The sequence below is a fragment of the Macaca fascicularis genome, chromosome 8, assembly GCF_037993035.2.
Source record: "Macaca fascicularis isolate 582-1 chromosome 8, T2T-MFA8v1.1".
Taxonomy (NCBI): domain Eukaryota; kingdom Metazoa; phylum Chordata; class Mammalia; order Primates; family Cercopithecidae; genus Macaca; species Macaca fascicularis.
The window spans coordinates 81,887,783-81,959,871 of record NC_088382.1 but is presented as its reverse complement, the minus strand read 5'-3'; the positions used below and the strand labels follow the sequence as shown (position 1 = coordinate 81,959,871).

Sequence of the window (72,089 nt, the reverse complement as noted above, 5' to 3'; positions counted from 1 at the left end):
AAACGATCTGGGTATAAATTAAGTGCACAGAGTTGCATCATAGAAGATTCTTATAATTAATAAGTACCTTAAAATGTACTTCCAAATCTTATAAAGTATTACTTGTACTTGAAGAAATCTACTATATCTCTCATTCACTGGCAGATATCACGGAAATGCATTTCAAATTTTGGCAACTGCTTCAGGTTAAATAGTTAGAATTAAAAATTCACAGCAGAAAGATTAAGTTCATCATCTGATTAAGTTAATAAAATATGTGCACACTCACAAGAATTTAATACAAGTAAGATACATGTATATATCTTATTTTATTCTAAAATTTGAAATACGATTTGCTGTAAAACAAATGACTCTTAGCAAGATTTCCCTTGTCTGGAGGCCAACTTAATTAGCTTTTTTATATCTCACATTTTAAATAATCTTATCAGATTTGGCTTTTTATTGATTGCTTTCATAGTTACTCTAGACCATGGTTGCCAAGAGCCCTGGGAATGGTGCTGCTTTGGATAACCTGTGTAAATCAGTTTGTCTTCTGGGGAGTAGAAACAGCAAGATATGCTTAGGTTTCTTTGTAACAAAGTACATTAAGTTTCTCTGATTACCAGTAGAAAAGAGCATTTCATAGATGTCAAAGTGGTGTGTGGGTGGAGGTTTGTAATTTTTCTCATTACTTATCCATATTAAACAAAATTTTCCATCTGGAACTCAGTTGTCAGCAAACTAAAGACATGGCTTGATGAGCAGTAGACTCTCAATGAACATTAGTTCCTTCCTTCCTCCCTGACTCAATACTTTTCTGTCATTCCAATATTTCAAGACAGGCATAAAGTTATTTTCTCCTTTCCATATGATTTGGAAGAAACAGAACAGAATTTTTAATTACACAGAAACTAAAAGAAAGCACTTGGATTGAGATTGTTGTCTATACACACATATCTACTTTCCTTCCCATCTGAAATCCTATAAAACAGCAAAAAAAAAAAAAAAAAAAAAAAAAAAAAAAAAAAAAAATTCAAAGAAAAAGTAAATCCAAAACAGCATGGAAAAAAAGAATGCCACCAACAGACTAGAAATGTTACAGGATTCTGGAAAGATAGACAGTAGACAGGATTGAATACACAAAGTTGTTAAAGTGAAGCAAAACATGAACTAAACATAAGCAAAAGAATGCTGTGATGGGAAGAGTGAAGGAGGAGCCTTGAACACAAAGTCAGTTGCCACAAGATATAAAGACAGCTTCAAGCATTCATCAGACAAGTTATTAATTGAGAAACGAAGGTGAGAGCTAGGCTAGCAAGCACCACTCCCCTCTCTGATCTGTACTAAGCAACAGGCAGCAAAAGTATCTGCCCATAGGCTAAAGCAGAGTGTGGGCAAGTGGGCCCTGAGGCAGAGCAATGCTCCAGGGAGGACAAGGAGCTCCTGTTCCCAGAACGGGAGCTGAAGCACACAGTACTGTCTTCCTAGTGGCCCAGCCAGCCTCTGTCATAAGAGACTGATCTTAGTGACTAGAGGAGGCAAGTGGACAGAAATACTAAAACACAAAAATGAGCAGAGATTATTGAACACTAGAAGGAACTAACATTATTATAATGAGAAAAAGAGGTTAACAGGACAAGCAAAGCAGGGCTTTAGAATAAAATATAATTTAAAATGTGAGAATATGTTACATTGACAGAGACTCAATTAGAAACTTTGAAATAAAGCTTTCTTCATGAAATATATATATAATATATGTATGTATATATACACACACACACACACACATACTTGATAGATCCATATAACTGAAAAACACAACAGAGGGCTGAAAGATCAATTCAAAGAATATTCCCATAATACAATATAAAAGGACAAAGAAAAAAATGTTAATGATAAGCTTAAGATGCAAGGAAAATGGGTTAAGAAATTTTAATATGCACTAAGAAAAATCAAACAGAGAAAATGGAATGTATAGGAGCATCTATATATTCAGCTAGAAATAGACAGTCAACATCAATTCCTCCTTTCTTTTGCCAATGGCATACTTCAGTTTCTCTCAGGGAAATGGAAACTATTCTTGTACCATTCTCAATCCATTTTGAGTTTACTCAAATTCAATTTGGGTACAGCTGGCTCCATGCCTGATTTCAACACAGGGTATGAATCTTAGGTCTGGATAATCAGATTATTGTTTTTCTGGCTATGGTGACTAGCTAAGAAATTGAATTCATAACCCAATTACAGCCAGTAATATACATAGAATTTTATAGAGCTGGTAGAAAATTCAGTGATCATACCACTGGACATAAACTTGGCAGATTTCAGCCTGAGACTGCCATAGATAGAGAGGTGAGTCTTCAAACATGTCGTAAAATTTCTTCCTTTAAAAAAAATTAAAAGAAAGAGAAAATCCGCTTTAATGAGAGTGAGACTCTGGATAAAGTTGTGTCTTAAATAAGTACCAACATAGGCCATTTTAATACTGGGATCAATCAATTTATCTTTTCGTCAAGTCATTTTAGTTGTGTTTTCCTACCACTTGCCATGAAAAGATGCCTGAGATATGCAGAAATAAATAATACTACTAATATAATGGAATAAAATTTCCCAAAGCCAAAGAAGCATAATTACTAGATTGAAATGATATTTCCAGATAATTATTTTACAGTACTGAACAAGGTAAACAATAGAAGATCTTTATTGAGTTGCATACTGGTGATATTTTAGAACACCAAGAAGATAAAAATTCTAAAAGATTTTAGAGAGAAAATTAAATAACTTACAAAGAAATGAATTAGAAACAGATTGATATGATACTTTATCTGCAAAACTGATATTAAAAAGTAACATCAAAATCTTCCAATTTCTGAGATAAAACGACTTTGAAAGAATTTTGTATTTATTTAAACAATAGGAGGCCAAAATAAGGACAGCTTCATTACAGTTAAGGACATGCAAAAACTTAGAAATTTTAGTATCAACACACCACCTCTGTCTGGAAGAATTATGTGTGTATAGAATACAGAAAAACTAATATGAATACAAGACAAAGAATTACAAAAAAATACAGAATGTATAAATACGGATGGGAGAAGTGATCAAGGAAGACCTAAGCTTATTATATTTTAAATAGGAAGATATAGATAATCATTAACTCTTGAGTTTGACAAAAATCTTAAGCTTAAGTGCGATTGTTAAAATTAAGGAAAATCATAAAAAAAAGTAGAATGCGCAAGGGCCTGGAGTGGTGGCTCAGGCCTGTAATCCCAGCACTTTGGGAGGCTGAGGCGGATGGATCACGAGGTCAGGAAATCGAGACCATGCTGGCTAACATGGTGAAATCCCATCTTTACTAAAAATACAAAAAAATTAGCCAGGCATGGTGGCGGATGCCTGCAATCCAGCTACTCGGGAAGCTGAGGCAGGAGAATTGCTTGAACCCAGGAGGCGGAGGTTGCGGTGAGCCGAGATCAAGCCATTGTACTCCAGCCTGAGCGACACAGAAAGACTCCATCTCAAAAAAAAGAAAAAAAAAAAAAGAAAAAGTAGAATGTGCATTCCCCAAATCAGTAAAGGTTAAAAGAAAATGCACAAGGTGAACCTAACCAGGAAGAGGAATTAAAATAAAAAAGAAAACAGGAAAAATTTTAAAAGTTATATAAAAAGAACAAATGCAAATGTATCCATGATAACAATAAATATAAATAAACTTCCCAATTAAAAACAAGATTAGGTTAAAAACAAAATAAAACCAACTCTAAGCTGCTTGCATGCAACACATATAAAGGAAAAAAAAGTACAGATAAACGTTGAAAATAAAAAAATATGTTAGAAAAATAGTAACAAAGAGAAAGATGGTATGGCAGTATTAATATCTAGTATAAATGAAATTCAAGTATAAAAAATTAAAGAAGATAAATATATATATTTCATATTGATTAGATTATAATTCATCAAGGTATAAATTTACCACCATTGGTATGAACATTTCTGTACTAAAAACATAGTTTATAAGTATATAATTAAGTAACTGATTGTATACATGACTAAACTGTCAATTACACAGTTGTGGTGGAATTCCTTACCATAGATGTTTGCATATCAAGTAAATGAAAAATAATAGGTAGAAGACTTGAAGAACAATTGATAACATTAAGCTAATGAATCTGTATAAAATGTCATATTAAAAATACTACTTAAATGGAACTTCAGCCATATATATTGGACAATATAATCTCAACAAATTTTTTAAAACTGTAGGCAATATAAGATAACTGAGCACTATCAATAAAACAACAAACTAACAAGAAAAAGTTAGTTTAAAAAAGTTCCTAGCCATAATTTAAAACATCATTTTCAATGTTTGCATTGAAAAGGAAATTAGAATTCAACTGTTAGAGTTAGTAAGACATAACTTTTAAAACAATGCCTTTTCAACACTGATGAGACAACAAAAGTGAGTCTCAAATAAAATTTTATCACTGGCCGGGCACGCTGGTCATGCTTGTAATCCCAGCACTTTGGGAGGCTGAGGCAGGCAGATCACGAGGTTGGGAGTTCGAGACCAGCCCGGCCAACACAGTGAAACCCTGTCTCTCCTAAAAATACAAAACTTAGCTGGGTGCGGTGGCAGGCGCCTGTAATCCCAGCTACTCAGAAGGCTGAGGCAGGAGAATTGCTTGAACCAGGGAGGCAGAAGTTGCAGTGAGCCAAGATTGTGCCACTGCACTCCAGTCTGGGTGACAGAGCTAAACTCTGTCTCAAATAAAAAAAAAAAAATCACTTTAAGTGCATGTATAAAATAATTTAAAACAGACAAAAACCAAGATAATTTTTTAGAAAAACTTCAAAATCAATTCTGAAATAATTTCACATGTAAAATAAGTTAAATAGAAAGGATAAAAGCGAAAATATTTCATAAGAAACAAAAAATAGAAAATATGATTGCTAAAACCAAAAGCTATTTCTTTAAAAAATCAAATATCTAAGAAATAATTTTAAAAACTTACAAATTACAAATGAACATTAGAAGCAAGACAGTGGGAACCACAGATATAGGGAAGATTTAGAAATTTATGAGGATACTACAAATCCTAATAAATTTTTTAAAATGTTCATTAAATGGATTATTTTCAAGGAAACTAAAAATTGATAAATTTAACTCAAGAAGACAGAAAAATCTAAGTAGACAATAACTATACAAAAATAAAAAATACAGTCAAATGCTGATCCCTAAAATATACCATATTTTAATGGTATAATAGGTGAGTGCTTCTAAAACTAAAATAGATTATAACCTAAACAGTTCTATAGCCTAATGAAATTCCAGATTGAAATAAAATTTAAAATGACTATAAGAATAAGAAGCAGATACACTGATCTATAGAAATTTGTCAACTTTCATTTCTGTGACTATATGTTCAGCTCTTCTAACTAGTACCCAGCTTTCAACTCACTGAATAACAATAAAAAAGCGATTATTTTACTTAAGAAATACACATTCATGTAGATAATGACTCCAAGAATTCAGGATAAAAACTAAAATTTAAATTTAAAATATCTGAACAGAAACAGCTGTAGCTACAAACCATGTGGGAAACAGATTCTACAGTTTAAGTCTGAGAAAGTTACAGAAAAAATTTTTAAAAATTAATCAAAACCTAGAGTTGCTAAAATATTCATCTAAAATGTCCAGTTATAAACCAAAACATTATAAGACAAGCAAAGAAACAAGTCAGTGTAGTGCATACTCAGAAAGAGGAAAAAGCAACAAACAGAAACTAATTCTGTTTGGGCATAGACATTAGATTTAGCAGTTAAGTATTTCAAATCAGCTAATATAAAGATGTTGAATGATAAAGAAAACATTTTCAAAGAATTAAAGGAAAATATGTTGACAATGATAAAACAATAAGGAAATTTTAATAAATAGAAACTAAAAACAAAAAGAACCAAATGGGCATTCTAGAGTTGAAAAGACAACAATATAAATGAAAAATTTACTAGTAGGCTCAATAGCAGATTCGGGAACAATGAAGAAGTAGTAAACCTGAAGACAGATCAATAAAAATTAATCTAAAGCAGAGATAAAAAGGATTAAAAGTGTTGAACGGAAACATGGACAACATTAAATTTACCAGCATACACATAATGGAAGTCCCAAAAAGAAAAGAGTAAGAGATAGAGAAGAAAAATTATTTGAAGAAATTATGACTGAAAACTGTTCAAATTTGAAAAAAAAGTATTAATCTACAAAGTCAAGAAGGTTCATGAACACTAAGAGAGTTAAACACAAAGATGTCAACACATGGATACCTTATAGTCAAGTTGCTGAAAGACAGAGAAAAATCTTGAAATCAGAAAAAGAAAAACTACTTATCTCATTGAAAAAAAATAAGATAATTTGTTGACTTCTCACTGAAAACAATGGAGGCCAGAAGGCAGTGTAATAACACTCAAAGTGAGGAAAGAAATGCCTATCAAACAAAACTTCTATATCCAGCAAAAAGTATTCCTTATTTTATTTTCCAAGCAGACTTGCCTTATTAGATATTCTAAAAGAAATCCTTCATATTGAAAGAAAATAATAGCAGACAGTAACTCAAATCTATAAGAATAAATGAAGACCACTAGCTATGGTAAATAAGTAGGCAAATATAAAAGTCTGTGTATGTGTATGTGTATCCTCTTTTCTTCTTTTAATTTCTTTTAAAAATGTGAAATTGTTTAAAATAAGAATTATAACGCATCATTTTAGAGTATATACCATGCATAGATGTACAAATGTATTACATATGACAATAACATAAAATGGGAGAGGAAATTGTGATACATTGGAGCAACATTGCCATAGTTTACTGAATTAAACAAGTATTAACCTTAAGTAGACTGTAATAAGAAGTTAAAGATGAACATTGTAATCACTATACTATGAAAATAACTTGAAAACATCTAAACAATCTACCAACGAATTAAAATGACATGTTAAGACCATTGTTGATACAAAAGAAGGCAGTAGAGAAAAAAAGAGTGAAAGAAAAAGACGTGATACAAACAAACAAATATTAAAATGGCAGTACCATATCAATAATCATATTAAATGTCTGATATAATGAGTAAATATTGTAATTAAAAGGGAGAGACTGTCAACCTGTATAAAAGAGAAAGATTCAACTACATGCTATTTATAAGAAATAGTTTAAAAACAAATAGATTAAAATTAACAGGATGGAAAAAGATCTGCCATGTGAATGGTAAGCATAAGTGATCTGGCATGACAATATCATATAAAATAGACTTTAAAATAAGAAATATTACTAAAGACCATAAAGGAAATTTCATAATGATAAAAAGTGGGAAGACAATAATTATAAGTATGCATACATCTAAGAACAGAGACACTCTCTCAATGGAGTATAAATCCTGACAGAATTGTGAGAAGAAATAGACAATTTAACAATTATAATTTGATATTTTAATACTCTCAGTAACTGATGACATAATAAATAGAAAATCACTAAGAATATAGAAAACTTGAGTAACACTATCACTCAAGTATACCTGCTCAGAAACTTTACCAAATGATAGCAGAATATACATTATTTTCAAGTGTATGTAGAACAGTCTACAAGATAGACCATATGCTAGGCATAAAATGTTTCAACAATTCTACATTTGAATTCACATGGATTGAAACAATACAAAGTATGTTCTCTGATCATAATTGGAGTGAACTGAATATCCACAACAGAAATAATTTTGGGAAAATCCCACATACTTGAAAATTAAGCAACACAGTTCCAAAAGTAATCTGTGAGCCAAAGAAGAAACCAGAACTGAAAACATGCCAAATCAAAATTTATGAGATGCAGCTACTGTAAAGTTGAGCAAGTATTTTGTATCTTTAAATAATTACATTAGAAGAAAGATCCAAGTAAGCAACTGAATGTTCTACCTCAAAAAGGTAAAGGAAGAAGAGCAAATTGAACCCAAATAATTAGAAAGAAAAGTTAAAGAGAGAAAAAAATGAAACCAAAAGTAGAGAAACAATAGAGAAAATCAATACAATCAAAAGTTGGTTCTTTGAAAACCAATCAACGAAACTGATAAACTATTAGCTATGAAAGAGAGATTACATAAATGACAAAAAACAAGAATGAAAGAAGGGGCATTATTACACACCCTACAAGAAACTGATTGACTAAATTGATTGTAAAGGAATTCTATGAACAACTCTGTGCCAACAAATACATAAGCAACTTAGATTAAATGGACAAACTTCTCAACAAATTACCTAAATTTACTCAAGCAAAAATATTAAATCAAAATAGCTCTATAAAAGATAAAAATTGAATTAGTAATTAAGTATCTTCCCAAAGGCCTGCAATGGTGAATTCTATTAAACCTTTAAAAAAAATACCAATATTATACAAACTACTTCAGAAAATAGAAGACAACATTTTAAAACTTATTCAGGGAGGCCACTGTTACACTACTGATAGCAAAACTATACAAAGATATCACAAAAAAAGGCAACTACAGATAAATATTCTTCTTGAGCCTAAACACAGAAATCTTTGACAAAATATTAGCAACCTGAATCCAGTAACATATGAAAAGGTTGGTTTAATATTAGAATATCTATTAATATAAAATAAGTGAGAAAAACACGTGATCATCTCAATAGTTGTAGAGACAGCATCGGACAAAATTCAACACCTACACTTGATAAAAACAAAGAATAAAAATATTTTCCTCAACCTGATAGTAGATATCAATGAAAATCCTACTTTAATGTAGTATTTAATGTTGAAAGATATTGTTTTCCCCTAAGATTGGGGAAAAGGTAAGGATATCCACTCTCCCCTCTTATATTCAACAATGTCCCAGAGCTTCTAATCAGTGATTGAGGTGGAAAAAAAATTAAAGGCATACATTTGCAAAAGGAAGAAGCAAACTGTCTTTATTAGCATTGTCTTGTATGTTTAAGATTCTAAAAAGTCCCTTACAAATCTAGTAGAATTAATAAGCAAAGTTAGTAATACTGTAGAAAACAGATCATTATGAAAATTCAATTGTATTTCTGTAAACAACAAATCATCTGATGGTAAAATTTTAAAAATCATTTCATTTAAAACAGTTTAAAACTAATAAAATCCTTAGGAATACATTTAACCAAAAATATGCATGAACTGTACATGGAGAACTACAAAGCACTGCTGAGAGAATCAAGACAGATCTATGTAAATTGAAAATACACCATGTTTATGGATCAGAAGACTCAATATTTTTAAAATGGCCCTTCTCACCAAATCTATCTATAGACTAAATGCAACAGGCATACCCAGAAACAATGCTTCATCAGTCATCGAGGCATCCTTCCATCTAGTCAAGCTGACACCTAACATTAACCATCATACTACCCATCTGACAAGAGATTATTAACCTGAATATATAAGTCAAGACCATGTGGTATTGGCTTAAATATAGAGATATTAATCAATGGAAGAAGATAGGGGTATAGAAACAAACTCTTACATTTGTAGTCAATTGATTTTTGACAATGGTTCGAAGGCAATTCTATGAGGGATGTATAGTTTTTTAACAACTAGTAACAGTTGTATATCCATATGCAATAAAAATGAACTTAGACCTCTATCCCACACCCTGAACAAAAATTAACTCAAAATTGATCTAGTTAAGAGCTAACACTTGTCGAAGAAAATACTGAAGAGAAGCTTTTTAATTTTACACTGGCAAAAGTTTCTATATAAGGCACCCAAAACACAATATAGGAAATTAACAAATTACACTTTTATTAAAATTAAGTTTTGCTTTCAAAAGGCACTATTAAGAAAATAAAGAGAAATAACAGATTCTGAAAAAAGCTTTGCAAATTATCTGATTAAAGAGTTATATTTAGAATAAAGAACTCTTACAACTTAATATTAAGAGGACAACCCAATTTCAAAAGAGGCAAAAGAATTTAATAAACATTTCATCAAGAAAATATATGAACGACTAATAAGACACGATAATATGGACAATATCATTAGCCATTAGGGAAATGCTAAATTAAAGACTCAATGGTATATACCACTAGAATGACCATAATAAAAAAGATTGACAATACTAACTTTTGTGAGGCTATGGAGTAAGTAGAATCCTCATACACTGCTGGAGGCCATATAAAATGGTACATCCACTTTGGAAGGCAATTTGGCAGTTTCATACAAAGCTAAACACATACTTGTCACATTACTCAGCAAGTCCACTACTAGATATCTATTTAAACAAGAGAAATAAAAATGTATGTCCACAGATTTGTATGAAAATGTTCATAGCAGCATTATTTATAATAGACCCAAACTGGAAATAATTCAAATGTCTACCAACTGGTAAATGGGTAAAGAAAATATGGTATATCTATACAATGGAATACTATTAAGCAATAAAAAGAAAGAAACTACTGATACATAGTACAATGTGGGTTAATCTCAAGTGCATTATACTAAGCAAAAGAAGCCAGATGCTAAAGATTACATAGTGTATGACTCCATGTATCTGAAATTTCTAGAAAAGGCTAAACTATAGAAACTATGCTCCAAAGACAGATTGAAGGTTGCTTAGGGGTCTGGGTGGGGGAGGGAATTACTACATCTGGGTCTAAGGAAACTTTTTGAATTGATGGAGATATTCTAAAACCGGATTACATAGATAGTTGTATAACTGTATACATTTACTACACAAATCATCACACTGTGCACTTTCCATGGGTGCATTTTATGGTTTTTTTCATAAAAGATGCTATTTTCCTTAGTATGTATATTGGGCCCCTTTTCATTAATAATATATCTGGATTAGTGACTTTAAAAATAAATATATTTGTAATTAATTTATAAACAAAACATTTTTAAATTTAAGGAACAAAATAATTAAGGAGAATTTTGGTAATTTAGATTTTTTTCATAAAATGTTATTGAACAATATATGCATATAACTATATTTTCCCTGATAATTTAAATAAAATTATTTATTATTATTACTTCTCAGTTTCTCGAATAAGGTCCTGTGTGATGTCAAATTGTAATTTGATAATAAAAATTACCCTTCAGAAAATTTCTAGCAAGGTTTCTTTTCTCTAATAATTATCATTTTAAAAGTATAATTGATATAAAAAGCTTGCACATTATTGCTATTCATCAATAAACTTCAAATGAAATAAGATCCTGATTGTAAATAGCTAGCTACCATCTTGTTCCTGTCTACATTTTGCATTTTAAGACCAAGATTTGCAATTAATCTTGCAATTAGAGGAAGCTGTCCTGCCTGCCTATGAAAAATATATTTTTGATGGGTAGGAAATAATTTAACAATTAAGAAGAAATAGTCATGGGAATTCCTGAGAGGTCTTAGGAAGACACTGCCTGAAAAATGCCTTAAATGAACAAGACCCTCGTAATATTTTTTAAAAATTAAACTATCTTTTAATCTCTTCGCTTTTATAAGCAGAAAGCAGGAAAATACTCATATTTATAATATTAACCATCTGTATTTTTCAGTGTTAAAGACAGAGAAGACAAATTAAAAAGAATACCTGCTTTGGGGAATGTCAATAGGGTAGAGAAGCAAGAATGCAGAAAGCATCATTCTGTGCTGGCAGCTGACCCCAGGGGATATTACAAAGGAGGGGTGCTGTTGGCCTGGAGCCAATCTTCTCCCAGAATTCCCCTCAACCGTCCATTGCTGGAGTTCCCTGAACCGGGCCACGCTGCCTTCCCCCGCCCCGCAACCCCCCTCGCCCCCTGTCTCTCGGGGCCAACAGAGTATCTGATGCTTGCTACCATGACATGCTCACTGCCCCAGCTTCCAAAATGACCACTTTGAACATCCTCTTTATTCCCTTTTTGCCTTAGTGACCCTTTCCAGCTAAGTGTTGTGAGAAAAGCTATTGATCAAAATAGTCAATGATAAAAAATAAAGTCTTAATATTCCTATGAGGCATTTCCATTTTAAAACATTAACTCGGTATATGGAAAATGTCAGGTAGACAGCAATGGCTCAGTGAGTTATTCTTTGTACCCAACCCTTGGATTCTTTTCTTTATTGGTTTCTCCAAATGCATTACCTCCTTCAACTAAATCATAGCAAGCTGTGCAACTGATTCTTGTCTTACACACCCGGAACAGATGCTGGTGGGAAAAGAGTGCAAAGGTGAAGTCAAACACCTGTATCCTCCAGCAAGTCATACTCATGGACTCATGATGTGGTTAAGTTCAATATAATCCTTCCAAGGAATTCCACTCCAGGGATGGAATTGATGGCAACCTGCCATACCCATTGGAAGTTTTGGGGGGACCTTTCATGGTTCCTCAACGTCATCATGTCCACTCTGCCTGGCCCTAAACTCAGCCCACCATAGCCCCTAGGTCAGACAGTCCACAAACCGTTACTGAGTGCACCTCTATGCCAGGTCCTAGATCCACGGGGGTCTTGGGCTAAGTGCTGGATATGAGCAGGTGAATACGACAATCCAGGGCCTTCAGGAAGCACAGTCTGTCAAAGCAAAAGACTGTCAAAGCTACGTTCTGTCCTGTGCAAGGTATAATCAGCCTTAGAAAGAAGGTTTCTTGCTTTCTAGCCTTGTTAACTTGAACTTACCGCCAACAGTTTCAGAGGCTCCCTTCTCTGCACATAAAAGTAGAACCAGCCTCTTCGATTGAGAGGGAACGCCTTTTATTCTACACAATTGACACTTAATGAAGAGCAGTCCTATAAATATAAGTCTCTCATACAAAGCTGGGGACAAACAAACTTGCACCAGTCAGCAGTGGCTTACGTTTAACCTGACCTTTTTATTAACCACCTTTAAACACCAAAGCGTGAGGAGGATCAATATTATTATCCACAGGAAACGAGACCTGATATTCACAGGGACTTAATCTAGTCCCTCAAACCAGTGCTAGGATTTAGCTATTTTCCCAAATGTTTGGAACGAGAAGTTTTGTTAAAAACTTTATTTCCAAATCAAAGAGGCCCCCAGAAGAAGGTGCACGTGGTGGGAAAGACAGGTCCATACGATTTTAGTTAGAAAAAACTCCTGAAAACTAAAAATCTTTCCAATGTACACAGTCATTCTCTCTTCCTCTCTCTTTACCGCCCCCCCACTCCACACACACACTCACATACACGGTTGGGGGGCAGGGCAAGGGGGCTCTTAGTGTGTTTATTGTAACAAATTCCCTGCATCCACCCCGACCTGACACGCTTACTCTGGGAGCGCGCTGCTGCAGCTGCAGGACAGCGGGACGGGCGAGTCACTTTGTCCCTGCAGGGGCGAGTCCAAAGCAGACGCGGCGCCGCCGCCCTCTTTGCGAAGGAGGTCTGGGTTTCTACCTCCTCTCCGCGCCCCGCCTGCTTCCTGCACTACAAAAGTAGCGCGGTACTCGGAACTCCTTCCAGAAGTTGTCCGGCGCTCCGGCGGAGGGACTTTTTCGCTGCCTTTGAGCTGCAACGCTGGAGAGCTCGAGTTCGCGCAGAACCCAGCGCCTAGCTGGCTGACAGAGCACTCTCGCCTCAGGTGCCCGCGCGCGTGTTGAGCAGCTGCACCAGGTGGCGTCCGGGGTGGGGTCAATGAAGCGCAGCCTGAGGAAGATGTGGCGCCCTGGAGAAAAGAAGGCGTCCCAGGGTGTTGTCTATGAGGATGTGCAGGACGACACCGACGATTGCAAGGAAACGCTTAAGGTACCCTGGGCGCTCGCGGGTCGGGAGGGGTTCCGACGTCCGGGCGGGGGTGGGCTGGAGGTTTCCTTGCGGGCACTTGGTTTGGAGAAAGCGTGGGGTGGCCAGGAGGTTGCAAGCTTTGGGATGTGTTCACAGCCCAAGAGGAGACCCCACTCATGACGCGCCTACACAGCGCCCGCTTTATCAATTTTTTTTTTTTTTTTTTTTTTTTTTTTTTTTTTTTTTTTTTTTTTTTTTGCTTGTTTGTCCAACCGAATTCTTGCTCCTGGACTGGCTACTGTAGTCCGGGGAAACCTACTCAAAAAGTACCTGTATCATCTGGCACAAGATTGGGCAGCTGCCTAAAATCAGGACAATTTGGAATGTGTGCCGTTTCACTTGGACCTTTCCGTAGATTTTATTTAGAACCAAACAGCCGAATGACTGTATCTAGTAGTCGCTGGATAACTATTTAAGAGTTTTGGTGGTTGACAAGCCTTCTGCTCTAACAGAGTGAAACAGAGAAACCTATTATCTGCACATAAAGCGTTGCAGAACATGTCCCCAATAAAACAGAGGCAGGAGTGGCAAATTCCTTCTCCAGGGGGTAGGAGCTTCAGGAAACGCTGTGGAGGAGGTGACCTTTTGAAGACGGGTGGGTGGCCTGGGGCTCTAGGATGGGCACTTATATTACCTATGCAGTTCTCGGACCTGAAGGCAGCACTAGCTACTACCTGATGGCATAGTCTAAGGGATAAAGGCTGTTGGGTGCTCAGAGTCCACCACTGGATTTCATCAGATTGTCAGCAGGAGAAAGGGGCTCTTTTAAAAGGTTGAGACATCATTAAAAATGTCTCTCCAAACCCTCATCACAAATCTCTTTCGACAGTTAGACCATGTTAACAGTTTCTTATGTATATTCCAGGTTAAAAAAAAAATGCTTACACAAAAACACACATGCTAATAGATCTTGTTTTATTTGCAAAGTTATGAACTCACAGATTTCCACTCTGATTTACTCACAAAATGTATTTTAGAATACATTTCAAATCGGCACTTGTAGATTTACCTCATGTTTTTACCAGCTTCTTAATATTCCACTGTATGAATAGATCATGATTTATTTAACCAGTCTTGCACTAATGGACACTTAGGCTGTTTTGTATGTAACAAAATAGCTTTGTTTTGCTATTACACATGTGACAGAGTATGTCTGTGACTTCTCTGTCTGTCCCTTGGTACTTTTATGGATATGTCTGTATGTTAAAGTCCTAGCAGGGTCAAGAGGTACTACAGCTTTAATTTTGGTAGAAATTGACAAATTGCTGTCTAAACAGGTTGCAGGAATTTGCACTATTGCCAATTGTGTGTGTAAGTCAGGCATGTATAGTTAATCACACACACCAAGTAGCCAGGCCTCCCAAGGTGAGTCTGTTGACATGTCCAGTTTGGCCACAGACATTTTTTGTACTTCTTAATGTTAGCATGATAACTGTGGCCTTTTGGCTTACTCCAGAGAACTGAGTCATGAATAGATTTCAACCACTGGAATAGTATCTTTACAATTAATATGGTACAGGGGGAAATTTTAAATTTCTGAAATCACCCATGTGGTTTTATTTTCTAGAGATATTTGCTGAAGAATTTCTTAGCAGCAAGTCTCAAAATTATTTGTCTTCGTGTTTCTAATTGTCTTTATTTAGATTTATCGCCTACATAGAGCAACTTATGTTTTTTTAAGCCTTTTAGAAGCTACATTAGTTTGTAGATGGAGAGATTATATATTTTATTTCATTAGCTGTGGTAGTTCCATATCATTTTGTAAAAATCTCAGTAGTTGTACTCATTACAAAGAAACATATGTAATACTGTAAAGGGCTTTTTGAACTCTAGAGGGTTTTTGGTGGTTTCCAAATTTAGAAGAAAAGCTGTATAACATATTTTCTCCAGCACATACACAGTATCTCAGGAACACTAACAAAACTGAAGGATCACAGAAAACTTACAAGGTGAGAAATGTGGACAAAGAACCACTGGACTGATGCTTTTAGCCTTTTCCAATTATTTTCTTTCAAGATAGTGAATACTTTAGCGTTTGACCTTCCAATTGTTCTCTCTCACCTTAGTTTCCAACCTTTTGGCCACATTGCTACTTATATGTATTTCATTAAAGCAACCTAAAAAAGATGTATTTGATATCTCTGTTTTAAAGCGTTTAGTTAGAATTAGGTTATCTAAAAGTGATCTAGTCTATTATGTTCTGAATCTAATCATACAGTTCAGATTCCAAAGGAATCTGAAGTGACCCTGTGACAACGTGAAACTACATTAAATGAATATATATTTTGTCTAAATGACATCCTTGGCTGACTTTCAGAACTTTAAAAAATCTCTTCAAAGCCTGACAACGTCAGGTACTGATTGAGATGATCTAGTACATCTGATATGCTCATGTAAAGTATTTAGATGCTGTTTTGTCATTGTGAATTCAGTAATACCTTGTGAGCACCTGAACCTAGTACTCCCTCTAAGGAGTGTGGAATTGGGTTTGTGTTGACAGCACATTGCTGAACAGACATCCTAAACTGCTCTTTCTGGCACTAGGGAGTGGGCAGCATAATCCCTTTATTATGCAAAGAGCATATCAAATTCAAGTACCAAAATACTTCCAAATAGATTTAGGTCAACACTTTCTTTGATAGGATAAGACATGGAAAAAGTCCCTATTTCTGCAAGAAGCCCATTTTAAATTTTACTGAATATGTGTAAATTTGGAAGTGGTTGGATGCTTATTGTCATATCCTGTAGTCACTAAAGCTATATGTAGCTTATATGAAAAAAAGTAACACATCTCAATTTAAGAGACTACCATAGGAAAGTGATTTGTTAGGTACTATTCTGTAATAACAGAGGCAAAAACTAAAGGTCAAACATTTAAGAAATTAAGTTTTATTATTCCAACCTAACATTTGCTGAATAAATCCTAATATTCTAAATATTTTCTTAGTTGTATTAAAGATACATTAAATACCTTAATACTTCATTTTCATTGATAGCTTTTATTTTCAGTAGTGAGAAATGCTCTAGTTATCCTTAAAATAAAAAACTGGAGTTTGGATATATATTATGTGGCATATGTGACTAGTTATGGTCAAAGGTAGAATTAAAGCAAGTACCTGAATCATTTGTTTGGGGAAGATTTCTGCATTTCCTTCACAACGAGGAAGAAAGGCCTTTATTTCTAAGCATATATGAATGAGTTCAGGATTAAAAAATATATTTCATATATTGATCAATCTTGGGGCATTTTCTCAAACCTTCTTTGTGTATGTAAACATTTTGTGTATTTCAAGAAAAATATTTACCTCATTATAAGCATGATAGATAGTTTTGGATAATAATAAGTTCTTTCAGGCTATAAAATGGTTATAGCTATCAATTTTGCTTATGCTTGTTTGGTGTAACGGTGTTTAAATACCTCTAGGTGGTTTTTGAAGGAAGTGCATATGGATTACAAAACTATAATAAACAAAAGAAATTAAAAAGATGTGATGATATGGACACCTTCTTCTTGCATTATGCCGCAGCAGAAGGCCAAATTGAGCTAATGGAGAAGATCACCAGAGATTCCTCTTTGGAAGGTAACAAAATATTACAATGCATCTTCCGGAAATCGTTCATCCCATTCAATTCACTAGAAAGAATGGAATGAAGTGATTTTTAAGGGCAATTAGTGCCAGTTATAAAGAGCCTATATATTTCACTTAGAATTGTGAGTTTTCCTACACACCAGGACTCCTCAACTTCTTCTACTGAAATATAGCTAAGCATATTGCAGAGATCTAGGACACCCCACAACAAGCACAGATTTCATTTGAGTTTTTAGATAGATTGTAAGAATGCGTGTACATTTTACATACTCTTTTATACTATTTCCATTGAGGTTATTTTACATTTAAATTATCATCATTAAATAAAATTGACACCTCAAGAAGGTGTACCATGCTCCTACAGTGATGTTTTCCAGGTGCCAGCCTTGTACACTCTACCTTGTTTAAGAAATTCAACTGCAGGGCCGGGCGCGGTGGCTCAAGCCTGTAATCCCAGCACTTTGGGAGCCCGAGACGGGCGGATCACGAGGTCAGGAGATCGAGATCATCCTGGCTAACACGGTGAAACCCCGTCTCTACTAAAAAAATACAAAAAACTAGCTGGGCGAGGTGGCGGGCGTCTATAGTCCCAGCTACTTGGGAGGCTGAGGCAGGAGAATGGCGTAAACCCGGGAGGCGGAGCTTGCAGTGAGCTGAGATCTGGCCACTGCACTCCAGCCTGGGCGACAGAGCAAGATTCCGTCTCAAAAAAAAAAAAAAAGGAAAAGAAATTCAACTGCAGACAATGAAGGAGGTGGATACCACAGAGATGAAGGCAGTGAAGTGGTATGATAAGACCTTTGCTATATAAGATAATTCTGTCAATATTGTGGAAGATGGATTAGAAGTGGAAGCCAAACTAAAAAGCTATTTTGATAGCAAAGAGAGAATAAGAGTTTGCCAGGGTTGTGCAGCTACAAAAACGAGACAGGGAGAGGTTCAAGAGATATTAGTGTAAAGTCAATAGTGCTCAACAGCAGAGTAAATGGGAAGAGAAAGAGGCAGGGAGTTAGAACTGACTTTGAAATTCTTAAATTTAGGAGATTAGGCTAATAATATAATCATCCCCCAAAAGGAGGAATATGAGACAACAGAAAGGAAGTGAGTGCGAAGGTGTGAGATTTGGTCACAGTGAGTTTGAAGGGTCCAGGGGACATCCTCTTGGAAATATCCAGCACACAACAGAAATGCAGAAGGAAAGGGGCTGCCCTACAGGAGCATGATTGCACAGGAAGTCGCTGAGACAGTGGAAATGTGTGAAAATCCTTTAGGGGATCACAAAACGGCTAGCAAAGGTAGCTAAGAGTAGAGTACCAACATCAAGAGACAGATGGCAGAGCAAAAGCCAGAAAAAGATGAAGATAGTGAAAATACACATGTCGTGGGTGAAGTTACTGGAATAGAAGAGTTAGAAGGAGCCCTTGCCACAAAGAGATCAAGTATGAAGGAGATCAAGATAAAGCCTCTACATTAGAAGGCCCCAGTGACCTCTATAAAAATAAAAATGATTTCTGAAAAGTGATGAGGATAAAAGCCAAATTCAAGTTATTTAATTAGTGAATGGGAGTTTGTAAGTATAGATCCCTGTTTAAGTTTGGTGCCAAATGGAATGATGAATGGAGTGCTTCTTCTTGATCAGACAGAACGGTCAAGAGATGTGTGTGTGTGTGTGTGTGTGTGTGTGTTATTTAGAATGAAACACTTAGATGAATGAAAGGAAATGGCGGAGAGACACATTTTAAAAAGGAGAGAAACAGAAAACATGGCTGTATGGTTCCAAGTACCATGTATCATAGATAGTCCCCAAATCATATTTTTGAGCAAATACTTTTTCTCCTTTCCTGGACATAAAGATATACTGTCACCAATTTACAAGGTTGATAAAGCAGTCAGCCATGTCTATTTTAGAATAGCTATAGGACTTTGCAGGATGAAAGGACATATTACTTATATGCTGAGCTCACGGGGTACATAGTGCCATATATCCTATCGTAGAAATACATGGAAACCACTTGTGGCATCAGGGTCTGAAGCTCAAATTCTAGTCTTGTGGTTTATTAGTGGTGTGTTGTATTTCTCATTAACATTTTCTGAACCATTGCTACAGGCCAGGCACTCTGCTGTGATCTTTAGAGACATGATTTAATATTATTGTCCCAGTAACATTGCAACATCACAGAGTCTCTCTGTCTCTGTCTCTCTCTCTCTCTCTCTCTCTCTCTCTCTCTCTCTGATTCTCTTTCTCTCTGTCTCTCTCTCTCCTCCTGTGTATGTGTGTAGGTATATGAATATATGCTTTTTCAAATTTTTTTTTTACCAAGTTTGAATACAAGAAAGCTGAGGTTCAGAGAAGTGTGGTAACTGTCATACCTCCTTACTAGCTCTGTGATGTTGGCAAGACTTTTAACCTCTCTGAATCTCAACATCTTCCTCCTTCTGAACATTAGTCATGGTGTTACTTTGCAGGCTATTGGAGGCTTGAATGAAATAATGGTCATGTGAACTTAGCAGAGTGCCTAGAACATGGTTCTTGCTTTTATATAATCCCAATATCTTATTACAATCCCAAAACTCATATAGATAAAAACATGTAGCAATAGGAGGATCTATTTCTTATTAATGCTACCCATAGAAATTTCACTCAATTGAGAAAGTCAGTCTCGTGCTACTATATATTCCCACTAGGTGCCCATTAAATGTTTCATTAGGACTGAAGCTGTGTTTTTAGTTTCCATTAAAAGATGGAGCTGATGTCAGTTGCACTTGGCACTGCGTTTGGAGTGGATAGGCACTCAGGAAGTGTTGAATACAGTCTAAGCAAAATTTAATCCACATTTTGGTTTCTTTTTCTAGTACTGAATGAAATGGATGATTATGGAAATACCCCTCTGCATTGTGCTGTAGAAAAAAACCAAATTGAAAGTGTTAAGTTTCTTCTCAGCAGAGGAGCAAACCCAAACCTCCGAAACTTCAACATGATGGCGCCCCTCCACTTAGCTGTGCAGGGCACGCACAACGAGGTGATGAAGGTAAGGCTACTGGCCGGCTCCAGTGGGCCTGACTGGCAGCACAGGTGCTGGGACCCAGATCCAGCTCTCTCTGCCTGCACCAGGATGAGCACCTTCTAAGCTTCCATGGCAAACAAAATGTAATTATTACATTTGCTTTTCTTCTCAGTAACTAATGATGATGATTAGTTCTGACTTTATTGAATAGTTCTTATTCATCAGGCATTTTCGTAAGAGCTTTATGTGTGTTTGTTTATTAAATTCTTATCTAAGCAAACCCACTATGAAGTAATTCTACTAGAATTCTTATTTCATAGCTGAGTACACTGAGGTGCCAAAAGAATTTGAATAACTTGCCTAACGTCACACCACAAGTAAAACTGCAAGACCAAAGAAGTTTATTTTCATCTTTATATTTTCAGGTTTAGGCTTCATTACTTTTACCTGACTGTTTTAATGATTAAAAGGAGGAAGGTAATGAGAGACTCAGTGAAAACAGAAAACATAATTATGATTCACTATTTTTATTAGAATGGATGGCCTGTCAGACAGATTAGTTAGCAGAAGACATAAGGATACCACTGGGAAACATCTTATTGGTTTTCAAGGTGTAAGAGTAAGTTCAGTCAAATAGAGGAAAGCCTGGAAAAATGCTAAAGGGTAAGAATTAGGCCATGGTTTGTAAACTACATCTCAGAGTCTCTCAAACACCCTAGAACACAAACATGCTTAAAGGATGAAGAATGCAATTTACAAATGGAGCATGTTCCAGAAATTCATTTCTAAGGTAGGCTATTTGGAACTTATAATAAGTTTTCTGGTAGAAACAATATCCAAAGAGTTCCATGAGTTTCAGGCTCCATTTAGCCCAGGAAACTTTCTCTCAGCCCTCTGAAACTTTGGCTCCTTTAAGTCTGGCATAAAAGGTAGGAGAGAGCCACTTTCTGCTTTTGTACTGTACCTTGTATGTGGCTCTATTAAAATTCTTAACATGTGATATTGGAATCAAATGTTCATGTGCTTTTCTTCCCAACTGGCTAATTATCCTTGAGGGAGGAGCTGTGTCTTACTAATTCAGGTGTCTCTTATTCCTCAGTACTGTGCTGGTAAATGATGGCTGTTGAATGAATGAATGAATGAATGAATGAATGCATGAACAAACGAGTAAATGGGAGTTCTGACTGACTGAGAAGGGGAGATCAGAAGTCTCAGTACCTATGAGATGGGTCAGGGTGGCTCCCTGAAGAGGTTACTAGAAAGTTCTCTGGCAACAAGCTGTTATTTTTTATTCATTATTCATGAGTCAAGTGCTGTTTCTATATCATCTGGATTGGGTCACTAGTGACTGCAGGGACTCCTGCAGAGATATCAAATATTTCCTCATGGAGCTCTTGCTCCCTCTGAAGGCTCTTTTCAAGAACACATGCCTATTAACTTAATTAATATTGGCCCTGAAAGTGTGGTTTGGGAATTGAAGGCAGGTAACTTTTGAAGGACTGTTGTTAATTAGAAACAGAAATCTCCAGACCAACGAATACAGAAAGGTAGGTATCACATAGAAATAGAAAATAAAGCTCCTAACTGATTCGTAAACTTTGTTATGGACATAAAACAAATTTTCCTGGTGACACAAGAGCAAGCAGAAAAATAGAGTTCTAAGTAAAACCGACTCTCCTTTACTTGGTCTTACCAACCTCAACTATGTGTAAAAATATTTTCAGACTCCTCTGGCTCACCAGAGATGACAGGAATAGAAGGAGGAGAAGGTGTTTTGGAATGTCTCCCCTCATGCTTGCAAACAGCAATCCTCTCTACCTGCCTCTCCCAGTTATGCCCATGTTCCAGCCTGTACCCACCCAGCCCCTGCCAGTTTAGAAGCTGCTCTGTGGACTGCTCCACTGACCTTCCCTTAAACCTTCCTCTGCTGCCTATAATAGTTGTAAAGTAAAAAAACTGTCATCCACGCATCACTTCAAGTTCTTGCACAATTATTTATGGTATGCATAATATTCCCTGGGACACATTGGCCTGGGGATTAGGGGGTGGTTTTGTCTCTCAGTGGCCTGCAGGCCTTAGTCCTTGGGGCTTTACTTCAAAGTATCCAGTTGTTTGACCCTTCCATGAGGCTTTCCAGATTCTCAACAAAGGGACCTGTGGAGAGCTCACCTCCGAACCTTCCAGACCTGCCTGGTCATGACTGAATTTGAAGTAGCTGCACAGTTTAGTTGCTCTCTCTGGGATCCCTGCCACATATAATTTAACACAGCTATACATTTATGATCTGTGATTCTAAGAGGGCAAAGAGAGAAAACCCTCTTCTTGTAGACTTTGGTGGGCTATTTTCTATATGAATCTAGAGCTGCTTAAGAACAGAATGCAATGGTGCCTAAAGTCCATGGAAGGAATCTTATGTTCTCATTTCCCTTACTCTGTCAATCATTTCTCCACATATTCTTATGTACTAAAATCTGAGTTTAATTTTCTTTTATGAGCAGAGCTAATTAATAAATCCAATTTATTTGCTGACACTCACAAGAGATATATTCTGTTAACAAGAGGCTCTGGTAGGAGGTTGCATACTTTTTTCAAAGAAATGAAGGTTTTTAAGAAACAGCTTATTTAATAAATTCTTTTAACATTATTTAATTATAAGGACATGTCATCATTTATCATAGTCTTTCTGCAAGACGAAAAGCCTCTAGTAGGCCAATTCAAGATGTGATAAGACGTTTATATGAGATAATTTTGTTACATTGAATGTAAAAGAAAGACTAGTCAAAGATCTATAGATGCTTGGGCAGTAATCAGATGGCAGTCAGTCAGGTGAGGAGGTAACAGGTCTTCAATGAAATTTCATCAGAAAAATTACTTGACCATTTTATAAGGATGCTAATTTCTTACATTGTAGAGAAAGTTTCCATTCCAGGACAAGTTTGAATTAATTGGGTTATGCCACACAAAACTCTGTTTTCTTTACTAAAGAGAATAGAGTTTCCACTGACATTTCCTAAAATTCTTACAATCCAGGTAAAAGAAAAATAACTGGAAGAGAAAAAAAAAATCCCTTCCTGCCTTTCTCCCTCCCTCCTTCTTTCTCTCTGTTTTACTCTCTTCCTTCTTCCCTAACTCTCTTCCCCTCCACCATGAACACATTCTAATGGCTCCACACATTTATTTTCCTGAAAATATTAGTTAACATAATTTTACTTAATACAAGTCGGAAGTATTAAGTGAAGCTATGATAACTAGTATCTATAATTCTTATTTTATTTACAATTCCAGAACTCAGTATTGCCTTGATTGTTGTGACATTGAAATCATGATTATTTCATCCAATGGGGAAATTAATTAGTACCCACAATGTGCAAGATTTTGTGCCAGATTGTGTGAGAGAAGGATGAATAAAAGATAAACAGACATGGTCACTGGCATTTGAAAACTGAAACTCTAGTGGAAGGCAAGTACCTTATTTGGAAATTTGCAAGAATTTTGACAATTATTCCCCCCTTTTTGCAGGTCTTGCTTGAACACAGAACTATTGATATTAATTTGGAAGGAGAAAATGGAAACACAGCTGTGATCATTGCGTGCACCACAAATAATAGTGAAGCACTGCAGATTTTGGTTTGTATATTTGTCATATCTTTCTGCTTTCTTTATCTTTTCATGAATACAACATGGATTATTATTATTTATAAAAGCTCTTAAGTTTTTCTCCTTAGAAAAATATAAAATACAAAAACTAGGTCAGAAAAAAGTTGTTCTATGTGTTTTTGTGTATGTACTCCCCCCTTAAGAGGATCTGATATTGCTTATAGAAGACTAATAGTAAAGCAGTAAAGAAAATTATGAGAAAATCAAAGTGAAAAGAAAATATAGGCAGGAAAAGTTGAGATGAAGCTGGTGGTCAGGCTAGAATGCAAAATACAAAGTATAATGGCCTGAATGTTATAAAGATGGATCAAATGTATGATTATGAGCTTCTGAATAGTCAAAGGAAAGATGAATATAGTCAGTTGCAGACTTATTTGGCCCATAAGAGAAAAATCAAAGGAAACACAGCTCCCATGACCTGAAGACCCTGTCACTGGGTCTCAAAACAGAGCCCTGTGTGATGTAATGGCAAAGGTTCTTAGCCACAGGCCTGAGAGTAGAGCCAGCCTTCTCTCTGGTGAGGCTTCCTGGCATGGTCCAGTGAAGCGATGGAGATGCTTGTCTACATGACTTCCTCCTGCTTCTGGCAGTGCTCCATCTGAGTGTGCTGTTAGAATGCTGGCAAATAGACTGTTTTCAAATATTCCTCAGTTAGTTGCATGTTATCCAGGCCAGCATCTGTATTTTCACCACTTGATTTTACCTCTTCACAATCTCAGAGAATAAGAAAATACAATTAAATAATTTAAAACTATTTACCTAATGTTTAAATGTGCCGTACAAATATGTTTTAGCACCTTTACTAGATGGACTTAGAAACAGGTACATACTCTAAGCTGTCATGATTGGACCACAAAGAGAATAAATGATAAAGAAAATAAAAATAAGTAACACTCAAACCAAGAATTGAGGAAAAGAGCCTTAAATTAACCAAAACAAAATTGGAATAAATAAATAGTATCGTTGAAAATACTACAGAAAACAATATATTTTTAAAGTCTGGCTTCCTTGCAAGTCTAATTTATGTGTATACTGTGTGCTAATATTGTTCAAAAAAGCTTTTACTTAATAATATTCTTTAATAATATGATTTTACAAAGTGCATCTTCAATTTCTGGACTCTCTCCATATAGATATTTTATATATATATATTTTTTATATTTATATATAAAATTTTATATTTATATTATATATTTATATATAAATATTTTATATATTTAAATATATATATTTATATATATATAAAATTTCTGGACTATGTTGTATAAAGTAAACTGATACTACCTCTAAAAGCTGAGATTACAGGTGGTATTGGCTTCTTCACACTTTTATACTTTTTCAAAATCATTTTTTGTAGTAATTAGAGGTATTTAAAACTGAAGGCTAATGATTTACAAAAAATGGTAGTTTAAAATGATTGGATCACATAAAAAGGTAATATAACATTCAGTTCTTCTAACATCTTTTTACTTAAGAAATGTCATTAGTGAAAATATTTGATTATGGCTTAACAAGAGTAGTGGCACATTCATTTATTAATTTTGCATAAATAAAGGGAAAAGAATCTAGGAAATATCATTTTATTTGCATAAGAAACTGAAAATGGTCATGAAAGTCATGATAATGTCTTCAAAAATCTCTTTAATCTCATTGAAAAATGTGTTGACTTTATTGCTGGGGTATCAAGATTGATATTGTTGTGTCTACATTGTTACTTCTTTGGAAGATATAAAATATCTCTATTTCAGAATCTTAGTCTACTTCAAAATTACCTTCTTGCCTAGATTTCATAACATATGAAGCTCTCTGTGTACTTTTACATAGACATATAGTAGTAAAATGATATGGGAGAGGCACGTAAATTCTCGTCTTAAATGGTACACAAATAGACCCTTGTGATTTGGGGTTTAACTGGTGTCATTTTTCATTCTGTCTTTTCTTCCAGCTTAACAAAGGAGCTAAGCCGTGTAAATCAAATAAATGGGGATGTTTCCCTATTCACCAAGCTGCATTTTCAGGTTCCAAAGAATGCATGGAAATAATACTAAGGTTTGGTGAGTTGAGGCTTTTTCTATGTTATACACTATAAATAAGTCTATTTTGGTGGATGCTATTAATTTGATTTTTTTTTCTTTTGAGATGGAGTCTTACTTTGTCGCCCAGGCTGGAGTGCAGTGGTGTGATCTCGGCTCACTGCAACTTCATCCTTCCAAGTTCAAGTGATTCTCCTGCCTCAGCCCCCTGAGTAGCGGGACTATAGTTACATGCCACCATACCCAGCTAATTTTTTGTATTTTTAGTAGGGATGAGGTTTCACCATGTTATCCAGGCTGATCCCGATCTCCTGACCTCGTGATCCTCCCACCATGGCTTCCCAAAGTGCTGGGATTACAGGCGTGAGCCACCGCACCCAGCCTAATTTGAAAAATATTTAACAGAATTAAACACAAGCTTTTATGTGTCTCAGTGCCCTTTCTTTGTTTTATGCTTTGTTCATTTTTTAAAATAAAAACCCTCCCTATTATTTATTTTATATACTTGTTATGTTGAATGTTATTTTCTTCTAAAGGTGAAGAGCATGGGTACAGTAGACAGTTGCACATTAACTTTGTGAATAATGGGAAAGCCAGCCCTCTCCACTTGGCTGTGCAAAATGGTGACTTGGAAATGATCAAAATGTGCCTGGACAATGGCGCACAAATAGACCCAGTGGAGGTAACTCTTCATATTCTATACGACACTTTTAGAGTTGTCATAAGCATGTAAAATACTTGATAGCTCTTTTACAGTTAATTTAGATTGAAATGCATACAAGAAATACATATTTCCTTCTGCTTATGAAGAAGCAGAACAAGAGAATACCCCAAGTTTCAATCTATGTAAAAAATTTTGAGTGCTCCCCCAAACAATTGCAGACACAAATATAGATACAACAAAGAATATTTATCTAGTGCAGTTGCCATTAAAAGAAGTTAAGGCCTACCCTCAGAAGACGATAATGTTCAGCCAGGAACATTAAAGCGCAATCATGAATGTATTTGGTTTTAGTTCTACTCAGAAGAGTTGTCATTTTTAAATTAAGGACCACTTAACTAATTTCTAAAAATATGTATGTGAAAGTGTTGACTGTATTTGGGAGCTGAGCTTATGTCAGGCATCTCTGACCAAAAGTGGAGAGTTCTGGCCCTTTCTCCTTCAATGTCTGAGTTTTGAGTGGCAATAAGCTCCCCTCCAATATACTCCAAAGGCCTGTATTTTATGTAGGAAGAGAAGATTGGATATTAATCTCATGTGGCTTCTGGAAACCTCAAAAGAACTCAGAAAAGCTAACACTGCCTTTCACTCTTTCTATATTGTCCCTTCAATATAGAAATGAAGAGCTGCCAATGGTGGTATGGGGTCTGAAGTCACTTCATACACTGAATGCTTACAGCAATGATTGGGACATTGTTCTCATGTTCCCTGGGGGAAAGAATGGCACCCAGACAATGATGGTGCAAGTATATGTTGTATAGAAGGAAGCACAATTGTCAGCTACCATTTGTTTATGGATGCTTTTCTTTGCAGGTCCATAAAATCAAGGAATATCTATCACATTTCAGATGATTAATGGTGATCAGTCTGATAGATATTCCTTGATTTTATGAATCTGTGAAGAAAAAGCTCACGCCAAATGTAAGTTATATTCTTACATTGAGATTTAAACATTGATTCTAGTATTAAAATCCTTTACAGAAGGGAAGGTGCACAGCCATTCATTTTGCTGCCACCCAGGGAGCCACTGAGATTGTTAAATTGATGATATCGTCCTATTCTGGTAGCGTGGATATTGTTAACACAACCGATGGAAGTCATGAGACCATGCTTCACAGGCAAGTTTCCTACCTATCATTCTGTATACCGATTTTCCATCTTCCTGCGTGAAATTAGACATTGCAAGGAGCAGTTAGCACTAATGCTAGCAAAGATTTTGTGATTCAAAGGAAAAAGGCAAAGATAACAAAGACCCTGTGGATCAACTGGAATCGCATATGTTCCTTGGGAATGGGAGTAGAATGTTAAAGAAATTTCACAAAATAAAATCACCTGTGGCATATTCTGATTCAAGTCCAGCGGATATAGGCTCAAGATTAATTTTCTGTGTGCTAAAGAAGTCTACATACACGGTCTTCCAAGTCATTTCTAATCTGTTCCAATTTCTCATATTTATGTTATCCCCATTTTTAGTGATAAAAATGGAGTAGATACATATGGATATGTCACCCCCACGCTAATCCCTCCTGCTGACCAACAATTATAGGTAAATGGTTTCAAAAGATATAGTTTTAGGAAATTATAACCAAATTTCCAAAAACAATAACAAATTTATTTGAAGTTTAGCAGAAATACACATCAGGCAAAGTGTATTAAACCATAGGCTTACTTGTAGACTGGAAATTCAGTTCTTTTGGAAAGACAAGTATCAGATGTTACCCATGTGAGTGAAAGAGGTATCTGAGATGAGCCTTCGCTCTCTCGGTCTCTTACACACACACACACACACACACACACACACAGAGCTGCCAATATATTTTCAATAGGCAATTGGACCTGGAATTCTACAATATCTCTTAGGAAAAAAAAAAAAAAAAGAAACTCTAGCTACCAATATAAGATCTGTTTCTAATAAATGTACACAGCAAAACCACCAGACACAATAGGATATGTGTGAATAGAAAGAAACTCCCACTTAGGATGAATTTTCAACCTAAAGTTTTATAGCATAAAACTAGTAAAAATCTACACATTTGACCAAAGACCAATTTTTTTCCAAGAAAATAGAAATAATAGGGCATTCCAAAAAGAATTTTAAAATGAAGATATTTGAGACCTTCAAAAATTTAAAGGAATAATCATTTACATAAAACTAAATATATGAAGATAACATAAGATTGTGAAAAACAGATTGTCATATTTGAATCCAGGATTGGTGATATGAAAACGATTCAGTAAAAAAGAAGTTTAAAAAAGCCATTGAAATAAAATGAAAACTCAATAGATAGACTAACCTCTAGACCAGAAATTCTCAAGCTGTTGCACATTAGAATCATGTGGGTAGCTCACAAAATCCCAGTGCCAATTTATAACCTAGAATATATCAAAGTATTTAAGATGAGTCTCAGGAATTAAAGAAGAAAACTCTTTGTTTCCAATGTTTCACCAATTTACAAACCCAATGATTTGGTTATTGTTAAAATGTATCTTTAGAACACAACCTTAATATATTAATACGCATAATGAGAAGTTATCTTAGGAAAATGGAGCCTTAATGTTAGAATTTGTTCCCTTGTAATTACTAAATATGATTAATATATTTTAAATATAATGCAACCTCTTGTCAATCAAATTAACAAACTGATTCTGAAATTTATGTATGAAAGGCCAAAAATAGCTGAGAGAACCTTGAAACAAAGATATGAGATTTGCGATAGGAAACACAAAGCTTTGAATCCTTAGTGTTAACATTTGTTATGGTGTTGCTTATGACTGCCTGTGAGATGATATCAAAATGTTTTCAATTCTCTCCATAATTATTTTTGGCTTTATAAAAACTCAGAAAAACTAACACTGCCTTTTAACTTTTGCCAAAGAGAAACCCCCCAAAGAGGGGCTTTTGAACCCTGCAAGTGAATTTGAGGCACACGTTACATGTAGCTTTTGCTATTCCCCATGATCATAGCAGTACCAGCGATTTCCTTGTCTTTTCTATCTTGGGACAGATGTTACTACTCACTTCAGAACATCTTTATGGTTATTTTTCAGGATAAAATAGGTTTCTTAAAGGATGAGGAAGAAAATATTATGATGTATTTGGTGTTCTCCTATTATTATTACTTTGAAAATGCTACCCTAGTCAGAATCAAATTATAAATTTTGAAAGCTTACTAATTCTCTTACAGTCTATCATGTTATTTTATGATTAGTTAAATTCACTTTCCAAATATAGTAGCTTTATTAAATACATTTGTATTTACGTCAATAGTACTTTTATTATAATGTTTATAATTCTGTTTTTTCAGAGCTTCATTATTTGATCACCATGAACTAGCAGACTATTTAATTTCAGTGGTAACTATTCCTTTTACTGGTTTATTTTTATTACTGTTTATAATTGAAGAAATCATATAATTACATAATATGGATTTTCAAAAATGAATCAAATTTTAATTTCTTGCTTATCAGCAAAAACAGTGTACAAAAGGATGATTGACATACTTGGAAGCAGAGTATATTGTGTATGAATACGTAATGGCCAAACATTACTGTGAACTTAGAAGTGTCAAAGCGTAATTTGGATATCCATATCAGTGTTTTTAGTGCAGGAAGTTGGCAGGTACATTGCAAGGAAAGCTGTTCCCATGGCCTGTAAGAGGGTCTTACAGGAGTGTGAGCTTGGGCGGTGACCCTTCTTCAGCCTGGTGGCTTTAAGGTGGAGGCAGGACAGGCAGCACAGGGGGAAGCTCCTACCCCAGCTGCCTCAGTGCCACCTTTAAAAACTGAGGAGTTGAAAAATATTGTCAAAGATTTATTACAAATGAAAGCATGAAGCATGGGATCTTTTTCACTCTGGGAGGTGGAATCAGTCAGCTTTTGAGTTGAATTTTAATAAGCCCTTTATACGGATGAATGTGTGGTGAATTTACGTAAGCTGCACCATATCAGCAATGACAGATTTCCATTTGTAGTATTGAACATGTGTGTGTTGTCAATCATAACTATTGAAATTACGATAATTACACAGAAGAGTCCTGGGGAGACTCATTATATGCCATAAACTATGTGTTATATGCCATAAACCATAAATGATAGTTATGCATGATTTCCTGCAAAGGCTGCCATCTTTTCACCAGGCAAGAGAACTGTGGCAGAGCCTCACTGACCATGGAACTTGCCAAGGGGATGCTGCCCCCATTGTCATCTATATTAGTGGGCCCCAAAAGAACAAATAAATATTCATGTTTGAATTTTAAGCTATTTTTTATTACCCTATATAAAATGCAGAATTATTTCCATGAAATTTTTAAACGCCTTTGATTTCTTGTCATATCAAATATTATAATATGTAATGGTTAACATTGACTTATTCATTTAAAAATATATATTTAATGTGATTTTTAAATATAAATTTTCTTAAATAAATGGCTAAAATTTTACTTTAGAATTTGAGTGATTTCAATTCAATTATTTCAGTTCATCTATTTCAGATAAAATAGGATTTTTTAAAAAAGTGGATGGTGTTTTGTAAATGTTTCTTAAATCATATATGTAATGAATTTGGAAGACTTAAAATTATAGACATTTAAAAATCATTTCTTGCAGTGGAAACTATTGATCTAAGTAAAAGGATATTATTTTTATGGTTCAAGTAGTAACTAGTGCTATTGCCAGGTGTCAGTAAAAAGCCTAATATGTGAGAATAATTTTTTGTTGAAATTATAAATGAATTCCTTGATTTCTGATGATACAACATATGAACTATGGGAAACTTTCGAATAATTCTATAACTAATCATATGGTTCAGTGCTAGCCATAATATAGACACTCTATATCAATGAATTACCATTAGTTAGAGATTACAATATATGATGGTTTTTCTGTTTTTAAGCTCTTTGTTGAATGATTTGTTTGATTTTTAGGGAGCAGATATTAATAAGATCGATTCTGAAGGACGCTCTCCACTTATATTAGCAACTGCTTCTGCATCTTGGAATATTGTAAATTTGCTACTCTCTAAAGGTACCAAGAGGGACCAAGCCAAGTCTTTTGAAGTACTACTCAGTTTGGTTAGATGAACATTCATTGTGTACCAAATGAACCTTCATTGTGTGCCACCGTGTATTGTGTGCCAGGCCCTGCGCCAGATGTTGTGACTTCAAAGATAAATAGAACACTTTTCATGTCTAGAATAATTTTCTGTCCAGTAAGGGAGCATACTTAAAAAGACAATTTCAGAACAATAGTAGATAACATTTATAAAGCAATTGTTATATCCCAGGCATTTGCTGAACATTTAATTAACTGTCTTTCAATGTGTCAGTCCTATGTGGTGTAGGTACTATAACTTTCCCCGTTTTAGATTCTAACCTGGGCCCCTGATAAGAAAGAAGTGAGGTGTCCTTCTCTGCTGTCCTCTTCTTTCTTGATCTCTAATGTGTCTGTACTTATATTTTATGCTTTAAAAGGTAAAGCTTTATGTATTTATGTAATGCATCACATATTTTCTACCCCACTTACACACACACACAAAGACACACAGAGTAAGGTAAACCTGATTTTAAATATGTTTAGTTTTCTCATCTAAACACAATTTCCTGTAAACTAAAGGAAGTCAAATTTTAAGTCAAATTTTTTTTTGCTAAGTTGAGAATCCACATAAACAATGCTTTAAATAAATGAATAGAGTTTATATTTACATAGTGTTTTTTTCAGGTGCCCAAGTAGACATAAAAGATAATTTTGGACGTAATTTTCTGCATTTAACTGTACAGCAACCTTATGGATTAAAAAATCTGCGACCTGAATTTATGCAGGTAATGTATATCTATGGATTTCCATTAACTGAATTGGGTTCAACAGAAAATAAACTAATTTTGTTTATTGTAATTTTTGTTGTTATAGAAACTGATTCTGGAATTTTAAAAATGTTTTAAAATAAAGATGACATATTTGAATAGTTACAACATGGTGATGGTGGTGGTGGTGATGATGATGACAATGATAATTGTAGTGAAACTGAGTTTTTTAACCTACAAAGGAACTTCATATGCAATCATCTATGATAAAGATAACATCTTTAATTAGTTTGATTTTCTTCATTCTTTGACTATTATGATTTGCATATCAGTGGAAAAATCCAAGTAAAATAATGAATTATCAATACTCCACCATCTATTAAGAAAAATTACTCAGCATACTTGACTTGCTGAGGAGAGGTTGAAAGCATTATTTTTATATTTATATTCACCAGCTAATACTTAGTGACTAGCACATGCATGTGAAATACACATTTTTGTCATCAATAGATTTCAATATTGCCGTTGTCTTTCATAATAAAAAATATGTATGTATTTGAACATTAAAAAAATAACAAAATATGAGAAGCTTAAGCTTAAGCATATAAAACATAAAGTAAACCTAATGTTAACATCCGATCCATTTTACCTAACAGAATGTATTAACATGAAGCTGTTGGGTGTTATTTGGGGGTGGGAGGAAATAAGAGGAGGGGCAGAGGGAAGGGCCGTGATCCAATATATTTGAAAAATGCTGAGTTAAAAATGTTAAGTACATTTTCCCATTGGCATGGTATCTCAGATCCTTTAATATGGTAATGTACATTAATATGGTAATGTACATTACATGAAGACAGAGCATTCAACTTCCTTCATATTTATTTTACTCTCAAATCCTTTAGGTTATTTACAATTTTGGCCCTAAGGAGTACATATTGACCCTTGTTGGAAAATATTTTCCTACACAATAGTTTTAAAACCATCATTTTAGCATAATAGCAGAGTTATTTGTATAATATGAATTTTTTTCCTATAGATGCAACAGATCAAAGAGCTGGTAATGGATGAAGACAATGATGGGTGTACTCCTCTACATTATGCATGTAGACAGGGGGGCCCTGATTCTGTAAATAACCTTCTTGGCTTTAATGTGTCCATTCATTCCAAAAGCAAAGATAAGAAATCACCTCTGCATTTTGCAGCCAGGTAAGGGTCAGTCTAGCAATGTATGAACATGTTTTCTTTCCGTTTAATATTTGCTTTGAAAATACAAAACCTAATTTTTTTTCAAGTTACGGGCGTATCAATACCTGTCAGAGGCTCCTACAAGACATAAGTGATACGAGGCTTCTGAATGAAGGGGACCTTCATGGAATGACTCCTCTCCATCTGGCAGCAAAGAATGGACATGATAAAGTAGTTCAGCTTCTTCTGAAAAAAGGTGCCTTGTTTCTCAGGTGAGGATATATGATTGGAATGTTTATATAGTTTCTTTAATTAGCCATTTTGAGGCTATCTTTTCATTATATTTTTAATTATGAGGTCTAACTTTATATCTCACTAAGTACTTTTATCCATTTTATTTTATCATCAAAACATATATAACTTCTAAAAATACTGCAAGGGAAGTCAGTATTATTTCCAACTGAAAGACTTTGAAGTTTTTAGACTTGAAGAACCTTGTTCGAGGTCACAGAATAAGTGGCTTTGTGCAGTCTTTCTCAGAACCTTTCTTTGAAATACAGTTCTCATATTTTACCTCATCTTGCTGCCATATTCCTATATAGAGACAAAACCATGGTTGTGTATGTGTGTGTGTGCACGTACACACACACAAAACATACAAGTTCAAATATTCTACTTTTCATTCAATCTGATGAATGGTAGATATAAAAAGCTCCCTTTAAGTGACAACAGAAGACAGTAAACATTTCTGAATTTTATTATGCTTAAATGAGCTCAAGCACAAGAAACAAAACAAAGTTAAAATATGTAAGCATAAGAAAATACGTGGCATAATTAAATGACATTGTGATAAGAAAGAAAAAACCTGGAAACATTTTACAGAGGTTTTTCATTTAATATCTTACCATAGCAGTAGCAAAGAGCTTATTAGGCTAATGTTCAAAAACACATTTCCTTACCATAATATTGATGACAGCAAATTAGTGCTACAGCTACAAGAATAAATGTTTTGCTCAGTTTCTTCTGGTTTACAAAGAAACACCAAGAAACTGGCCTGCAAAGGGACCCAAGTAGACCCAGGCCAGACAGTTGTTGCTTATTTACATCATAACTGATATAGCAACATGGCTCTTGCACTCTAAAACATCTGCTCACTAGCACTGAAATCAAATAGTGTCAGGAATTTTTTTCCAGGTAATTTGAAAAAAGATAACTAATATGATAAGGCTTCGTTGTATTTACATCTTGAATTTCTGTGGAAAAGGATAAACATTTTTCAAAGCAAATGAGTAAGCATCTTTCAGAGCACAAGAGGGAAGTTTTTCAGATTTAAACTCTTAGAATAATAACTGACACTAAGCGAAGTATCTTATAGCCATATACTATATTATTAGTAGTATTACCAATAACTATTGACCACAAAGACTAACATTACTTCATAAAAATTTGTTGATACAATGTTCATTGAAAGAATAAAACAAGATTTAAATTGATGTGTATCAGTTCATTATAGCTTTAAAAAAATGATGTATGACACAGACACGCTAAGCGTACGTCTCCTACCCCAAAGTGTTTGGTAATGTTTTATATACTTTCGTATTTTAAACCACTAAATAAAAAACGTGTGAATCACGTTAGAAATAGGTCATTTAAGATCATTAAGCTTGGAATTAGCTCATTTATTATAAATGTTTTATAAATATTTAGTTGCCAGATGTCATTTATGCTTTTTGTTGTCATCAGATTTACCTAGAATAAGCCAAATGGCATCCCATCCCACATTTCGTCTGCTAAGTGTATGCGCATATCTTTTCTTAACTCTTTACCAGTGACCACAATGGCTGGACGGCTTTGCATCATGCGTCCATGGGCGGGTACACTCAGACCATGAAGGTCATTCTTGATACTAATTTGAAGTGCACAGATCGCCTGGATGAAGACGGGGTATGCACTGTGGTCCTCATGCTTACCCAAAATCTTGACATAGCAGAAACTTCCAACATTGCCAGAAAACTCTCCAAGACACCTTTTACCTTCCTTGCTCTATTCCCAGCCTTTTGTTGGATGTTTAGCAAGTGGATTCTTGAGGTGAAGTATGAATCAAAAGGCAGCAGAAATGAGAGAATACCAAGGGGTGGGTGAATGTTGAGGAAACCCCCAGTCTCACAGAGCAGCGAGGTCCACAGGCCATTGAAATTTGATGGCAAAGCGTTTACTCCCTGGTAGGTCCACAGAAATGAAGGCAGGGGTGAGTTTTCATTAAGATAAGTGTTGTTTTGAAGTGTATTGATTTGAAATACTGCCCTTTATTGTGCTATTATGTCCTTCTGTTGGGGAGAGTGACTTTTGAAACGTATGTTTGTTCATAAAATGATGGGGATAGAAGATTGTTGTTGCCTTTAAAAAAAAAAAATCTTTATGTGGGGAAACTAAAAATGGGCAAACTTATAACAGTCACTGATTTTAAAAAAAAACATTTACAAGCTTGTGAAGCCCCAAATCTGTAAGCCACTGTTCTCCAAATGATCAGTCTCAGGAGGATTTTCTTCTGTGTTCAACCCAACATCTTTACCCTGAAAGCTTATCCTTTGTCCTTGTAGAATCATCCCATTGCAAAAGCAACACAAAACAAATACCTTGGAATTCATTCTCTCTCTCTCTCTCTCTCTTTCTCTCTCTCTCTCTCTCTCACACACACACACACACACACACACACACAGATCCACTTCCCACACATGCACACACACACACCATGTTTGAACTGTGAACTCATTATTTTGAAGCTTGATTCTGAACACCAGTTTTAAATCCTATGTATTTTGGTATTAAATAGTAGTGTCGCTAATGTCTTTTAAGCAGTTAAGTGGTGAAATAAGGCAGATTAGACATTGTCACCACATTTTCTGTGTCTCTTTTTCCTCAAAAGAACACTGCACTTCACTTTGCTGCAAGGGAAGGCCACGCCAAAGCCGTTGCGCTTCTTCTGAGCCACAATGCTGACATAGTCCTGAACAAGCAGCAGGCCTCCTTTTTGCACCTTGCACTTCACAATAAGAGGAAGGAGGTGGTTCTTACAATCATCAGGAGCAAAAGGTATACTGTCTTCCTGTCCACTGTCATGTAGTGTTCTCTGGTGTCAGGATGATTTGAAGTCTGAGAAAATAAGAGAAAAGAAATGAGTTTCGGCCATTAATTAAAATTTAAAATATCAGTTGTTTGCATCAATCTTCAAAGTTTTTTATTTTTAATTTGTATTTATTTATTTTTAGAAAAGGTCTAGCTCTGTCACACAGGTTGGAGTGCAGTAGCGTGATCTCTGCTCACTGCAACCTCCACCTCCCGGGCTTCAGCAATTCTCATGCCTCCTGAGTAGCTGGGACTATAGGCACGAGCCACCATGCCCAGCTAATTTTTGTATTTTTCATTGAGACATGGTTTCCCCATGTTAGCCAGGCTGGTCTCGAACTCCTGGGCTCAAGTGATTCGCCCACCTCGGCCTCCCAAAGTGCTGGCATTACAGACATGAGCCACTGTGCCCGACCCTTTTATTTTTAGTTTGTGTGGGTAAATAGTAGGTGTGTATATGTATCAGGTACATGAGATGCTTTGATACAGCCATGCAATGCATGATAATCACATCATGGAGAATGGTATCTATCCCCTCAAGCATTTATCCTTTGTGTTACAATCCAATTATACTCCTTTAGTTATTTCTGAATGTCTACCTAAATTTATAAATGAATTTTTTTGGATGACAACAGGCACATTGCTTAACCTCTCTGATCTTCAGTTTATATTTCTTAAAAAATAAAATGTGGGCACATAAAACCAAGCTTCACATCACTCTTGTGAGACTCCAGGGGTTCAGGTGTAGTGTCTGGAACCATATCATTGTCAAACAAACTCTGCACTGCCCTACCTGAATTTGCCCAACACGTGCCAGTAGAAACCCTAAAACTGGATGCTGGCAAAAATATTCCCCAAGGCAAATCGAATTGGTTATCAGTGCCATATAATGGGATGACTCTTAACATGTAATCTTTTGAGTTGGTGGGTTTGTAAACCATACGCCAAGGAGTTTTAGTGATTAAGTTAGAGGATAGTTTGTTCCACTTCTCATAATATCTTTTTAGTATCACTTTCTATAATAATCACAGATAGATACGCACAAGGGCCCAGTGTCACCTAGTAGTGGACACAGAGCAAACATTCTCATATTCAAGGCACATCAAGCCTGTGTTTTTGAGCATGGGCAGTCTAAAAAATCTCTTACTGATCATCCCTTTAAAGCACTTTTAATGCAAGTGTTCAATCCAAACTTTTCTTTTGACAATGTAGATGTACTAGATGGGTTTTACTGATAGAGTTTAACGGAGAATTGGATAAGATCTTGGAGATAAATGGGCTATTCTTTGCCTCCTGCCATAGATTTAGTTCCTCCTTGGTATGGTAAGCACTGTCTTACCCTGTTCAGTTGGATGGTGATGAAGAAAATGGGCAAAATCTGGAATGTTCTGGCAGAGGCTATGCTTATCAATGCACTTTACGCGTGTTAGTTTGTAGTTTAACTCAATACAGGATGTACACATGCATTAGTTATTAAATATGGGACCAGTACTACACTGATGATATAGGTATGTGAATGTGGAATCTCTACCTAACGTAGTCAGCTCTGTAAATACTGACCATTTCATAACTTCAGGAGAAGAAGAAGATATAGTCCTAGCTTCTTGGAATGGCATTTAGATACAGAGACAGAACAATGATTATAACAGCCATCCTGAAATTTACCCACATTCCTAATGTCCATTAATGGACAAGGATCCTGTTACTGAGTTGATCTTGGTTTACATGTTGGTTCCATTGGAACCAAGGGTGAGCATTGTATTTCATGAATACGCTTAAGTTTAGGTTTCCCCTAAAGAAATAATCTTGAGTTTCAGCTATTGTACAGAACAGAAGGATGAAGACCTGTGCTTATCTTACTTATTTATTTTTTACAGATGGGATGAATGTCTTAAGGTTTTTAGTCATAATTCTCCAGGCAACAAATGTCCAATTACAGAAATGATAGAATACCTCCCTGAATGCATGAAGGTAAACTCTCTAAAACAAAATTCTTCCTGGGTTTATGCTTGACATATATGATCTGAGGATTTATTGTTGTAATCACAACCTAATAATAATAATTTCCAGCTTTAAAGCTTCTCATTTTCCTTAGGCTATAAGGGAAATGAGACAATAACTACTTAAGGAAGGCCTTCTTGGATTAAAGAATCCTATTATTATATGTAATAGGTAATAATATGGTAAAATATTTTTATTTAAATAATCTGCGCCTATAGCAGAGACTACGAACTGGTGTTTGTTGGCTGAATAAAGCCTTTGTATATGTTTCACTTGGCATGCATGCTATTGTTGTTTCAAATTTGCATGAATTGCTAATGTTTGAAACCAGGATGCTTTCCTTAAGGTATCTGGTTTCCTCCAGTTATATTTTCCTCCAAATATCTAGCCTCTCATAAGAATGAGATCTTGTACCTGGGCCTACCTTCTCACAGGGCAGGAATTGCTGAGCTGAGCACCAGCAGCTTCCCATGGGTGGGACAATCACTCTCCTATTTAAAAACATGGATGAAGCTGGAAACCATCATTCTGAGCAAAATATCGCAAGGACAGAAAACCAAACACCGCATGTTCTCACTCATAGGTGGGAATTGAACAATGAGAACACTTGGACACAGGGTGGGGAACATCACACACTGGGGCCTGTTGTGGGGTGGGGGGAGGGGGGAGTGATAGCATTAGGAGAAATATCTAATGTAAATGACGAGTTAATGGGTGCAGCAAACCATCATGGCACATGTATACATGTAACAAACATGCATGTTGTGCACATATACCCTAGAACTTAAAGTATAATAAAAAATAAAATAAAATAAAATGCTCCACCTCTCCCCTTTGTATATTGGGCTCCAGTGCCTAGTTGTCACATATTGTCATTCTTATGCAATTGCTTTCCTTATAGTAGAGAAGTATTGAATTATGACTTTATCCAAACTGTGAAGATAAAAGCTTGCCCAAGGATAGCCAACATCTCAAGAACAATGGAAAAAAACTCTTATGCCTGGCATGGTTCCTTCATTTACATTGCTTGCCTGGCCTCTGTGAGTTTTTAAATATGTGACTCTCTTTGCTACATTAAATATACACCAGCATATGATCGGATACTCCATACAAGACAAACATGCACAGATTGTTGAGCGGATGAGTATTAAAGGATGCTAAAAGGCAATCTGGGAAAGTTGGGATTTGAGGGTTGGGACAGACATGGAATGGTCAAGAAAGGCAGAATGACTTCAGATATCTTGCAAAGGAAAAATATATCCAAATGCTGAAGGAGGCAGTAAGATATAGTGACACAGGGAATAGAAGACCAGATTTGGAGCCTTCTGGAGGTCTTGGGATTTAATCCTGGTGCTGCCTTTCACTGAGTTGTTTTAGGCAAGTCATTTCACCTCTCTGAGCTTATTTTCTGTTTTCTCTATTTCTAAAATAATGATGCTAATACTGATCTTACAACGTGATTACAAAAGTGGGGGTAAAATATATAAAGTGCTAAGGATAATGGTTCATACATAATATACCTCCTACTATTTTTGTACTGCTTTTGTGGTTATTAGTACTACTAGCACTTATTGTATTTTATTTATTGAGCAGGGACTTCCTGTGCACTAAATATTTTGGGCATTTTCTTTTTTATGATGCCTAATGAAAATTTGAGCAGTCCAGTACACAAATGGCAGACAGATTAACTTTTTAGGTGCCTACATCTCATCAAAGGACACATAAATACTCAATCTCAAACTTTCTTATTCTGTAGTTAACAATTGTTAAAATCTGTCTTAATGAATAATCAGAGATACAGACTTTTACAGAATGTTTTCTGCAACATTATTTGTAATTGTAAAACAATGTTGAAATATTCCCATGTGAAAACATAGTAAACAGTCAAAATTATACCAAAATGTTAATAAGAATTATCTGTTACAGGAATAGGATTAGTTTTTAATTTCTTCCTTATGCTACTACATTTTCTAGGTAATTTTCTATAATGACTTTATTACTTTTGTATTGTGACTACTTTTCAGCAAAATAAGTGAATTTAAATGTCTTAAGCCTGACATAATGCATTTGAATTACTTATACAACATTTCTGAAAAGTTGCTCTTGAAATCTCCCTGGCCCCCACCCAAGACAGCCCATCCTTTATTTTGCACACATTGATTATTACCCAGTTTTCAAACTATAACAACCAGACCTGCCTGTTTCTGCCTTACACAGCACTACTGGCTAGTCTTGTCTTTATTGTTCATGATGGTTGTTGTGACCTCTAGTACTGCTATCCAGTCACCAACAGAGCCTGCCTTGTAATTTTCTTAATCCCTTTGCTACCTGAGACCAGCCAGGGCCCTGTTTCTTCCCTTCTGGATATAGTCTGACCCTCTACCCTCAAGTTCTGCAGGTTCACCAGATGCCCCAGGAGGTCCTAGATGCATTGATGGGGCCATATGGTGTATCGTGTCTAGTCCTGGTTCCAAGAGGGCAGCCTGGCTAGGTAGTATTTCTTTCTCAGGACCATAAATTTGGACCACTAGATTTGGGGTGTCTCACATTGTTTATGCAGCCCCACAAAAACAATTGTTCCCGAACACCATAGGGGTGGCTCTAATGACCCCATAAGTGTTCTTTCCCTAAGTTAAGTATCTAGAGAGCCTTCATCTATTTCTCATTACAACATCTATCCCCCTGTCCACCCTCCTCTAAACACATACTCTCTCCGTGTTGCTTGGCACATGAGGTACAGAAGCAAACACGTTACTCCAGACTGGGGCAATTCAGAAGATGGGACCTAAACCATAGAAAGACTCCATTGCTGGGATGGAAAATCTTGATTAGGAACAATAAGTTGTCACTGTAAGGTACTCAGAAAAGGAATCAGATTGACTATCCTTTATCCCAACGTCTTGGGACCAGAAATGTTTTGGATTTCAGAATATTTGCCTATATATAATGAGGTATCATAAGGATGGGATCCAAGTGTAGATACAAAATTCATTTGTGTTTCATACACTCCTTAAAAGCATAGCCTGAAGGTAATTTTATATAGTTTTTTAATAATTTTGTGCATGAAACAAAGTTTATATTAAGTACTCGTGTGGAATTTTCTACTTATGGAAATATGTGGGTGCTCAAAACATTTTGGATTTTAGAGCATTTAGAATTTCACATTTTCAGATTAGGGTTGCTCAACCTGTAATCTATATATCCTCTAAAAGCCCAGAAAGACATCAAATCTTAGGCACAACTAGTGGACTATCTCTTACCGAGATTTTAGTACGTGCAATTTTATTCTCAAGCACATGGTATTTTTCTGAATCACTGGTGTTTCTGAGGCATGCAAAAGTGTTTGTAACATTTTGTATTTTAAACTTTGCTCCTGAATGACATAGATTATAATTTTTTCTTGAGATGCCAGAGGCCAAGGAAAGGAAATGTCTTGTGTGTTATTTTAGAAATAAGGTAAAATCCTTCCTAATATGTAGTGTACTGCCCCAATATCTTACCTGGTTTTTCTTTTTCAAAGGTACTTTTAGATTTCTGCATGTTGCATTCTACAGAAGACAAGTCCTGCCGAGACTACTATGTAAGTTTATTTTATTATTTTGTTATAATTCTTTGAAAAATATTAAAAATATTGTTACTATTGATCTGTAACCTACTGTAGAAGGTATTGATCTAATTTGTCGTATTATTGTATTATCTACTTGTGAGAGAATTTTTCCCTTACATTCTGTTTTCCCCTAACATTTTAATAGTTTTTAATAGCATCATTTTTTCTAGTCTTTATATTTCCTTAACTAATTGTGCCTTAATATTGAAGATCTAAAATATCTAAATGATCTTTTGAGAACTCCTCTCTTTCCATGCCTATGAGATATAAAGCAATTGAATAACAGCCTTCCAGGATATTTATTTTTGGAATTAATTTGCAATAACTTAATTTCTTGTCTCCACTTGAAATAACTTTCTTCAAATCACTTAATTTTCAGCAGAATTGTAAACTTGTGTATTTGATTTTTTCAAGAATTACTTTGGGGATTCTATACTTGACTAACTGTACTTTTTTAAAAAAAAAAATCTGTCTTCTACAGATCGAGTATAATTTCAAATATCTTCAATGCCCGTTAGAATTCACCAAAAAAACACCTACACAGGATGTTATATATGAACCTCTTACAGCCCTCAATGTAAGTTCAATGTTTTCATTATCTAAATAGTTTCTAGTTGGGTTCTAAAATGTTGTGATACAATAGTCTAAAATGTTTTAATACTTGATGGATCAAGAGAATTCCAGTTTTATAGTTCTATGTCTATGTCTGCCATGTGACTCAAACCCTTATTTTTTAATAAAGAAAGCAATCATTTTTTCAATTGCTGTAAAGTTCTACAGTTCATTTCTAATGGTCACGTAAGATCTGCTCCAATCCAGAATCAAATAAACCATGGGCAACACAGGTAACACTTGCTTGCCACCTCTATCCACCTACATATTCAAGAGTTTCCTCCAGTGTCAACCACAGGAAAATGCAAGAGGTGATTATTTCACAGCCACAGCTTCTAAGTTCAGCTAGCCACTGGGTTCCAAGGTAAACTCTGACCATTCAGAGGTTCTTAGATCTTAGATTCCAGAGGAATAAACCCAGTTTGAAGTAGGCTTTTAAGACACAGCATGGACTTAAATTTCCCAAGAAACTTTTAAAAAAGTAACTATTATTTTAAAAGATGCCTTTATGTTTCTAGCCAATGAAGCAATGAAAATAATGCATTTGATGCTCTTCAATCTGAGTCAAAGGTCTCAAACTGAAATAACTACAGAGAAAACAGTAACAGATAAGTAACTTAGGCTTCTGGTTAAAAGGACAGTGGCTACTAGTTTCAACAAATCATTGCCATGTGACAACAACAGCCCACAATTGTGTAAATATTGGCAACAAATTAAAATTGTGTGCATGTAAACCATTTGAGGACTGGAGATGCAAATTTTGGTCTAGATTTGGGCTATCTAATATGGGAACCACTAGTCACATGTGGCTTCCTAACTTAAAAACTAGTTTAAAGTAAATAAAGTTAAAATTTTATTTTTCAGTCACACTAGCCATATTTTAAATGCTCAGTAGCCCATTTGGCTTGCGGCTCTCATATTGCACTGCACAGGTAGAAGACATTTTCATCATTGCAGAAAATTCTATTACACAACATTGCTGTAGGTCAATGAAGAATTTTTATTCACCTTCAATGAGGTCATTTCCCAACATTGAAGACTTTGGTACAGACCATGGTAACAGCTGTCACCCAAAGTTAAACCTACAAGGCTTACTGAGCACTTGGAGTGTGGAGAATGCAGACTCGTGGGGATTTTATGCCCTTAACACTGGTGATGGTAACTGACTCACCATTGCTCTAAGCATTTTAGCTCTCCTTGAGTGTGTTATGTTTTGCTATGAGTATAGTTCATAATCGATAGCCGAGTGATCAACAGTAACTACACTACAGTTATACTTAGAAAATTTGTTGCATATGTATGTGTTTTTTAATTATAATTTTAAAAATAGGCAATACTTCTATCAGAAAAAATGTATCTATTTTTGTCTCCATTATCAGAATAAGAATAGGAAGAAATAAGATCTATATAGCATCTAAAAAGAAATAGACAATATATAATAATGGGCAAAGTGTAATTTAAATAAAATAGGTTCACTTAGATAAATGCAATATATTAGGTATCAAACCAGCACCCGATTCTACAATGCCTAAATAGCTTAGGAAACCTTGCTTTAGTTATAAGTGAGCTGAGTGGGGCTCTTCAGGAAGGTAACTGACCTGATGGGAAATTACTGTGCACAGAAAATTTGAAAGTCTAGATGGACCAAATAGAGAACATAAGAAATCAGATACTGAGATTAAGACAAACTGGAGCCAGTGAGAGCTATTTTCATTAATGGTGCATGCAAGAGTAGAGCTACTATGGAAAATCCATTAGCATAGCTACCAATACATTGGATACTTTAAGTCTTATTTACACTTTATTTGGGTGATATTTAAACTTACAATGTACTTGCATGCATCAAAGGGTAGGTCTGTTGTATTTGTTATTAGTTTAAAAGCAGAGTTACAAGATTTCAGAAACATAAGAGGATTGTTTTAATGAAAGCACATTGAAAACAAGTATCTGTGTGTGTTTCTAGTATGGTGTTTTAAAAATTTCAATAGTAACATTTTGAATTACTCTCACAAATATTTTTCCATATTTTTTATTTTAGCTTGAATAAACCATCAATTTTAAATGGATAAAAAATCAAATCTACGTGGAAGTTTAGATGAGGTCTCAAAAACAATAGTTAGATCCTGCTAGGTTTTTGTGTTTTTTTTTCCAAGAATAGCTAGAGATATAGCTTTATGAGCTCCATTGGGCATCCAATTGGTAATGAATATTTGCAAGGGGTTCTTTTATTCCCCCAGAATATTGTATATACATATATCTCAATTACTTTTCAAATGGTTAGGGTAAAAATAAATAGAAAAGAAAAATGGTGAACCTGCAAATATTCCATTGTTGGTGTCACAGTAGTAGTTTTTAAACTGGAATCTCTGGCTGCTTGAATCACAATTATTGTGGTTCTTGTTAAAATGAAGTTTCCTAAGGCCCATCTTAGACCTACTAACCCAGAATGCTAGAGGGTAGACCTAATAATCAAAATTTTAAATAAGCTTCTGAAAAGATTTTTATGAACACTGAGATTGAAAAAAATCTAACACAGTGCTGATGAAAACTATAGTATAGGGTTTTTCAAAATGTAAGTGGGTGTTTAGTGCAAAAACCTAGAAGTTGTTTGGTAGAATAATTTTGGAAAGTACAATCAAATCAGAGTTAATACAAGGAAGCTAAAAATAGAAATTCCAACTTCTATCTAAAAGTTATTTCAGAAAGATGAACATTTTTAAAAAGAGATAGAAGGGAGACAATTGAAAGGATGTCTGAGAATTTTCTAGAAATGAAATATATAACTCATCAAATTAAAATAAAAAACTTGCCCAAGGGCTAAGAAGACCAATTCTGGCTGCATTATTTTTAATTATAAAATGTCAAACAATAATAATATTTATAAATAAGGGAAGGTCGCAATAAACTACTATATCCAAATAATGAAATATTAAGCAGTATTTAAAAACAATGTTCTTGATGAATCTTTATATAACATTGATATGTTTCTAGGCTGTGTTGAATAAATAAGCAAATTGAAGACATAATTTGAGTAAAAACATAAATACAAAATAATTATCCTTTTTTTCTATAACTACATCTGAGTTTTTGAACATGGGTGTTTCTGTGTAGAAATACAGAAAAGGATTTGGAAGGATGTACAAGTTAGCAATGGTGATACTACTGGGGAAATGGAGTCCTGCCCAGAATTGAGGCTTAGGTGTGGTGAGAACTATGGCCTTATCCCAATGTTCCAGTATTTTAAGAGAATTTGTTTGGGTATTTCTTTTCTTTTTTACTTGTGGTAAAAAGTATAAAGTTAAATTTACTGTCTTAACTCTTTTCAAATGTATAGTTCAGTAGTGTTAAGTATTTTCACATTGTTACTCAAGAGATACCTAAATTCTTTCATGTTGTAAAACTGAAACTCTGTACTTATTAAACAGCAACTTCCATCATCTTTCCCCCAGCCCTTGGCAACCACCCTTCTACTTTTTGTGTCTATGATTTTTCTCCACCTTAAGTACTTCATATAAAGTGGAATCTTACAGCATTTGTACTTTTGTGACTGGCTTATTTCAATTACTATAATCTCCTCAAGGTTCATCCATGTTAGAGCATGTGACAAGACTTCCTTCTTTTTAAGGCTGAATGATATTCTATTGTATGTATGTATCATATTTTCCTTATCTGTTTGTCTGTTGAAGATATTGGGTTGCTTTTCCTTTTTGGCTATTGTGAATAATGCTACAGCAAACATGAGTATACAAATATCTCTTTGAGATCCTGCTTTAAACTCTTCATATACACATTTAGAAGTAGACTTGCTGGATCCTGTGGTGATTCTATTTTTAATTTCTTGAGGAACCCCAATACTGTTTTCCATAATGGCTGTCCCCTTTTACATTCCAACCAATAGTACACAAGGATTCCAGTTTCTCAGCATGCTCACCAATACTTGTTATTTTTTGTTATTTTGATAGTGGCCAACTAACAGATGTGAAGTGGTATCTCATTGTGGTTCTAAACTGCATTTCCCTAATAATGAATGATGTCGAGCATCTTCTCATTCAATAGTCATAAGCAATAATGCTTATTGACTATTCATGTATCTTCTTTGGAGAAATACCTATTCACAGCCTTGACCCATTTGTCAATTGGGTTATTTATTGTCTTGTTGAGTTGTAGGAGTTCCTCAAATATTCTGGATATTAACTCCTTATAAGATATATGATTTATAAATATTTACTCCCATTCCATAGGTTGCCTTTTTACTTTGGTCATTGCTTCCTTTGACTTGAAGAAATTTTTAAACTTATATAGTCCTGTTGGTCTGTTTCTGCTTTAGTTGCCTGTTCTGTTGGTGTCATAGCCAATAAATCATCTCTCCTTTTTCCATAATTAGTCTAGTAAAAATTTTTAAATTTTGCTTATCTTTTCAAAAAACCAACTCTTGGTTTCATTGATTTTTTTTCTATTTTGTCCTATTCTCTCTTTCATTTATCTCTGCTCTAATCATTATTATTTTCTTCATTTTGCTAATCTTAGGTTTAGTTTGTATTTTCTTTATTTCCTTGAGTTTTAAGTTAAATTATGGATTTGAGATCTTTCTTGTCTTATAACATAAGTGTTTACCATTATAAACTTGCCTTTTAGTATTGCTTTAGCTATACTCCATACATTTTGGTATATTATGTTTTCATTTCATTTGTCTCCAGATATACTTTAAATTTCTCTTTTATTTTTTCTTTGACCTATTTGCTGTTTAAGAGTGAGTTGTTAAGCTTCCACATGTTTTTTTATTTTCCTATTTTCCTTCTACTTTTGATTTCTAGTTTTATTCCACTGTAGTGAGGAAGCTATTTTATATGATTTCAATCTTTTGAAATGTTTTAATGCTTCTTTCAAGTTCAAGTCTTCTGTTTCCTTATTGAACTTCTGTCTGGTTGTTCTATCCATAACTGAAAGTCAGATAGTGAAGTCTCCTACTATTACTGTGTTGCTGTTTATTTCTCCCTTCAGTTCTATCTAAGTTTGTTCCATATTTTGGGGAGCTCTAATGTGAGGTTTGTATATATTTATGATTGTTGTATCTTCCTGGTGAGTTGACCTTGTTATCATTATATATTGTCCTTCTTTGTTTCTTGTCACAGTTTTTGTCTTAAAGTCTATTTTGTCTGATGTAAATATGGCTGTTTCTTTTCACTTCAGGTTCTCATTTGCATGGAATATATTTTTCCATCCGTTCACTTACAGCCTGTGTTCTTATATCTAAAGTGAGTCTCTTGCAGACAGCATATAGTTGAATCCTGTGTTTTATTGATTCAATCAACCTTTGTATTTTAGTAGGAGAGTTTAACCAGTTTACCTTTAAAATAATTATTGACAGTAAAGGACTTACTATTGCCATTTTGCTAATTGTTTTCAGTATGTGGTAGACTTTTTGTCTCTTTTTCCCTGTATCTCTGGTGCTGTAGCAAGTCATGATACTGGGACACTGCCTAGGATCTGTCTGTTGACACTGTTATCTTCTCTGGTGCTAGACTAAGACCCAGTGATCCACTTCGTTATCAGTGATCCCCTGCTGGCACCCATTTGTGTCAGAGCTTAGATTCAGGCAAGATAAAAATCATTCCCTTGGTCAGCCCCTTAGAAGTCAGAAGTCAGTGGATATGTTCCACCCTTTTCTTTCTCTTTCCAGGGAGAAGGCAGGAGTTGGAAGTTTTCTCCCAATGGCACTGTGCTTTGCCAGAGGGAGGAGCCGTGGCAAGTAAAGGCCATGCATTTTCCTACTGTCTTTGATATGGTTATTTTTGGCTACGTGCTCACCTTGGGTACAGAAACACCTTAACTAAGTTCTGAATTGCTCACAAAGAAAATGGTCTGTGTATTGTTTTTAATTCCATATCTCTATGGAGGAAGGGGGGCCTAGGACTTCCTATTTTGCTACCCTGTTGGCATCAGTCCCTCTATTTATTTATTTCTTGAATAGTTAAAAACTAATTTTTCAATAAATACTTGTAGTCACAAATAACTTTAATGAAAACTTATGATCTAGATTAATTTAACAACTATGTATGTATATTCTACTGCATAAAATCCTTCTAGAAAGATAAGCCTGAATTTCTTCAAGGACAGAATGAGGGTATAACTTGCTAATTTATCTTTAATGTCCTTTCTTGTTATAATCCTATATAAAATTAAAAAGCTTATGCTAGGTCAAGTAGTCAGAGAACTAAAGAATCAGACTGAATCAAACAATTTTACCTGTACAAAATGGTTCTAATTTGTGTTTTTTAAAATCTTGATCTAATTTTTATTTTTTTAATGTTCTAAAATATGTTACTTTTACAATGTCAAAACACAGCTATAAAACCAGACAATAAAAAGATTAGTTTATACTCAGTAGTTGATTATGATTGTGTTTTTATTACACATTTTTTTATTTCTCAGGCAATGGTACAAAATAACCGCATAGAGCTTCTCAATCATCCTGTGTGTAAAGAATATTTACTCATGAAATGGTGGGTATTGAATAGTATTTCTTGTTTAATGCTGTGCCTATTGGATCTATTACAAAGTCTTCAAAACAATTATATTGTAATGGTATTTTAATGTTTTGGTTTTTGTTATGTTAATGATTTTACTTTGAAGAAATAAGTAAGGCAAATGCCCTAGAACTTAAAGTATGATAATAATAAAATAAAGTGAAAAAGACCAAATAAAAAGAAGTTAAGGTTAAAAAATGCTGGCATTGTTTATCTTTATCATTAAATAAAATATTTGGAGTGGGAGGGAATTATTATATAAGACATGAAGAAGCTCTTTAGAGACTAAAATTTATCTTTAACATTAAATGAAATATTTGGGGCATGGAAAGGATCCTTATATAGAACATGTAGAAATATCTTGGACCCTGAAATTTAGTTGACAATGAAGAAAGAGGTGTGTTCTAGGAAGAGCACTCATATTGCTGACAGATTATATGGGTTAACATCCCGGCTCTTTCATTAATTTGTTAAGTCATAATTTGCTTAGAACTTGAGAGTCCTTCTCTGAAAATGAAAAAGGTGAATTAGAAGATTTACTTGATTCTAAGCTTCAGTGAATTTACCAACAAGTTTTCTTAAAGAGATTATAACCACTTTTTCCCGAACTATCTTAAGTAAATATTTTCGTTTGAAATTACTCAATTCTGGCTTGCTTATATTTTTGTAGGTTGGCTTATGGATTTAGAGCTCATATGATGAATTTAGGATCTTACTGTCTTGGTCTCATACCTATGACCATTCTCGTTGTCAATATAAAACCAGGAATGGCTTTCAACTCAACCGGAATCATCAATGAAACTAGTGATCATTCAGAAATACTAGATACCACGGTAATTCCAAATTTTAACTTTCTAAAATAAAAGATTATAAAAAATGTATTTTTTATTAAGACTACTAAACCCATAATAAATGTGACATATCAGGACTTCATTATAAATAGCCTGTAAGAATTTGTATACGGTACTAATTTCTCCTAAAATCCTTTGTGGAAGGAGAGGGAATATAAACAAACAGGTCAACGAATGAGTAAACTAATTTAAAAGGAACTGACATGTGTTAGATGCCAGCTTAAATAGTGAAGTGTAAAACTTTAAAATAGGTGTACAAGAAAGCAGATTTACAGTTGCCAGGGACTGGGACATGGGAAATGGGGAGAGATGCTTTATGGATATGTAGTTTCCATCCAAGATGATGAAGAAGTTATGGAACTAGATAATAGTGATGGTGGTAATACACTGTGAATATACTTAATCTGCTGAATTACATATTTTAAAATGTACATGTAAAATGTAACACTTTTATTTTATTTATTTTTTTTTTTTTGAGACGGAGTCTCACGCTGTTGCCCAGGCTGGAGTGCAGTGGCGCGATCTCGGCTCACTGCAAGCTCCGCCTCCCGGGTTCCCGCCATTCTCCTGCCTCAGCCTCCTGAGTAGCTGGGACTACAGGCGCCCGCCACCGCGCCCGGCTAATTTTTTGTATTTTTAGTAGAGACGGGGTTTCACTGTGGTCTCGATCTCCTGACCTTGTGATCCGCCCGCCTCGGCCTCCCAAAGTGCTGGGATTACAGGCTTGAGCCACCGCGCCCGGCAATGTAACACTTTTAGAATGGTAAATTTTGTTGTATGTATTTTGTGACAATAAACAAATTTGTATTGGCCTACAGATTCATATTCTTTTTTAATTCAATTATCAGTTTTTGAACTTCACTTAATAAGGACATTCTGAAATGAGGATGTGTTCATCTCTAGTAAATGATATTAGTATTGGTGTCAGTTAAATTTTCTGTTCAACTCAAAGTGGACAGTATATAGAAATTAAGCAAAAAAAAAAAAATAAATAAATTTAATAGTGAAAATTATGGAAATATTAAAGTGTTTTATATCTCTCATAACTAAGTGTCTTATCCTTTTTTGTTTTAGAATTCATATCTAATAAAAACTTGTATGATTTTAGTGTTTTTATCAAGTATATTTGGGTATTGCAAAGAAGCGGGGCAAATTTTCCAACAGGTATGTAATACATTTTGTATCTCTAAAGTTGCACATATTTTAATATGCAGGACATAAGTTAATTGATAAGCTATTACTATATTATGTCATAATAAAATTACATAGCTTGACTAACATAAAGATTAGAAACACCAAGCATAAATGTTTCAAAAGGTAGAAATCACATGATTTTAGGTAAGGTCACTGCCTACTTGATATATCTATGAAAGAGATGTTCCACTTTTACTGGTCCTTAAGGATCTCTCTAACTACAAATGGTCTTTATGAGTGAACTTTCTTTTCTCTTACATAGTTTTAAAGATTTTGCTAACATAATGGTTAAATTTTGAACTTGATAATTTTAAATGTAAATATTTATGAAGAAGTTATCTGGCCCAAGACTCCATTTCAAATGAGTCTTTCTTTGAATTCCTTTTCTAACAGAAATGCTTTTTTTGATTAAATAAAATTCCAGGTTTTAATACAATTTTGGAACTTTTTACAGCAAAATTTTTACTTTATATTCTACTTTTTAAATGAGTGAGCCAAGTTCAGATCAGAACCAAGTGTATAAATTGTTTGCAGGCCCTACCTTTGGTTGATAAATGGCATAGATCCTTCTTTTCTCAGCATGGAGGTTGGAAAGTCTTTACAATTTTTTTGTATATTTTAATGAATATTATTTTTATAAATCTTATGTCTTTCATACAACACCTCACTTTCTGTGAAAATTTTCTTTGTTGCATCATGTAAGCACAGGTATTTGCATTTATAAATTTGATAATATTGCTTTGCATTTTTAAAACATTATACATTGCAAGTACTTTCATATAGATACTTTAAGAAATTTGTCACAATTCTGATACTTAGACTGTAGTGTTGCATTTTACCTTAAACGATTTAAGGCACATTACTTAATTTTTCTTGCCGTTATTTTCATTTTCCAGAAATGAAAATTACAGATTATAGTTTAAATTGAGCTATAAAGTTACATGAATTTTCTGTCAGATTTGATCTCCACATTTTCTTATTAATATTTAAATGATCTACTCTGTTGGAAATCTAATGCCCAATACATAAAAAGTTTGAAAATACCATTATTATTTGTTTTTATTTCCTAATTAAGTTTCAGTGCATGTCCCAAACCTTTTTAGAAATAACTTTAGTTCGTAAAGAGAGCTCCACATTCATGTTGTTATATGGGTAGAAAGGCCCAGGAATTACTAAACCAACTTGCAGTCCCCAAGAAGTTTCCTTAAGATGGAGTGGACTCCACAGGGAAAGCCCAGCAATTTGTAAGATTTCCTTAGGCGTCAGACTCCCATAACACCAGGTTAACAGAGGATTCTGGCCATCTCCAACACCGATTCATACCCTGGGGGCACTGAGGTCAATCCAGGATGGCATGAGGTTACTCCTTGGTCCTAAACTTCTCCCCAGCTGGCTGCAAAGCTAGAAAAATTTTATTACTGGGTGCATGTATATAACCACCTATAGATGCTAGGTCTCTATATGTGGTAATTTTTTATTATTTTTTATCCCAGAAAAGGAATTATTTTATGGATATGAACAATGTTTTGGAATGGATTATCTACACAACGGGCATCATTTTTGTGCTGCCCTTGTTCGTTGAAATACCAGCTCATCTGCAGTGGCAATGTGGAGCAATTGCTGTTTACCTCTATTGGATGAATTTCTTATTGTATCTTCAAAGGTAAAACAAGCTTGAATGATTTCCACATCCTTTAAGCATTTTTAATATCAAAAGAAAAACTACTGTACCTGGTGTAAATTTAAAACTGACTTATTCCTTTTCTAGTTGTTTCAAAATATGAAGAATTTTTTTTATACCCTATTAAGGAAACGCTGGAGCATGGTTCCAGAGTTCAGAATGAAGATCAGGGTTTCTCAAACTCGGCACTATTGAACTTTATGGCCAGATAATTCTTTCTTCTTCTTTCTTCTTTCTTCTTTCTTCTTCCTCCTTCCTTCTTCCTCCTTCCTCCTTCCTCCTTCCTCCTTCCTCCTTCCTTCTTCCTCCTTCCTCCTTCCTCCTTCCTCCTTCCTCCTTCCTCCTTCCTCCTTCCTCCTTCCTTCTTCCTCCTTCCTTCTTCCTCCTTCCTCCTTCCTCCTTCCTCCTTCCTCCTTCCTCCTTCCTTCTTCCTCCTTCCTTCTTCCTCCTTCCTTCTTCCTCCTTCCTTCTTCCTCCTTCCTTCTTCCTCCTTCCTCCTTCCTCCTTCCTCCTTCCTCCTTCCTTCTTCCTCCTTCCTTCTTCTTCCTTCCTTCTTCTTCCTTCCTTCTTCTTCCTTTCTTCTTCTTCTTCTTCTTCTTCTTCTTCTTCTTCTTCTTCTTCTTCTTCTTCTTCTTCTTCTTCTTCTTCTTCTTCTTCTCATCATCATCTGTGGAGGGGGACTGTCTTGTATACTGTAAAATGCTTAGCAGCATTCCTGGCTCCTTGCTTCTGCCCACTAGATACCAGTAGCATCCACCTTACTCCAGTTGTGACAACCAAAAATGAATGCAGACAATGCCAGATGTTCCCTGTGTGCCAAATAAGCCCTGGTCAAGAACACTAGTCTAGACAAATCTAGATTAAATAGGGGGAGTAAATGGGAAAAGTATTGGCTATTCTTGTTTTACCTGATATTATTTTGTAAACATTTACTTTGAATTAAAACACTCAAAATGAACTGATAGATATATGGGGAATCAAAGTGGTATACAAGAAAAAATAAGCCCAAAGAATCTAATTCTAGATTTCCCAGGCCTTTGACAGTTGGTAATGTTGAGTTTCATGTTATTTCACATAATCTTTCCAATAATGAGGTCAGTGTTATTATTTGCATTCTCTAAAAGAGGAAGCTGAAGCACTGAGTTCAGTAATTTGCTGAAGATCTCAGCGAGTCAGTCAAGATACAGGTATTTAACCAAAGTCTTTCTGACTCCAGGGAACGTGTCTTTTCCACCATATGCTCTGCATTACTGTGTCATGAGCACAGTGATAGAGAGTTCAGTGCCACCCCTTGGAGAGTACATGGTATGGTGAGAAAGGCAGTGGCCCAGAAATAGGATTTAAGACAGGTTCAGGCACTGTCGCACCCTTGGCTCTGTCATTATTAGTGGCTTTGGTGAGTCATTATATGTCTCTGTGAATTTAGCTGAAGTCCCTTTCAACTTCAGAATCTTGTAAGCTCCTCATTTAAAAGTCATCTTTGTCAAAGGCAAAGTACAAGTTAGAGGCCAGATGGCACACCCATTATCTATCCAAACATTTCACAATATAGGATGCAGGGGGTAGAAAAGAAAACCGAAGGAGATGAAGAGGATAAAATGCAAATCATGTGGTGTGTCCCCTGCATTAGGTGCCTTCCGGTTCATGAACTCAATCTCTGCATGATGCAGTACACAATTTATCTCTCTAATTTCTTTATTAAGCATTTGGTAGCATTTTCTTTGATATTGAGAAGCTATTATTTTTCTCTCCTACTTCAGTCGAAGTAATGTCCAGTCGTCAAGTGGTAAAATCATTTAAGGTAACATTAAGGCTGGGCACAGTGACTCACGCCTATAATCCTAGCCCTATGGGAAGCCAAGGAAGGCTGCCGCTTGAGCCCAGCAGTTCGTGACCAGCCTGGGGGTGATGTATGCCTGTGGTCCCAGCTACTCAGGAAGCTGAGGCAGGAGGATCACCTGAGCCTGGGAAGTCAAGGCTGCAGTGAGCAATGATTGCACCACTGCACTCCAGCTTGGTTGACAAAGCAAGACCCTGTATCCAAAAAAACAGATAACATTAATAATGAGAATAAAAGCAAAAGTAATGTGACTAACAGCTTGAAAATTAAGACATGATTATTCAATTAATTCTTATGTTTTCTTTTTCGAAATAACTGGCCTCAAGGATCTCATCTGTGAAATCTAATACCTGATTTAATACATGATAAATATTGTCACTGAATGAATACACTTTGACTACAAAAGTGAGTAAATGTGTGTGTCTGTGTGTTTTTTTACTTTTCTAGATTTGAAAATTGTGGAATTTTTATTGTTATGTTGGAGGTAATTTTGAAAACTTTATTGAGGTCTACAGTTGTATTTATCTTCCTTCTTCTGGCTTTTGGACTCAGCTTTTACATCCTCCTGAATTTACAGGTAAGACAGTTGCATCAGTAGTTGATTTTGTTGCTGTGAATTATGGAAATATATATTTATTCTTAAATCTAAATAGTCTAGAAAATTCTTAATTGCATAACAGTATTCGAATACTTTAGTTTTTATCTGCTATTTCTTTCAAATGACTTTTATTGCCGAAAAAAATGTATAGTTATGTTAAGTAACTTTGTCCATTGTCAAAAAGTTTATGTATAATGCAGATGATTTATTATTTATGCAGATAACATATTTTTGATGACTTTACCACTGTTTACTAATATTTTATCACTGTATTTCAGTAGCTATATACCTATGACTTTAAAAATGTATTCTGAATATAATTTTTATCATTCTACCTCCAGGAAACACTTTTTCATGGTAGAAACTTTGCATTTCATTTGTTCCTCACCATGTGTTTTCAGGATCCCTTCAGCTCTCCATTGCTTTCTATAATCCAGACCTTCAGCATGATGTTAGGAGATATCAATTATCGAGAGTCCTTCCTAGAACCATATCTGAGAAATGAATTGGCACATCCATTTCTGTCCTTTGCACAACTTATTTGCTTCGCAATATTTGTCCCAATTGTCCTCATGAATTTACTTGTAAGTAGTTTTTTCTTGTATTTTCTGTTTGTTGATCATTTGAAACATTTTATAATGATAATTATTTTTTAACTTCTTTAATCTCCCTCCACTGGGGAGATGATTACTACAAAATCTATTCATTCAACACTCATTTGGTGCCTGGGAAGCATCAGGCATATCAAGAGGCTCAGGGCATGCAAAGATGCATGCACTTGGCAAATATAAAGGATCTACTAAATGCCAGTAACTGTTACAAGTTCTAGGAACCAGTGATGAAGAAAGCAGACCAATATTCAGTCCCAGTGTGATTACAAACAGTCAGGAAGTTCGGTAATAAACAAATAAATGTGTTGCATGGGAGTGATAAATGCTATGAAGAAATAAGAAGCAGGGAAAAGCAATAAAGATGAAGGTGTGTGATGTTTTGGAGTTGGAAAGGGGATCAGAGGTTAGGCAGAGACCTTTATGGAATATATTGTCTCTATGCTCGAATTTACCATTGACCAGAGATTCAAGTGGGGAAGTCTGTCATGCAGAGGGCGTCTACAACGTTCAGATGCCACCTTGAACCCAGTCAAAGCCTAGATAGTATCAGCAGACATGAGAGTGCCTTTCCACATGGAATTCTCTAGAGAATCTGCTCAAGGCATGAGCATGTTGGCTGATGCAGGCAAAGGTGCATCCCATTCCAGGTCCATGGGGAGTCTTGATTGGCATTGTTGTGCCTGTTTTTCCTTTATCCATTTATGCACACCTGTACATATTCCACACACTTTCTTTGAGTCTGACTATGTATCAGAGACTGTACTAGGCAGTGTTTCTGGAAAGGAAAAAAAATATGCAGATGAGTAAGTATTTTGATTCATTTATTTGATACAACTCCAGAGTTTTATTTTGGTGACCTAGGAAAACAAAGGATGGCAATAGGAATAATGGAGAATGACATAAAGCCCACATTCTTCTCTGATAATTGTTTATGTTTTGGAAGATAATTATCCAGAAGAGAATTGGGCTTAGCAGTAGTACAGGTTGGCCCCATTCTGAAGATCCACACATCTGGCATCCATTGTGCATTTCTACCTGGATATCCTGGAGGAAAATCAAACCAACAGAGCCAAGACTAATGTTATCTTTTCCTTCAGAATCTCTACTGCCTCTCAGTAGAATCTCCTAGTTATCCTACTCAGATCATTGGCAGATAGTCTCTATTTCACTCTCCCACATTTTTCCACAGTTCTTTCAATAATTCTTTGGCTTTCACATCTGCTTCCAGTTGGCTTGGACTGTCATGGTTCCTCATCCAAATTGCTCCAGCAGCCTCAAGAGCATCTCCACCATACCTCACTGCTTTGTCTCATTCTTCCTACAAATGGCCACCATAGTGATGCCCTGATAATGAAAAGCTAATCCCATCAGTGGCTCTTTTAAATATTTTTCCAAAAGCTTTAATCCAGTCCAAACCCATCAGCATAGCAGGCAAAGGTCCCTGTGAGCTGGATCTTACCAAGATCTTTCCCAACACCTCACTGTTCCCAGGATTTACCCAGAAATGCACACTCCCTGAGTGCGCCACACTTTCCTTCATGCTGTCTGGACTCTGTACAGGCTCTTCCTTTTGCCTGGAAAACATCCCACCATGGGTTAGCTCTAAGATTTCAAAACTCAGCTGAGGTATCATTTCTTCAGAGCAGACTTCCTTAACCACCCACCCGTCTCCAATTACCTTACTCTATTGGGTGCTCTTTCCTTGTGTTACCATAGTTTTTAGGATACAAACAAATAATAATAATAAAACCTACTTCCTAGATTATTGCAAAGAATAAATGAGCTAATACAAGGAACTTAAAACAGTACTTGGGACATGATATGCATCTGATAAATGTTAGTGACCATTAAAAGTTAATAATTGATCTCTTCTATGGCTTATAAGCTCAAATGTCTTCAGAGCCCAGGCAAGTATCTAAAATATGTGAAGCAGCAGGTATGAAATGGTTAGTTTTAGGGTTAGTTTTTTGTTTGTTTGTTTGTTTGTTTTTAGACAGGATCTCATTCTGTGACCCAGGCTGGAGTACAGTGGAGTGATCATGACTCACTGTAGCCTCCACTTCCCAGTCTCAGCTGATCCTCCACCTCAGCCTGCCTAGAAGCTGCAAATACAGGTGCTCAACACCACACCCAGCTAATTTTTGTAGAGATGGGGTTTCGCCATATTGCCCAGGCTGGTCTGGAACTCCTGGGCTCAAGTGAACCTTCCACCTAAGCCTCCCAAATTTCTGGGACTGCAGATGTGAGATGCTGCGCCTGGCAGAGATGGTTGGTTTTGATGGGGGCCAATGTAAATTGGAGAGAGCACCCATCTGAAAACTTGCAAATTAAAAACCAAAACAATATTATCCTGCCCAGTGAAACCTATTTCCTGACTATATCCAGTTCTCAGTGCTAGTTTGCAAGCCCTAGAATGTATTCTCCCTCTCTTCATTCATTCTGTGACTGTTTTGTTTACCTATTACATGCCCTGCTCTATACTAAGCACTGGGCATACAGTGGTGAGCTTGACAGATCCCTCATCTCATAGAGTTTACTGGACTTTGAGCTCCTCAAGAGCAGTCACTGACGTTTCTTTCTGGTGCAGCATGCAAGATGCTGGCTCAGCAAAGGCAGGAACTAAGTACCAGAAAAATAAATGAGTGAGTGAAATCAGCGAATTCAACAGATTGAGTAGAACTGAGCTAGGAGCTTCCCCCCTCCTAATTCTATCTAGCCATACATTTCTGGTTTCTCACCAGAGCCTCTCCTGCCCCTATAGTATATGTTTCCCTTCTGAACATATGTAAGATATAATATGTATCATTCTCTCAGTTTAGTATTATTTTCCATGTTGTTAAATCACTCTTGTCTACCTTAGTTACTAAACTCCTGGAGTTTCCCACCATGTTGTGTGGCTACACCCAATTGCATGTGATATCACATCATCCCTGTCCTTTCAAAAAATAACAGATTATCTTAAATGAAATGAATTTCAGATTAATTTATGTGTCATAAGTTTTTATAGCACTTAAGAGTACTGAACCTCAGAATGTGGCCATCACCGTTGCAGAGGTATATAGGCCTTGTAGTTTTCTGTAAGGTGTATGACCAAAGTATTCTGCAGCTGCTACTACTAGTAGATCATATGCCCACTCTCCCACTTTAGCCACAGAGACCTTGCTATGGTTTCAATTTTTATGTCCCACCCAAAATGTATATATGGAAACCTAATCACCAAGAAGATGGCATTAGAAGGTGGGGCCTTTCGGAGGTGATTAGGCCCTGAGGGGAGACCCCTCATGAATGGAGTTAGTTCCTATGAAGGAGCTTATTAGCTCCTTTGTCCTTCTGCCACATGAGAACACATAGAAGGTGCCACCTATGAGGAATGGGCTGTCACCAGAAACCAGTTCTGCCCGAGTCTTGATTTTGGACTTCCCAGCATGCAGAACTGTAAGCAATTAATTTATGCTATTTATACTTTACCCAGACTAAACTATTTTGTTATAGCAGTGTGAATGGACTAAGACAGACCTTACATGCATTTTTCAGTGGGCCGTTAAACTGTGGTGATTAAATTTTGTGTCATACTTCAGATTGGTTTGGCAGTTGGTGACATTGCTGAGGTCCAGAAACATGCATCATTGAAGAGGATAGCTATGCAGGTAAGTGCAGTGCTTCCCCACTTATGGCAGTGTTATCTTCTGGTAAACCCACAATAAGTTAAAAATATTACAAGTCAAAAATGGACATTTTGAAGGAATATGCCAGTTGTAAATTTATACCACTTACACTGTAAAGTTGGACTGTTTACCCTCTTGATCATATGGCTGACTGGGTTCTGTGGCTCGCTGCCACTGCCTGGCATCCTAGGAGAGTACCACACACTGCTCGCCCAGAACAGATCAAAGTTTAAAATTTGAAGTACAGATTCTACTGAATATACATCACTTTCACACCACCATAAAGTCAAAAATCATGAGTCAGACCATCCTAAGTTAGGTATTGTCTGCATCACGTTTATTTAAACTTACTGAAACTAACACCATTATCGTTTCTTCCTTTTCTGAGAGCACAGTTATTTAGCATGGAAGCTTTCTTAATCCTGAGGAGTCACATCCTGTGTCTGTTTGCATGTTATCTGGTATACCTGCTCTAATAAAAGATGATGAAAAAAAATGTCCTAGAACAATCTTAGCAGAGAAATTGAGAAATTGCCTGAGCACCTTGTGTTATGTTAAAATGTGGCCACCCATGTTAAAATGTGGCCACCCAGGTAGCTAGCTGCTGGATCGAGAGCATCACTGGCATCCTAGCCCCACTGTTCGAAGGCGCTCCTTATATTTTATGTAGGAAATCACAGGGTACCCACGGCATGATTTATGTTGACGTTTTAATTGCATCCGTGAGGTTTTGTTCTCTTGTGACATCGCTCTCATTTTTATAGACAATTTGATGTAAAATTTGGTGTCAAAGTTTCCTGGCTAGGTATTTGGCTATTGAACCTTGTGAGGTACCTTTCTGTCATACAACACAAAGTTATTTTTATGCTCTTGACTGGATTGTCTTTAAATTTCAAATTCAAATGGCCATTTTTGATGCTTCAAGGATATTTGTTGACCAGTTGACTATATGCATTCAGAAACTTTGGCCAGTTTGAGAGAGGAGATAGAAAAGTCGTGTAATGATATAACTTTCTATTCACTCTTGTCTCCTCTTCACTTTTATTTGTCCAAATTCTTTCTTCTTTGTTATTCATTCAGCCATACACTAATATTTATTTATTGAAAAACAATGTTTCAATACATAGTGTATACAAAGTCCAGTACAACTTATGAGAGCCCAGAGGAAACAGAGGAATGTGATCCCTGGCTATTCTACTTAGCACACCAGCTAGGCATTCATAGAATTAAATATCAAAAATCAACTGAGAACCATTTGTAAATTATATGCTCTATGACATGGCTGTATATTATACAGAGATAACAGAGTGATTGGAACATTTAGAGAACAAACACAAATGATTATCAGGTACAGAAAAAAAATGCAAAAATAATTAAGGGAATGCTACATGGAGGGGGTGAGATGAGTCAGTGTTGAAAGATAGTTGAGATTTAACAGGACATTGATACCGTCCTGAAAGGAGGGGCCAGCAAGAACAAAGGGCCACATCAGAACTGGGGAAAACGGCCAAGGCACTGGCCCAAGGCCCCGGCCCAAGGCCCCCTTGCCTGGAAGGATCATTCATGTTAGTGGGTGATTAGATTGCTCCAGATGATAGGGGGGTTTATTCAAAACCAGCAAAGAAAAACCTTAGCAAAGGGCACTAAATGATGAAGTGCTTCAGGTTATTTTGTAAGTTAGCGAAGAGTTATTCTCAGCCCTTCCACAATGAAAATGGTGTTTATAGTGATCTGTTATTATTTTGGTTTAGTGAGGAAAGATTGAAGGCAGGAAGAGCTAATGGCAGGTTATTACTGTCACAAAGATGGTGTTTAGGACTTCAGGTGTATGGATATGGAGAGGAGATGTATAAACCTCTTGGCAGGTATGTCAGCAATACCTCATAACTGCCCTAACAGCTCTTTAAAATACCTTGGGGAATAGATAAAAACAATAATACAAGCAAAGTTGGGGAAGCTCACTCAATTACAGTGTCAGTGGGGTTGAGCTGAAAAGCACAAACCTATATTGTTTACTCTGCTCTCTGAAAGTAAATGGCACAAATCCTAGTGCCCCCATGTTATCTATGCCTTGTTTTGGATCAAAAACAGCATCGACTGGAAAACCAGAAAGCCATTCTCCTACTTCTCCTGAGTGGTTTCTTAAGAAACTCTCTGCATCCATTCTGAAACCTATGTCTGAGCCCACAGCAGAACCATGAGCAGAACCAGACAAGTAGCACACATTTCCGACAGGGCCGTTTAGTTCTCTCAGGGAATCATCTCCATGGGAAGTGGAGACAGGCCTTGGGACAACGCATGCTGGGAGATGTGTTCTATATGGGGACTGTCAGTTCCTTAGGGATAGGTGTGATGAGTATTTTGAGGGACTTGAAACTGTTTGGGTGTTTTTAAATGTTGGTATCTCCACTTTCCACCACAGTTTTGGCAGCTGCAGACAGTCCATAAACATTTATATCCCTGCTGCAAATTATAAAGGGAAATCCACAGAGTGCATCTTACCCTTCAGCATGGAAAACCCACCAGTTAGAGGAGGTAAAGATGCTCCCTGAGCCCAGCGGAGCCAGGCTCAGTGGGTCCCGCCAGACCCATACTGGACTTGGGGCTTTGCTTGCCAGCCTCCCCCAGGACCATCTTTGAGAGACCTATGTAGATAATGAACAGGTTAAGACACACTATGTATTTTATCTGTTGGCAAACATCAAGCTTGAGTAAATCTTTTTCAATCAAGTGTCAGGAAATAAGACGTGACTTCTAAAACTGTATGTATGGGAAGGGGAAAGTAGTATCACCCTAAAGAGCAAAGGGGAAAAAAAAGAACCCTAGAAATTATTATAGAAAATCAGTGAAAATATTTAACTGGTATTATTAATAAAATACAAGAAAACATAGCTTTTCTTGAAGCTGGAACTAATGCACAGTATGTTAAATGGTGGTAAGTGCTGTAAAAATAGCAAGGAAGCCACATGGGGGAAAGTCATGTGGGGGACAGTGGGGAGCCACAATTTTAAGCAGTAGTGTCAGGGAAGTTCTTACCATTTCACTGTTTATGGCTATAAATTGCTAATATTGGAAGGTGTTTGGTGTTAGAAAGCAAATCTCACTAGTAGTTACAGTAAACATACCTATTTACCAGATACAAAGGGGTATAAAAAAGCAGAGATAAATTTGGCAAAAATAAATGAAAAAAATTAAGTGTGGAGAAATATCTCATTTGCTATCCCTGCAAATAGTAATTAGTAATTATACTTAAAATTCATCGTAGATAAACCATTTTGCACCTGATAGCACAGACATGAAAAATGCATGACATACTCTTAGGCCTGAGAGTTCTAATTCTTTTACTGCTTACCTTTGTCTTCCTCCAGTTAAGCACTCCTTCTCTCCTGCGCTAGGTGTGTATACATATGTACACACACACATGTATGCATGCACACACACATTCACACTGTCCAGTTGTGCACATTTTGTAGTATTGCAATACCCCAAGAGTATGAACTACCCTTTTCTTCTTTAAATCTCCAGCATTGAACAATAAAACATCAGGTGACTATCCCTGAACAATAAAGAGCAAGTGACTAAATATTGAATTCCTTTTTTAAGCAACTTCTTCCTCTCTTTCTTTTCCTGCTCCAAGGCAGATTGCTGCCCTGTCAGTGGGTGAGGTGAGAGGAAGGAGCAGGTGACTGTGAGCTAGGGGATAAGGAAGCCTGGCCAGCCCAGCTGTGGCACAGAAGTCAGGACATAGAAATCAGTTTTCATTTTGCTGTATTAATGATTGCCTCTGTGCCATATAAAAATTCCAGATACTAACTAGTGATTCTATCATTAAACCCAAAATGCACTTTAGGTGGAACTTCATACCAGCTTAGAGAAGAAGCTGCCACTTTGGTTTCTACGCAAAGTGGATCAGAAATCCATCATCGTGTATCCCAACAAACCCAGATGTGGTGGGCTATTATTTGTAAGTACACATAACAAATAACAACATCAATAACATGACACTGTTTGACATCCATTCATTGTGTTAACCCTAAGGGGGCCCTTTTATAGACTTTGAGTCTTCTCTGCCTGTGGGCAGAGAAGTTGTGCTTTAAAAAAAAGGATATGATTAACCCAAGACGTGAAAGAGCTGGGTGAGAGGAGGGTGATATTTGCTCTCCCCTTTCAGGTGGCTCATCCATGGCATCTGTGTTAAATGCATGCTGTCCCTGTTAGAGCAGATGGGCCAGGGACCAGCCATACCCTTTTAGTGTCTTTTTTACAGTACAGGTATACTTTATTTGCTTTTCCCAGTCACATGTCATTTACATTTATGTGTAGATATATATGTGTGTATATACAGCCAAGTGTTTAGAATACACAATAAAGAACACACATTCACACACACATACACACACACACACACACACAATGTATTAATCCGTTTTCACACTGCTATAAGGAACTCCCTGAGACTGGGTAGCTTATAAAGGAAAGAGGTTTAATTGACTCACACTTCCGCTTGGCTGGGGAGGCCTCAGGAAACTTGCAATCATGGTGGAAGGTGAAGGGGAAGCAAGGCACCTTCTTCACAGGCAGCAGGAAGGAGAACGAACACATGAGGAACTACCAGACAATTATAAAACCACCAGATCTTGTGAGAACTCACTCACTATCACGAGAACAGCATGAGGGAAATCACTCCCATGATCCAGTTACCTCCACCCAGTCTCTCCCTTGACACGTGGGGATTATGGGGATTATAATGCAAGATGAGATTTGGGTGGGGACACAAAGCCTAACCATATCACACACACACACACGAACACACACACACACACACACACACACACACAGAGTGTCCACTATAGAAAAGGAGCTAATTAAGTGATCAAAGACTAAGCAAGACCATTGCATTATAATGCAAGAAGGGCCATATGAAGAGCCAGAATAACTGGGTGCGAATCCTTAGTATGCCTGGGCTCCCTTCATCTCTACACCTGTTCTTCCTGAGTTCTTTTCAGGTTAATTTCCCCTGTGTAGTCATAAGGTGATAAAGTGGCCCTGAGTATCAGTTTAGGCTTTATTCTAACCCCACAGTATCTCTCCAACTGATTTTACACATGTCCATGGTTACAATTACTACCGAAACAGAATGCTCAGCAACTGATTTCTCAATCCTAGAGCTCACCCTTCAGTTCCTGGCCCCTACACCCAGCTGCCTATTTGACATCTCCACTTGCATGTTTTAAAGGTGCCTCACATTCAGCAGGTTCAAAACCAAACTTCAATGCTTTCATGTTTCACCCTCTCCTCACATATCCCCTACAGGAAAAGAAGTGAAAAAGTCCTGGTTCCTCCTTGCAACAATGTCAGCACCATTCATTAGCCTGTGCGAGCCAGCCACCCAGGAGTCACCCTTGATCTGTCCCCTCCCTCTCCTTCTCCCCTCAGTCTGGTCCATTTGACTTCCTGGGTGTCCTGTGCAAGTCACCATTTTCTCTTGCCTGGAAGCCTAGAATTGCCTCATTCTTGATCGTTTCACATCTGCCCTTTGACCCTCTCCAGTCAACTGTGGTTTAAAAGATATTAAATTAAAATGAAATGTATTAAAATAACATTTCAGAAATTTCTCCAGGTGAAACTTTGTTGATTGGTTGAGTTGTATTGGATAATGTGCAGTGCAGTTTTAGAAAGTAGCGATGAATCTCATATAGAATACCACCTTCCATGATGGGCATTTCTCATGAAAATGTACAGAACAATTCAGCTAAGCCCCTTTCTAAACAATTTTCTACCCTAATTTACTGCTCTTCTGTTTTATCTGTACATGTTTTATTTCTGTCTGACTATATGTATGACTTCCTTTCACAGCTGTTTCTTCACATGTCTCTTTCTCCTGGCAGATTGTGGGTTCCTTGAGGGCATAGCTATGCCTTATGCATATTTGTATCAGTGGTGGTTGAATTTTGGCACATGCTTAAGAAAAAGTTCCTGAATTGAATTCAATTTGAGTAACTACTATTTTTTTATCCAACAGCATATATTCTATTTTTTATTTTGCACTGGAGAAATAAGACAAGAAATACCAAATGCTGATACGTCTTTAGAAATGGAAATATTAAAGCAGAAATACCGGTATGTATTTTTCCTTCTATCTGTACTTGAGAAATTTAAAACTCATAAATAATAATGCACAATATAAGGTTATATTTTATATTGGTGTTTGTTTATTTTATAATTGTCATGCTTTATTGACAGCTGTAGCTAGTGTATTGAGGGTCATGAGACATTCTCTAGAACCAACAACATATTTGCCGCTATTCACCAATCAGTTTGGCTTCCAATAATAAGTGAATAAAAATTAAAATGCTGATTTTCTTTCTCTTGGAGGTAGTATTATAAACTGTATTCTTCATCTGAATTCATAAAGCAAAGCTCTGAAAGCTTTTGAAGATCCCTGGAGTAACTATGTGGTGGGCAGTGGTTAAGCATGAGGGTTTTACAGTTAGTTAGTACCTGAGTTCAAACCCCTATTCAACCAGGTACTTAATAACTATGACACTGGGCAAGCTGCTTAACCTTTCTCTATAATAGTTTCTTACCTGTAAACTGGGAACAAAAATAAACTAGCCATGAACTAACAGTGTAACTTTGGGAAAAACCGTTTAAACTTCAAAAACATTGTGTTTCCTGGAAGGATTGTGACTACCGAGGTTAAAACCTATGCCTTCCTACAATCAGAAGGGCTAAAAGAAGAACTGAAAATAAATTCATGAAATGTGTATGTCCTTTTAGGCTGAAGGATCTTACTTTTCTCCTGGAAAAACAGCATGAGCTCATTAAACTGATCATTCAGAAGATGGAGATCATCTCTGAGACAGAGGATGAAGATAACCATTGTTCTTTTCAAGACAGGTTTAAGAAAGAGCAGATGGAACAAAGAAATAGCAGATGGAATACTGTGTTGAGAGCAGTCAAGGCAAAAACACACCATCTTGAGCCTTAGCTCCTCAGACCTTCAATGAGGCTTCTAATAGGGGGGTGCATGACTTGCTGGTTCTAATTTTCAGTTTAAAAAGAGTGAGGAAGACGCAAAAATCTGATTTCACTACGTGTGAAATCGTGGTTCCTGCATGCTCTATAAAAGTAAACCATCTTTTATCCTCTACTCATATTTTCTACCAATCACTATATATTGGGGATATCTTTGCAGATATGTTCAAATTGGACTTGACTTTGATGAGAGATAATCTCATTATTTGAATGGGTAGAAAATGAATTTGCTAGAACACAATTTTTAATGAAAAGAAGTAATAAATGTAACTATTAAGCTAGAATGCAAATGTCAGTACTAAATTCCTGCTTGCTAATTGCATAATATGTGATGCCCTAGAAAATAGTCACAAGTATTAATAATGCCTTAGATGATAGTCTTAAATATTAGGTTGAGGTCTACCTAACCTAAGCTTCTTCTTGGAAAGCTTCTTCATGTTGAAAGAACCTGTGGGTGGCACCATGTGCACTATTCTGTTCCTACTGTGATGAATAGCCCCACCCTTCTTGCTGTCCCCAACACACCTGATGTCACTTTGAACCATATAGTTGAAGCAAAAATTAATAGGCCTTATGATATGCACGAATTTTACTGTAGATAATATATGTTGTTTCTGTTTTTGTTTGCCAGTGAGCATAATAAATGTAAAACCTATATAGTATCCCTGTCATTATTGTATGAACCTTTGTTTGAGATTTGAAGAAACACGCCTGCATCACATATTCCCTTTTTTCTTTTGATGTCTACTCAAATCATGAATTAATCACATACCTCATCATTAATCTTTTCAAGGTCTTTCTCTTGTTTTGTCTGATTTTCTCCATCATCCTGATTTGGATGTTTATTCCCTCACTACCCCCAGGAGACATTCATGCTAATGGATATGTCTTTGGCTAAGTATGTGTCCTTGTGTTATGCTATACAGTGTTGTTTTGAGTCTGTTATTATTTACACAGATGTTATTATGCTATAGCTTTTATTTCTGATTTCTGTTTTTTTATTCTTATTTCTCTTCTCACTTATTTCTTATTTTTTTTACTCATTTCTGTTTCTTACTCCTTTTCACTGGACATGATGTTTACAAGATACAATTGTGTTACTGTATTCCATCTAGTACAGGGCTTTCGATGTGGCTTACTATTTCATTGTGGGCACCCACCACACTGGACTTTTCTAGAGTTGGACAGCTTGGTTACTTCCACCTTCCTGCACACATTCTCAAACATACTGATATTCATACAAACCAGCAGAGTGCTGAGGGACAATATGTACTATTACAAAACCAGATACTTTTACATTCATGGTCCAACACAACACACGGCCTAGAGTCAATGTTGTATATGCCTTCATCTTTGATATGAATAATATCTGTGTTCTTTATATTTCTTAAAACAGAAAGGCTGGAAAATCACAATACAGGAGCAATAACCAAAGATCTCTTGATCATAAAGACAAACGGTCTTTTCAGTCTTCCCTCTCCTCAAACCTTGTGTGGCATTGCACAATACAGATCTCAGTCAACATTCACTGAGTGCCAAGAATGTGAGAAACACTGTACCATGCCTGTCGTGGGAAATATTTAAATAAACGGATTGTCTTACAACAATCTCATCAACCTGTACTCTCAAGAAGCTTATAATTCAATGGTCTTCACTGATTTTCTCAGTTCTTTCTCCTTTAGCCCCAAACACAGAACTGCTTTTCCACTGATTGCTTCCTTCTTTCCCGACTGGCTTCTATTTCATGCCAACTAACTCCATGTGTACATCCCTGAGGTCTGTACCTGGCTTTGTTTCCTCTGTTTCCTCACTTCTGCTCCTTCTCCTAAAATCCAGTCCAACATTTCTGCAGTTCTTCAAATTAATTACATAGAAACCTGAATTTGGTGGTAAGAGAAACAAACCAACTCCTCTGGACTTCCTGTTTTCCATCAATGGTACCAGGATTCTCTCCGGCTCCTAGACTCAAAAGGACTCAACATACTAAATTGAGTTAATCTTCCTAAAGTGAAGCTCTAAGCCTTCACACCCATGCTAAAAAGCTTAAACGTTTTCTTTTTCTTCATAAGTAACCTAATCTTCTTAACCTGGCTTCTCAATCCAAATTAGCTTTATCTTCCAGTATTCTTCATTTCATCCAAATTGGAAGACCATTGTTTCATGAAGACACTATGTTTTCCCAACTCCCTACCTCCAACTCTATTCTCTTCCAGCCAGAATGTCCCTTCTCTAACTCTTAAAGCTCAGTTTAAATGCCATCTCCACCTTGAAGTCTTTTCCTAATGCTCCCCACTCATTATGCTTCCTGCCTCCTCTGAACTGGCACAGACTGCACTTCTCCTCTGCTACTGCAGCCTGTTAACGGTGACTGTGACTTGCCACATCCTCCCCCAACTAGAGGGTAGACTCCCTGAGCTTTATGGGTCACTATCACCAGTAGTCTCAAAGGAGGCAAAGAATTACATCATATTTCATTTTTTTTCATCTTGTGGAGCTTCTAGCACTGTGCCTTGCACATAACAGATGCTCAACAAATACATACAGGCAAATCAGAGAAATCAGTGAAAATAATAAATACTGCAGACCTGAAAGAGACTGCAAGAAAACTGGCTCAGTCTGCCTCAGAAAAGTGGTTTAGTGTCCTTTTTCTGTTGATACTGTGTCCTAGAGAAGTTGAATGACTTGCCTCTCAGTGGTGGAAGAAGCATTAAACACCACTTTTCTGCCTTTTTGTTCCCACCACTTCAATCTGGGCTGTTGTTTTAATGATTGTTAACTATGATTAGCATGGGCACTTGAAAGGCTTGTGTTTTGCAAGAAGCAACTTGTGCCTTCATATTGACTCTAATTCTATTGGTTGAGTGACTCTGGGCATGTGTCCTCCTCTCTAAAATGGTGATGATAGAATATATTTTTTAAAGTGTTGGTAGAATTGGACAACCACACGCATACAGAGTACCTAACTCAGTAAACACTATTGCAATGTATTCAAGAAAACTGATTTACCTGAGATAAAGGGAGTTACAAAGCACTAGGATTTTCACATCATACCAATTACCCATGGAATTTCTTTGGCAGTTAATTAATTAGCAGCCTGATATAAATTGAAGCTCCCACGTACTTCTGAATCCCCTTAGCCAAACAAATCCTGGAATGTGTGTAGTAAAATAAAAACCTTATATTTAGAGAAAAATTTGATTAAAATATTTCAGCACTTTTGTCATCTTTATTTTTGCTTTAGACTCAATTCATTAAACATTGATGGAGCACCAACTCCTTACTTGTCAGAGTAAATCATCATCAATGAATATTTTCTAATCATTTTGGACATTTTGATGTGAGCACATTAAATAATAGCAAAAAGAAAAGGCTTATGAAGTTTTCTGTGTATCAGGCACTGTTCCAAGTACTATGTACTAACTCACTTGATTCTCAAAACCTATGTGGTAGGCGCTATGATAATTATCATCCTTGTTTTGTAAAACAAATCATGACACTTCTAGGCTGAGTAGCCTGTTCGAGGTCACATTGCTGAGATGAAAACTCAGGCAGTCTGCTTCTAGATTTTGTGTTCTTAATGCAAAGCTATACTATCTCTTAAATAAGAATCAGAAAAAAGAGCACACTTTCTTCATTGACTTTATACTTCAGAGGTTACTGAGTGGATATCTGAATGTAACATTCATAGGTAAGGGCATTTTAAGGTTAAGAGACATGGGATACCACAAACATAATAAAAACAAGTGAGCAGACACTGAAGTCAGGAAGCCTGAGTCATAGACTTCAGACTTAGGGCATAATTTTTGAAGGTACAGTTGAGTGAAGTTGTTTAACCCATCATGAAGTTTAAACCATCATGAAGCCACAGAGTGAACTAAACTGGGCTGATTTCTAGAATCTGAAGCCAGTCGTCTTGTCATTTGGCTCTGATTTTGCTTGATAGTTTTAGTGAAGTGATAGGAGACAACAGAAGACAGGAAGATGTGGGCTACCCCTTGCTATTTCCAGCTCCAGACACCCTACGCAAGGTGTCCAGCATTTCCACAGGTTTCTAGGAGGCAAAAGGAGGCATGATCCTGAGCTGCAAACGTCAACAAGGAAACCACTGAGGGAAACCGGTCCCTCTAGGGGTGTAATTGATATTGAGCTGGAACCAAAAGACCTCATTGAGACCTCCCTTGTGTGCAGGAGGATCTCTCATCTCAGGAAAACCTATAGCGACATTAACGTATGCTTCTGCTCCTTTTTCTATTGCGATTTATCGAGAATCTGCAAGTCCAAAGGCAGATGGTGGCACTTATTTAAAAAGTTTTCATTTCAATTACTTCAGATAATACAGACTGCCAATAAACAGATGCACAAAACAGGTGTATAAAGTGGTACGGTAGTCCTCCCTTATCCCTAGTTTCTCTTTCTAAAGTTTCAGTTATCCTTGGTCTACCATGATCAGAAAAGAGGTGAGTACAGTACAATAAGATATTTTGACAGTAAAAGACTACAGTCACATAAATTTAGTATATTGTTATATAATTGCCCTATTTTATTGTTAGTTAATATTTCTTTTTATGCCTGATTTGTAAATGAAACTTTATTATTATAAGTATGTATGTATGTGAGAAAACATACTGTGTGTATATATATACACACACATATATACATATGTATATACATATATATGTATATATATAGGGTTCAGTGCTATTCATGATTCCCCCCATAGAGAAGGGAGGAACACTATACTTTTATGTGAATCACAAATACTTAACAGCTTAAACAAGACATAATCCGCTCTCCAGAACCAAGTCTGAAAAACGTAAGTATTGAGGGAGAAAACTCTCAGAAGAGACAGTTATCAGAGGTAATTTGGGTTGTTTTAAAAATTCATGGGGAAGAAAGAGGATGAAGGAGACGGAGATTATCGCTCATGGGCAGCATGTCTGTGCTTGTGTCAGTAGCAGCAAAACCTAAAAGGAAAACTTCACCTG

At 36.0% G+C, this 72,089-nt stretch overlaps 1 protein-coding gene across 1 annotated transcript; it reads left to right on the top strand.

The window, feature by feature from the left end:
* Positions 1 to 13,441: 13,441 nt before the first annotated feature.
* TRPA1 (transient receptor potential cation channel subfamily A member 1) lies at positions 13,442 to 67,764 on the top strand. The gene is made up of 27 exons (XM_005563522.5): positions 13,442 to 13,725; positions 17,189 to 17,345; positions 20,208 to 20,383; positions 23,879 to 23,986; positions 25,962 to 26,070; positions 26,586 to 26,731; positions 27,752 to 27,888; positions 30,076 to 30,124; positions 31,693 to 31,792; positions 32,486 to 32,586; positions 33,605 to 33,774; positions 33,861 to 34,025; positions 35,583 to 35,697; positions 36,680 to 36,846; positions 38,757 to 38,850; positions 42,401 to 42,460; positions 42,969 to 43,064; positions 49,532 to 49,602; positions 50,297 to 50,459; positions 51,552 to 51,641; positions 53,165 to 53,334; positions 55,640 to 55,769; positions 56,192 to 56,374; positions 59,980 to 60,048; positions 63,917 to 64,030; positions 66,089 to 66,186; positions 66,847 to 67,764. Exons 1-27 carry the CDS (start codon positions 13,615 to 13,617, stop codon positions 67,055 to 67,057), a joined length of 3,360 nt encoding a protein of 1,119 aa, XP_005563579.2. The 5' UTR covers positions 13,442 to 13,614; the 3' UTR covers positions 67,058 to 67,764.
* Positions 67,765 to 72,089: the final 4,325 nt, after the last annotated feature.

Excerpts from the sequence above, each read along its gene's own strand:
- TRPA1 (XM_005563522.5), top strand. The coding sequence starts at position 13,615 with ATGAAGCGCAGCCTGAGGAAGATGTGGCGCCCTGGAGAAAAGAAGGCG. Across the intron at positions 27,889-30,075 it reads CATGAGACCATGCTTCACAG|AGCTTCATTATTTGATCACC; the intron begins GCAAGTTTCCTA and ends CTGTTTTTTCAG. Across the intron at positions 66,187-66,846 it reads ATATTAAAGCAGAAATACCG|GCTGAAGGATCTTACTTTTC; the intron begins GTATGTATTTTT and ends ATGTCCTTTTAG.